The 72,089-nt window shown below is 33.7% G+C and overlaps 5 protein-coding genes and 1 long non-coding RNA gene across 10 annotated transcripts; 4 read left to right on the top strand and 2 right to left on the bottom strand.

Moving 5' to 3' along the window:
- Window positions 1-17,297: 17,297 nt before the first annotated feature.
- Window positions 17,298-18,981, bottom strand: LOC130963330 (methylthioribose kinase 2-like). The gene is made up of 4 exons (XM_057889460.1): window positions 18,857-18,981; window positions 18,181-18,378; window positions 17,423-17,462; window positions 17,298-17,339 (listed from the first exon to the last, which is right to left on the bottom strand). Exons 1-4 carry the CDS (start codon window positions 18,979-18,981, stop codon window positions 17,298-17,300), a joined length of 405 nt encoding a protein of 134 aa, XP_057745443.1.
- An 8,956-nt stretch (window positions 18,982-27,937) lies between these two features.
- Window positions 27,938-31,106, top strand: LOC130960595 (pachytene checkpoint protein 2 homolog). Of its 5 annotated transcripts, XR_009079168.1 has the most exons (6): window positions 27,938-28,647; window positions 28,739-28,863; window positions 30,260-30,328; window positions 30,406-30,476; window positions 30,666-30,756; window positions 30,842-31,106. XR_009079168.1 is itself a non-coding variant. In XM_057886037.1 (4 exons), the coding sequence occupies exons 1-4, from the start codon at window positions 30,211-30,213 to the stop codon at window positions 30,853-30,855; spliced, it is 294 nt and encodes a 97-aa protein (XP_057742020.1). In that variant the 5' UTR covers window positions 28,873-30,210; the 3' UTR covers window positions 30,856-31,106. The 5 variants fall into 5 exon arrangements, 1 of the variants encoding a protein (XP_057742020.1); XR_009079169.1 differs by lacking the exon at window positions 28,739-28,863; XR_009079167.1 differs by having other exon boundaries at window positions 30,260-30,476.
- A 5,062-nt stretch (window positions 31,107-36,168) lies between these two features.
- On the top strand, window positions 36,169-36,993 carry LOC130963329 (uncharacterized). Its single transcript, XM_057889459.1, has 2 exons — window positions 36,169-36,372; window positions 36,442-36,993. Exons 1-2 carry the CDS (start codon window positions 36,169-36,171, stop codon window positions 36,991-36,993), a joined length of 756 nt encoding a protein of 251 aa, XP_057745442.1.
- Window positions 36,994-37,071: 78 nt separating this feature from the next.
- LOC130963328 (uncharacterized) lies at window positions 37,072-38,030 on the top strand. The gene is made up of 4 exons (XM_057889458.1): window positions 37,072-37,156; window positions 37,235-37,624; window positions 37,735-37,827; window positions 37,879-38,030. Exons 1-4 carry the CDS (start codon window positions 37,072-37,074, stop codon window positions 38,028-38,030), a joined length of 720 nt encoding a protein of 239 aa, XP_057745441.1.
- Window positions 38,031-41,140: 3,110 nt separating this feature from the next.
- On the top strand, window positions 41,141-42,073 carry LOC130963327 (uncharacterized). The gene is made up of 2 exons (XM_057889457.1): window positions 41,141-41,312; window positions 41,649-42,073. The coding sequence occupies exons 1-2, from the start codon at window positions 41,141-41,143 to the stop codon at window positions 42,071-42,073; spliced, it is 597 nt and encodes a 198-aa protein (XP_057745440.1).
- Window positions 42,074-66,155: 24,082 nt separating this feature from the next.
- Window positions 66,156-67,648, bottom strand: LOC130961963 (uncharacterized). Its single transcript, XR_009079671.1, has 3 exons — window positions 67,238-67,648; window positions 66,574-66,639; window positions 66,156-66,501 (listed from the first exon to the last, which is right to left on the bottom strand). It is a non-coding gene; the product is annotated as an uncharacterized LOC130961963 (long non-coding RNA).
- Window positions 67,649-72,089: the final 4,441 nt, after the last annotated feature.

Here is a 72,089-nt window from a genome sequence, read left to right as displayed (position 1 = left end):
TACATACAATATTTTAGGTCTATGGTCACGGTAAAAAATTGTAATCATAGACCTTCTTTTATGATCACAATTTTTTATTGTGACAAAAAAAAAGTTTTGGTCACATTTTTTAAAAAATGGTGATCATAGAGTACTTATAGTCACAGTTTTTTAAAAAAATATAACTTAAAAGGGACTATAGTCACAGTTTACGAGAATAATCTAAAGAGGTCTATGGTCACAATAAAAACCGTAACCAGAGATAAAGTTATGATCACGGTTTTAAGTGGGGTGATCATAAATTAAGCTATGGTCATAGTTTTAATACAGGAGTGGCCATAGAACTACCTATTGTCACGGTTTTTACGCGTGACCATAGATTAACATATGATCACGGTAAAAAAATATAGTTTAAAGTGCCAGAATTTGAACACTACAACTGTTACTATAAATTAAAAAAAAATTGTAATCATAAATTTATGGCTATGGCAAAATAGGCCATGGTAAAAAAACCATGACCATAAATCAAAAATCGTGACCATAAACATATGATCACCCTTTTCATTAGCTACATAAACCTATGATCACCCTTTTCCTTCTCTAAAAGTATGCTGGAATTTTGTGTTCCAAATTTTATTCTTTATCTCCAGGATTATTATGCTGGTATACTTTAACTTTGGAACTGATCTGTGTTCTTTAAGGATTATGCATGCTGTACTCTTGTTTTGGGATCCCCCTCTTCTTGGGCTGCCAATGAACTCTCTTGATTATTCACACAACATTATTTTATAATATCTAAAATATATATATTTTTTAAATGTCACACATAAATTAATAAATTAATATAGCGTTTTCTTTTCTTAATTTTAACCAATTAATTTAGTCCTTAAAATATATGAATATAAGTTAAGTTGGAGTTTTGTTAACATGTCATTGATAGTTAATGACGTGTGAAGTAAAATTCATCGCATGATTTATCATATTTTAATATGTAACACTTAATTATAATACATAAGTAAAAAGTTATTAGAAGAATAATTTAACTCACTAATATGTTTTAAAAAACCAAATTGACTTAAGCGTAATTTTGCTAATTTATACATAAAGGAAAATATGTCCTACGTATATAATATATTGATGAAGTTTGTTTAACGTTATCATAATATGAGTTAGTATTTAGTCTGAATTTATACGTAAATTTTAATTTAGTTTTTAAAATTTTAATTATTTTTATTTATTCTTTTAAATTTTATAAATATAATTCACATTAATTCTTGAGATAATTTATAACACACAAATTAACAGAGGACTGATATGAATAACTAAATACTATGCTGAAATTTATAAAATGCGTCATTTTAGTTTTGACGTTCATATAATCTAAAATCACGGCCAAATCACTTATATTAGGAGAAAAAATTTCAATAAACATTACTTACAATGTTGTTTTTGAGTTATTTGAGTGTCAAAATAAAAATAATATTATTTTACAGTTATTATTTTAGTATAAAAAATTATCTTAAAGAACTAACATATATAAGTCATATTTAAAAAATTTAAAAATTAAATAGAAATAATTAAAATTTTAAAAATTAAATTAAAATTCATATGTAAATTTAGATATCAAATTGAATATTATTCTCAAAGTTCATGTTTTCCTTATCATTTTAGGAAAGGTTTTGCCAGGGCGTCCCATGTAATTGGGATTACTTGCTTTAATTAGCTAAAACTCTTGTAAAATTGTGCTATGCAGAAAGAGGCAATTAGCGGAGCTATTAACAATGACGTTACTTTCACATCAGAACTTTTACCAGTTGTTGTTTTGTGAATCAATCACGCATAATAAGACTTTTTTTTTTTCCTAATCAAAAGTTATTTTATCTACCTTGTCCAAGGCTACCGATTCGATAGGATTCATGACTCACTATTGATTGCTCATATAATAAGTAGTTTATGTATTCTATTCCGCCCTTTATAGGATAACGATCCTTATCAATTATTGTTACATAATAACTCGATCTACCCCTCTTATCAAATAATTTTGGGCCCACCCCAGACTACATAAAGCAATTAATCATCATCATTTTTTTTATATCATTATATACATCATGAATAATGTTAGAAAATTAATATGATTACAGTCATTTTTTAGTAAACATGACAGTAATTGTCAAATAAGTAGTTCAGGATAAATCCTACTAAAAAATTTTGTTGGATTTCAATTTTAAATAATTATTTTTAATTGAGTTTTAAATATTTTTTTATTTTAAATATTTTTTATATTAAAAATTAGCTGTAATATTTTTTAGAATCATCAAAAATTATTATTTTTTATTATTACTTAGTCTTTAATTCAATTTTTTTAGTTTAATTTATTTAGTCTAATAATTTAATAATGATAAATTCTAACTTACCCTTCCTATAATAACATGTAATTTACCTTCTGTGACATGTCATCTTTTAATTGGTTGCTATATTAACTATGGTTAAACTATTAGTAATTAAATTATAGCCCAAATAGATGATTATGTAATTTACTAAAATATAAAAAATTTAGATAAACCTCAGGAGGGCAGTTCCATAACTGTTTTGCTAGAAAAGGGGAGTTGAGAGAAGGGCGAAAGCGAGTCGGCTGCTTGAGGGTGAGAACGACCGCAAGCGTACGGCTTCTTCGACGGTGAGAACAAAGATTGGGGACTGGGGGCACTAGTGAGTAAAGCCCGCCTTCTTGGTGTTATCATCGTTCTGCTTCTTTGTAGCCATTGAAGCTCAAGCTCTGAACTCTGAATGGGGATGATCGATAAAAATATAACTTTATTTTTTAATGTTTATAGAAATTATATATTTATTCCTCTTATAAAAATATTTAATTACAAAATTATCCTACTTTAGTTAACATATTAACTCTTATTGAGTTAAATTAACTCAAACTAAAACTAAGCATCCAATTAAAACATATCACGTCACGAGGGGTAGAACTCACCTTTAATAATATATTTTATTCTATATTTTTAAATATTAATGACTAACTAATAACAAAAAATAATAAATTCTAATAACTCTCTAACATTTTTTATTATTAAAAAAAAAGAAAAAGGTAAACTACAAATAAAGTTTTCTTTTCAATTATGGATCATTACAATGATTAATTAACACTTACACCAATATACATTCCACTCTCTCAATTCTCTTAATTAACTGGAAGGATAACATGAAAATGTTATGTTATTGAATAATTAAGAGAAAAAGAGATAAGCTAGCTAACACAAAGTTAATTAGTCTAGGGACTAACACTTACATTAACATGGGATCAACATTTTGAGTACAAAATTTAGATGCATCTCCATCCATCAAGCATGGACTGAGCCTAAACATGAGAATGCAAAACTCCATTTGGTTTAGGGCACTATCTCCATCCAAATCACCTTCCATTAACATGCACAAGAGCTCATCATCCCTCACCTCCAAACCTAGTAAGCAACAATTCATCTTCAAGCTCTCAAACGTGATCAAGCCCTTGCTCGCGTCCATAAGCAGACTGAACCCATTGCAGAGCTCGCGGATGAAGCCTTCTGCGCCGAGGCGCGAGATCATTGATGGAAAGTAGTCCTCAAAGTCCAAACCATGGTCTAATTCCATGGATGAAACTATTTTAAGTAGGAGAGGTTGATGTGAGAATAGTGTGAAGAAGATGATGATGTGGTAGCTTGTGATAGAAGGGTGATATTTTACATATATATATGGTTATAAATCAAAGTAGCGTAATAAATTGACAAAAAATGTGGGGCTTGGTAAATTGAATAGGAAATGAAACGGAGGTTTAGATTATCATCCACAAAACTCTCATCAACTTTTAAGTTAACTATTTCAAATTTTGATCTTATATATCTAGTAGTATACTTTCTTTTTATTATTTATTAATATTTTTTTTATAATTGTCAATTTAATATTTTTAATGTCAAATTATATGTTATATATTATATAATATTGCTACCATAATTATCCGAAATTTGGAAGACAATAAAATATTGTTGAGATGTCTCACCATGATTGGTCTACTTAATGGTGTTATGTTAAGGAGTTCGTCATTTTGGCATCTGCTTTCATTTTCACAGTTAGGTTATTGGAGAGCCTTCTCCTTCGTGGAAGGTGCGGTGTTGTTCTACTATATCCATCACTGTTTATCTACTCATGCACATTATTGTACTAATAATTTAATTATATGCTACGTACAACTTGCCTACTAGCTAGTATATATTAATTAGTAGTAGAGTTGTGCGATGATTTATCTGTTTTAATGTAACAATCCTAATTTTTTAAAATTAAATAATTAGTTATTTGTGATTTATTTTATTTGTTAATAATTTTATTTTTAAAAAATTATTTTATTAAAGATAATTAAATGGAATTTTATAATAATTAAGTTTAAACTAATTAAAATTTTTATATAATTTTTATTGAATATTTGATATAATTGAAATTATAATTTTAATAATTAAAAAATAAAAAAAATTGTACCGTGCAATTTAGGTAATTTTTATTATGAATGAATTATGTTCTATTTTATTAGTTTATACCCTTAAAGATTAATTTATTAAAAATGATTAGTTTGATTTTTATAAATACTTTAAGTTAATTAGTTATTCTACACAAATTGAAATTAGAGTTTTGATAATAAAAAAATAATAAAAAGTTATATCATTTAATTTGAATCATTAATATTGAGTTTAAATTATATTTTATAAAAATGTGATTAATATATTTATTTTATAATCTAAATTAAAAATAATTGATTGAACTTAGCAATATGTTAATAAATAATATTCTTAGATATTTTTAACGGAATATGTTTGATTTTAAAATTATTTTACCTTCTAATTTTATCAAAATAGCTATTTATATCTATCCATATTCTTTTATAAAATCTTAATTTCTAATCGTAAATCCCAAAATTCCCAAATTCATTCAGAAACTCTAATTTCTCCAATTTTTAACCCTAACAGATGCAGCCTTACCCTCCTCCTTCAACGTAACAAACACACACGAACTCACACTCTCTCCCTTAGCTTTAAACGTGAGATATCGAACCTCGCCAAAATAATAATAATAATAATAATAATAATAATAATAATAATAATAATAAGAAACATTGTATGCATATTATTTACTCATACCTTATGGGTTATTAGGTGCTGGATAATAATATATAGTTGGGTTATGTTAGGTAACCAATGATTTTCTTGAACAATATGGACAACTATCAATCAAATAAAAATATACTAAATTTTCAAATTATCCACCTAAATCTTAATATTAGAATAATCGTCTGCACACCTAATGAAATGAACATCCAATATATTCATTGTTCACATTGTTTAGTGTTTTTATTGTTTACCTATACTTTTCCTTATAGTTATGTTAAAGTTTAGAAGAGAGAATTTCATTTTTAAAATTTTTTAATTCGTTATACAATAAAGATATAATTATTTATGTATTTTTTTTATAAGTTTAAATTTTTAAAAGAAGTGATATAATGATATGATATTAGAGATTATATAATTAAAATGTCTAGAATTTAATTTTTATTGAAAAAAAATTAACATAAGACAAAAGAAAAAGAGAAAATTTATACAAAAATTTTAATAAAATAAAAAAATTCTTACTTAAAAAGACATGTTAGAAATATAATTATTCATGTTTTTTTTATAAACTTAAATATTTTAGAAAAACAGTATTATAACAGTGTAAAATTTATTTCTTTTGATAAAAATTATTATTTGTGAATTATAAAATTCACAAGTACGTGGTGTTCACTTATATACTTTGTCGATTATTAAATAGTATTTAAGTTTTACTTAAAGTTATTTTGAATAATATTTAATGATAAACGAAAAGAGTAAGTTAACTCAATATTGCACACTTAGCTTAAAAGAGGAAAAAGTCTACTTGTATCTTATTTTGAACATCATATATACTTGTATGTTTAGTTACTTACCTAGACCTGTTATTTCTCTCTTTCTTTCATTTTTTAATCGTAAAATTAAAGTTGAAAATCTTGCCTAATTTGTGTCGAATATAGGATAATTTCTGTGGTACATGTGACGCAACATGTTGTAGCATATAAGTGATGTAACTATGTGTGTTCTGTTGGTAGCTATTGAATGAGAAGGATCCAATGTTCTTGTTTCTTTGATGTGACCGTCTGTTGGATTCATTATTTTAAATTGGTGGCTATTCATGATGATTTCATAATTGTTATCATGTGAAGATACTTTATTTTAATTATTAGATGATAAGTTGTAAGATTTAATTTTTATATGTCATAAAAGTGTTATTTTTATTTAAAACGTGCGGCCAAACAAATATATTATATTTTTTAAACAAAAATTATCATGAAAAGATATTTTTGACATCTTCATGAGAATAGTTGCCTTTCAAATTTGGATATACAATATGTATACTAAGGGCTCAAGAATTTGATTATGGAGTTAAGGGTGGTGTTTTAGTGGGAAATCGGTGTAATAAGTATAATTATAGTTTGATAGACGTGTCAGATGTAAGATATAACACGTAAGGAGCGTGTTACATGAAGCACGTGGGGGCGTGGAATTGAAGACACGTGGTGAAGCCTGATTGGGTTGCCGAACAGCACGTGGGGGGCGTGTTGGGCGTGCTGAGTCAGCACGGGTAGGTCGTGTTGACACATGGTTCGCTCCGATTGGCTGACGAAGCAACACGTAGTTGGCATGCTAAATGCTCCCCTCTATATAAGACAAAGCTCGGTACTATTTTCATTGCGAAGAAGAGTGTACTTTGAGTGTTCTTTGAGTGTGTTGGTAGTGTAATGGAGGGTACCGCAAACTTGGTAGTGTATCGCAACAGTGAGATAATACAGAATACTCATGAGGGAGTGAGGTTTGTGTGCCAGAATCCATTTTTGTTTGTGGTTCCATGCACCATGACGTTAATGGAGCTTCAGAACGGTCTCTGTCAAAGCATAGAGAACGATATGTTAAGGAGAGTGAGCAGAATTCTGTACCGAAATCCAGTTGTAGTTTTTGGTGGTCTAATACAGTTTGATATCATGCCAATCATTGACGAAGCGAGTATGCAGAATATGTTCCAAATTCATCGGCAGAATCAGATGCGACAGCTACAGATTGAGATGTGAGTTTGAAAACGTAGAGGCAGATGAGATTCAAAATGATTTAGATATAGAGGATGATAGAACTACAGTGTAGGAAGGAATGAATAGTGACAACGAAGAGGACTTCAAAGCCACTTATTAAGCCGGCGACAAAGATGAAGATGGTGATGTGGGAGTTGAGGTAGCAGCGGAGAATGTAGTGGTTCATCCTTCGGGTAGTCAACCGATGAATGTTCCATCTTTTATACATACGTTGGATATTGATGCCATGCATGCACCGGAATTTTCGGAATATGCAAACATAGGTACGTGATCGATGACTGAATAATACGTTTTTGTTAATTTATATTATGGATTGATTAATGAATGATGATTTCTTCTTTCTATAAGCGTTACTGATCCTGAGGACGAGAGTTTAGGATTGGAATGGAATACAGTTCTAGAAAGTCGGTCGTCGCAGCAATTAGAAGTTATACTATCTCTAGAGGAGTTGATTACAATGTGTATGAGTTTGAGTCACATACGTTCTATGCAAAATGCAAGACGTATGGGTGTGGGTGCGACTGGCTTATCCAAGCCAGCTTGATACGGAAAAAAGGTTGTTGGGAGATACACAGATACAACGATAGGCACACGTGCATAATAGGAACGATTTCACAGGATCATTCCAAGTTGGACTCGGATATAGTTGCTGAGGCTATAAGGCTATTGGTCGAGACTGACCTGTCCATCAAGGTGAAATCTATAATGACGGAAGTCCAGTCAAGGTTCAACTATACCATCAGTTACCGAAAGGCTTGGTTGGCAAAGTAGAAGTTCATTGCCAAAGTTTTCGGTGGTTGGAAGGATTCTTACCAAACTTTGCCATGGTGGCTCTTGGTCATGGTTAAGAAGATGCCTAGTTCAATTGTCTAAATAAAAACACGACCACTGTATAACAGGAATGAGGAGATGCACGGTGTAAAAGTACTTCATCGCGTATTTTAGAGTTCCAACCCATCCATTAAGGCGTGTTGAGTCTGACACCCACATCTCGGCAAAACATATTTTTTACCAATATTCAGCAAATATACCCAAAAGAGTTCCATATGAAAAATAATTTTTATATACTAGGAGTGTATGTGTTTGAAACACCTTAAAAATAAAATTTTCACAAAAAAATTATTTAGAATATAATAAAAATATAATTTTTAATTCTCAACAAAATTTTAATTCTCACATTAATATTCACACTAAATTAGATAAAAAAAATCTGATTTGCAATTTCATTATTACTAAATATTAAAATGTCAAATTTATTATTAATAAATAAATCAAAAAACAAATAAAAAATCACAAGGATAAAATAATAAAAAATACAAATTTTATTTCATTTATACAATTAATTATTCTAAATCATGAAGTTGAATTTGAAATAGAATTAGAATTCACTCCTTAATAGAAATAGAATTTTTTTTTTTCACTTTAATACTTCCTAAACACATTCTAAAAATTTATATTAAAGATAGATTTAATCTTGAAGAAAAAAATATGAATAAAGTTCTTCATTATAGCAAACGCACGTAGATAAGTTAGTTTAAATTAAGACATTTTATCCTAATTATAAAGGCTAATTTAAAGGTAGTGTATCCACATCTGCAATTTTAAAAAATTTTATTGGTATCAGCAGCGGATAAAAAAATTTTCGATAGTGAAGACAAAGTACATATAACATGAGAATAATTTTTATAAAAAAAAATACATATGTTATTTAACTCATTTTAAATCATATTTGTATTTCAAAATATATTTTTATAAATAATTATTTTTTATGTACACATAACATAACTATTATTATTATTATTATTATTATTATTATTATTATTATTATTATTATTATTATTATTATTATTTAAAATGTCTATACTATCAAATTAAAATGTCTAACTATCTTTAAAATGCCTTCGTTCTGAGCAGTATGAGCAGAGGGGTAGAAGCGCGACAAAAACGGAGACCAAGCGACGAGCAGGACGACGACAGACGGCACAAAAGCGCGGCAGAGCAAATGAAGAACAAGCACTAGCAGTGAGCACTGACCTTTGAAGAACAACTGCGAGCAGACGACGTCGACAGTAGAGAACGAGGACTGAGAGCTAACAGAGATTCTTCTTTGGAGGACACCTACAGAACGAAGAGAGGAGCCTCTAACTGCAACGGACAGCGTGAGTGACTCACTCCTTGCGGCGGTGAGGCTAGGGTTTCCGTTTTTGTTTGGAAAAAAGGAAAGAGATAAAAGAAACCAGAGAAAGGGATCTAGGGTTGGGAGGAGAGGCTTCTGTGCTTCACACGTTCCCCTGACTACGACGGTGGCTCACTTCTTATGGTTTGCGTTGGTGAAGCTAGGGTTTCCATTTCTTTGGAGAGGAGGAAGGAGATGGGAGAATTGGAGAAAGTGATGGTTCTTGTGGCTTCACGTGTGCTTTCTTTTTGTTTTTGCTTAACGTGAAACGACATTGTTTCATGAGAATCGGCTATATTCTAATCTGGTCCGATCAACCAGTTTTTGACCGGTTCGACAGTTTAAATTCAATTTTTAGATTAATATAGTTTTATAGGATAAATCTAATCATTTTAACTGATGGTTTACGATTATTGAATCGGTCAAACTGATCGGTCTAATCCAAATTTTAAAACCATGATTGCCACAAAAATTTAAATTTGAACTTGTGTATATCTGGTTATATTTTGCTTCATATGTGTTGTGACCGTTAAAGCCCATAATCTTGAATATTTTTCTTTATGTATTTTTAATGCATTTATTAAGAATAAAATTTTCACTAATAATTTCTTTAAACAATATATTCTTAAAAGTACTTGCTAATAAAAATCTATTTTCTATCCAAATATTTTATTCGTTGAAAAACACGGCGTGTTATCTTTAAAATTGTTCAAATATGAATATTAAAAATTTTAAAAATAAAATATTTAGTGCATACTAAAAACTAATAAAATCAACCATCATATATTTATATATGCATACATATGATGTGTACATTATTTTTAATATAAATTTTATATTTTAATATATATTTTATATAAATAATTGATTTAGTAATTGAATTTTTATATATATAACAAACATAGGTGATTTTTATTTATGCTTCCCTTTAGCATCACATGCATAGAAGCTTTGAGTTCTCCTTATGAGGATATGTTGTCTATCCCAGTACTCATTTTCTTTCTAAAAACTACATTATTACTATTAAGCATATGAGAAAAAACGAACATAGCTAAATACTAATATTTGCATATGAGAATCTCATTTTTTTCGATCGGTTTATTACACACTCGATCCAAGTGGAAAGATTTAAACAAGACATCATATGAAAACTAATTACTCTCCTTCGACATTGCCATAAAAAAAAAAAAAACGTTCCCAACAATTTTCAAAATAATTTACCTGCAGCACATGCATACATTCTCCTATTGTAATTTATCTCAATGCTATCATGTAATAAATCACCATTCTATTACTTAGACACTTACTCCATGATAACCACCTAATGTACATAACCCGACTACCAGGACGCATCACTTTAATAATGAAGTAAGCAATATATTCACTGCCATTTGATTTCATGCTTGTCTTGCTTGGTATTTGCTCTCATCATTATGTATCACCTGTATATTTTGAAACAAGTGGTTCAAATTTTTTGTTTTATTCTTTAAGAATCTTAATTTCTAATTTGTCTCCTCCTTCCATTCAATCCAATCAACAGTATCTTTTCGACTTACTACCATTGTAATATCTTCCTGAACAACGGCAATTTCTTCCAGTAAGAATTGAATTGCCACTTGTAGTCCTTTAAATAATGCTTCTCCCGCAGTATTTTTTTTTTTTCATTATGTTACCCATAAAGCACCTCATTTTACTACCATTATTTGTCAAGTATCCACCTACCACCACAAGAAAACAGTTTTATTGTCACATTTTTAAAGTGTGGCGAAAAGCTGAAAAAAGCGTGACGATGGCTTTTCGCCATGCTTTTTGAGCTACTGGCACGCTTTTGAAAGGATCACATCTACAAGAGTGCTAGTTGCTCTATCGCCACGTGTTATTTCTTGCCACGCTTTTACAAATTGTTACGCTTAAAAGCGTGACTGTATGTAAGAGATATGGCCACACTTTTAAAGCATGGCCATATGTGAGATAGGCCCACGCTTCGAAAGCGAGCTAATAGAGAGAGATATGGCCACGCTTTTAAAGCATGGCAATAGAGAGATATAGCCACGCTTTAAAAGCGTAGCAATAGAAAGAGATATGACCACACTTTTAAAGAGTGGTTGTATGGACAAATATGGCTACGCTTTTAAAACGTAGCTGTTGATGACTAGTGTACAACATGGCCACTCTTTTCAAGTGTGGCTATAAGTGTGTTCAGTAACTTATTATTTTTTTAATCTTCGTAATAACACCTTACAAAATTCATAGATAATTTGAAAATTTAGACAATGACTAGTAATTTTAAATCAACCAATCCGACCTTCATAAAGTTGTCATAAAAAAATGTGTTTGATCACATGACATGTTCTAACAAAATACCAAAAATCAAACTGATAACAACTACCCATGAATTTCTAATACATGAATTAGAATTCCAACCACTATTACATTATCTACTTCTATTACATATACTTCATTACAAAATATGAAACTTCATGATCCCAAAAAAATGTTTACTAGCATAAAATAATAATATTTCCATGCAGTCTTCTGTTTTAGCATTGACAATGCAATACACCCCTCAATTTTCGACATGATCATCTGAATGGTGGAAAGAATATATAAGGGAGAAAACCTTGTAGAAATGACTTGATAAATTTCCTACACAAAGCCAAAGACTATGAATGTGTTAAATCTATATCATAAAGACTGTAAGACCAAAACCTTTGAAAAGTCTTATTATGATCAAGTCTCAAATCATATAGTTATTTATAGCCTTAATTTCAGAAATTATTTTATTAAAGATAATTAAGGCAAGTTTTGATTTATTGAATTTGAGATAAGTTATGATTATTATCCAATTTTATAATTATTGGATTATTTTCTAAATTTAAATTATAAAGTTTTTAGTTATGAAATAATACAAATTTTATATATGATTTAGATTAAATAATTAATATTTTAAATATTAATACTGCTGTTTTGGGAAAATAGAGAAATTAAGTATATTATTTCAAATTATTTGAGTTGGACATTTTATTGAAAATAATTTGTAAAAATTAATGCGTAAATAGTATTTTTATACATTAATTTTGTTGGATTAAAATTTGTTCCTAATTACTATATTACCCCTACTTGAATTTGAAATTACTAAAATGTCCTTAACTCTAATTTTCAAAATGAAGAAACCCTAACCTAGTGACCCGTACCCGACCCGGTTCCCTTCACCCACACACAGCCGCAACAGCAGACCCTTCCCCCTTTCACCCTCATCAAACTCACAGACATGAAACCCTAATCCTTCCCAACCCAGCTGCCGCACTCAACCTGCTTCCCTTCCTCCTTCCATTCACACAAACGCAGCACAATCAGAAGCAGTAGCAACGCTGCAATGAGAAAGAAGAGAAGCTGAAAGGGAGATCTGAGAGACGAAGGGCTCAGAGGGGAGGGAGACGCCGTCCTCCTTATCGCCGGAACCGCGAGGAGCGTCGCTGCCAAAACCGTGTCGTCGTTCCTGCCCAGTCGTGGTTCTGCCATCCAACTCCTCGTTCCGTCACCTGAAGAGAATTGCGACGACGAGAGGGAGAGCTCGTGCGCGAAGGGAGCGCGAGAAGGAAGGAAGGTCGCGCGAGGAGGAGCACGAACCACCGCGCGGAGCTGCGCCGCTGTGTGCTGTCGTCGTCGCCTCGGACTGCTGCCGCCGTTGAGCTTCGAAGAGAGAGAAGGATGTTGCGTGGAAGATAAGGCGCGATGGTGGTAGGAGGTTCTGCCACCCCTCTGCTGTTGCTGAGCTGCCGCCGCCACTGTGAAGGCTCCGCCACTGCCTTGTTGCTGCTGGGGAGAAGGATACCGGAATGGATAAGTAGGAGGGGTTTCTGCCACCGTTGGAGCTCAGTTGCCGTTGTTGTCATGGCCGTCGCACCTTTGGCTGCCGGGAGCAGTATCGTGGCCGCCGGAACCAGTCTTTCTTGGTAAGCGTTTTGCTTCTGAAATCCCTTAAATTAAGTACTCTGTTATAATCCGTTAGAAATTCTGAGACGTTGGTTACACAGGGTTGAATCCCGGTATTTGCGCGTTAGAATTAAAGCTGCTGTTGGGCCACCGGAGCTTCTGGCCGCTCACGGATCTTTTGTCGGTGCAATTCGAAGTCGTAGCTGCTTCGCTTGTTAGTATAGTAAGTATTAGGCGCTTCAAAAACCGCTGCTTTAGCGTTCGGTTATGTTTGGCTAAAGATCTTAAGGCTTGGTAATGTAGGTTTGAGTTCCGGTGATTTCGTGTTGCATAAGTGTTGCGGAGGCTGCCATGTCATTCCTTTTATTTCAGTAAGTGTTTTATCTCGGAAATCCTCGCCATTTGTTTTCAGTTATGAGTTTTAAGATTTTCGTGATGTTGATGTGTTAGGAGGTAGTAGCTGAGCTTATACGTGGCGCTGAGGCTGTTTCTTATATTGAGAAAAACATGCGGAGCCGGGATTTTGATTGTGATTTCGAGCTGAGGCGAAAAGGACTCTGAAAGACGTTAGGTTATGGATTTGCGTTTTGAGGTGGGGCGCTTTTCGAAAACTATATTTTTTATTGGAATTATTACATATGGATACTGATGTGAGAAAATGTGTATTTGGTGATTGTATCGGCCTTATGTATTATTTGATTGTTTCGAAAGATTATGAATGTTTGTTTGGCTGAATTTGTTGTGCGACTTTGTGAAATGGAATGTTTGAAGTTGATTTTTTAAATAGTTGAAATTTGAGTTTAATCCATTGGGAATTAATTTGAGCTGAGTTGACTCTCTTGATAATGTGAAAGATAGAATACTCTGAAATTCAGCCTGGTTTGCTTCAATTGGTTTGGTTTTGATAAATGATTTGTTGCTGAACCGTTTCTTTAAAGCTTTGGAAATGAGTTAAATTGGTTGATATTGGTTTGATTTTGAAACGGTTTCCTTGAGATATGAAAATGAGATGATTGTTGGATTTAGCTTGCTTTTGAATTGATTTCTGGTTTTGAGCTGTTTAAAAGGAATAAGGAACGGTTTAGTTGGGACCCGAACCGGGTGGCAAAAGTCCAAGTTTTAGGGGAGGTGCTGCCAAAATTTCTACAAAATCCTAGTCTTGTTTGAAAAGTCATTTAAAAAGGGGTTGGATTTGAGAAATTGTATTATTTGATTTATTAAGAGAATATTTATGTTCTCAAGCTTAATTTATTTAATGGACTTTATGCCTTGAGTTCGACTTATTTAGAAATGAACTATTTTTACCATTTGAATCACTGAAGGAAAGAATGATGCTCTAATATTGATTTCAATATAAAAAGGAGCTTTTAGTGATTTTAAAAAAAATTAGACTTTTGATTGAGTGATTAAGTTTGAGGCATTTTGGAAGAAGTTAGAAAAATGGGTTCCAAAAAGAAATCTGAAAGTGGTTTGATTCAAATGAATCGGTTCCGTTTCAGATGAGTTGATTTTTGGACTGGATTGGAACTTGTGATTTTGTATGGTTCGGTTTCATAATAAACTCAGTTTTATTTACTTGAGCTGAGAATCTATGATTTTAAGAGTTTTAATGAATTTTAAGGAATTGATATAGATTGTTCTTCCCTAAAGACTTGAGACTCTGTCGAGAAACTTTTGTTATAAAATTCCATTGTTGGATGGATGATTTTGAATACTTTGAAATAAATTCTTAACTTGCCATGGTTTTGGAAGTTTTGAAAAGAGAAAGCCGAGAGTGGCTTTATTTTAAAAAGGGAACTTACTTTGAGTAAAAGTGGCTTATGAGCCTGAGATGATTTGAGAAATGAGATCTTTAAAGCCAAGGCTGAAAAGAGTTGAAACTTGATTTCAAAGTGAATGAATTGAGAAAAGTAATTTATGGCTTAAATGGCGATTTATGAATTTGATGATGTTGAATGGTGGAAGTGCTATTTTGTTATGAGCCGGAATGGCTGTGTATGCTATTGAACTATGGCTGATTGCCGAATAAGTTGTGGGCTGTATGGCTGATTATGAATTATGAGTTTAAGCCGTAGGGCTGTATTTATTGATAAATTGGCTGGTTCTGTGTATGCTTGTGTTTTCTCTCTAATTGTAAGGGTGACAGGGCACCGAAACCCTCTAATGGCGACAGGGCGCAGATACCCTCTAATGGCGACAGAGCACAGATACCCTCTAATGGTGACAGGGCACATATTCCCTTTAATGATATTAATACGCAACAGAGAGACTGTGCCCGGGTTAGCTACCGGACACGTCGGGTTGGCTTGGTAACCGACAGATGATATCATCAGCCACTAGGACAGGCATGCATCATATGCATCTATGTGACATTGTTTGGGTGTGCATATTGTACTTGATTTGCCTTTGTGATTAACTGCTAATTGTTCTACTTGCTGAAATTGTTTGTTTGTGCTTGAACATTCCTATTTGTGTTTGCGACTGAGACTCTGTTAGATTGTGTTGACTGGTTGATGGTTGGAGTGTTTGGGCCTAGGGCCATGGTTGAATTGAGATTGACCGATGGATGGTTTCAGTTTTGTGTTTTTGGTTTGAAAAAAATATGAAAGGCTATTTTGGTTCAGCATAAATAAACCTTTTGAAAGGCTTTTGAATATTGTTTTAAATGAAGAGTTTTCTCTTTCAGAAAAGGATTTCAGATTTCTCTTTTATTGTAAACCGTTATTTTTTAAAAGAGGCATAAGTCGGTTATTAATCACTGGTGTGGTTTATCTTCACGTATCCTATTACAGTAATTCCCAAAAACCCTCTACTGAGAACCCTTTCGAGGATGATGTTCTCACCCCCTACATTTTTCCCCTTTCAGGATTTTGGACGCAGAAGCCACGAAGAGTTTATTTAGTTGTTGTTGAAATGCTCTGTATTGCTTTAGATTATTATTTATTATACCCTCGCCTTTATCTTGATGTATTCCGTAAGAGGGATAAGAATTGTATTGGATAATGCTTGTAATATATATATATATATATATATATATATATATATATATATATGGATGTACCCTTTATGAGTTTTTGTAAGTTGTATGGTATGTATGGATGTTGTATAGCAAAAGTATTTTTGGGAGTGGTTTTGCGGTTTAAAGTTTTACACAGGCTCATATTTTAGTATTAAATAGTATAAGTGTCATCGTAATGTCCGAGCTATCAGAGTCACGCAGCCGGAAGCGTGAGCTTTGGTAGTTAGGGTGTTACAAAGATTCCTCTAAAACTTAACAAATATGATATCCAAAAACCAAATGCAACTGGGCCTCCCTTCCTCAATTTTTTTTATTGAGCTCTCTCGCTGTTACCTAATAGCACTCTCAATTGTCATATTGGAGATCAGTCTTCAATATTAAATGCTACATTTGGTACCTAACTTATAATTTTTAAATCCATACCAAATATCAATGAAAATATTTGAGCCAACATCTACAGATCAGAGGATAACTGTAGAAAAGAATATACCTATGTTTGCTAGCCTGTCCATCTATAAAATTTTATGTTGCTTGCCACAGTGTATGCTTTCTAGGCTGAGGATTAGTTTTCCTGAAGAAAAGAGGCTGTCTGGCGAGCTGCACACATACACAAATAAATGCCCAATGAATCAACTAAAATAAGTAACAACTGAGCAGAACAAAGTTTTGTTAACAAAATTCTCAACATGAGCTACACCAACTATTCTCCTGTGTATTAATGATCATAATGAAAGTGTTAGCCATGCTTCCTATGAATTTTCATGTTGCTCAAATCATAAATACAATCCATTGCTTCAGAATCATACTGTTCAACAAATATATATCTTACTGAAGATAAAAACCAAAACATGGCATGCACAACGGAGATAGCTCTAAGGGCCGGGATGACCTCAACTAAACATCAGTGTGATTATATACACATTAGATGGAAGATATGCCTCACCTGTACCATTTCTATGCTCATCCCAAAGAGCAGTGAATTTGTGATGGTAAAGATTCTAAGTATCTTCAATTGTCTTAAGAATCCACTCCTTGTACACCTGCATAATTTAAATATAAGTATATATCAGACAATGAACAACACACTTTTGCCCCAGCAATCAACGGTCTTCACAATTATTACTAAATGCACAACTGTAACAAATCCCAGCTTGTCATTGATGCTGCAATTCAAAGCAATAACATTACAAGAGCCACAAGTCCAGCAAAATGAAGAGAAAATACAGCAAAAGAAAATGGTAGTTATAATTGGCATCCTACCAAGTCTTATTTTATAACTACAACTCATATTTCTGTAAACTATCTCTACTACTTCTTGGATTTCACATGATATAAGTCTGATAGCTCAACAATGTGCACATGCACACTAGGAAATTCTTCTCTTCATTAGTATAATAAGGCAAAGTCACTAGGACTACACAAATAAGACAAGACAGAACAAAACAACAGAACAATCCAAGGTATTTTAAAACTATAAAAATGCACAGATTTGGCCTCTGAAAAGAACCAAAGAGAATCAAAGTGTTTAAATCAGATTATGTAGAATAGGGGGTGTGTGTGTGTATGTGTTTCTGTTTCATTCTTTCTTTCTTTTTTTGATAAGAAACTTTGAACTATGCTAAGAGCAGAAGCCACAAAGAGCCACAAGAGTACACAACCAATATACATAAGGAATGAAACCTACTTTTCGATTATTTGCTTGATCTGCATGTCCATCTTGAGAAAAGTAAGCCAGAATCAAAATTTCCAGAAAATGCTCAAATATCAAAACCCATTGGTCCATAAAATGCAAATTTTAAATTAATAAATCTCCATGTATTAGAGCCTGAGCCCTCTCACAGAACCTACAAAAATGTATATTCTTATATAAAGTATAAAAACCCTAACACCACAATTGTTGCACATAATGCAGTAAAAGAAGTGTGCTGGTCATAATACTTGGATTTCAGGTCAGCAACTTCAAGCTTCAGTAGATTGTCTTCCCGAACAGCCTCAGCATCACAATCAAGATAAAGGGAAGTCCAACAATTATATTGAGAAACTTTATAAGGGTCATAGAACACGACTTGCTCGGTGAGTCTGCATAATTCCACATTACCATAATATTCGACAACTGCATGGAGCCAGAATGAATTCAACTTAACACCGGCATGTCTTAAGGCAACATCAATATGCAACAACGTTCCTCATACTCACTAGTAGAATATTAGTTTATCACTTATCACTCATTTTCAAATGGAGAATGAACTATAGAGGTAAACTTCCATAAGTACAAATAACTGAATAAGCAAAGTACAAGCAACCAAACAAGGGAAGGAAAACATTTTTTCTAATGCAAAACTTCAACTAAAATAACCAGTTTCAGCTCAATCAACTTTGAAAGAGAGTAATAGATTGATAAAGGTGATACTACCAATCAGTGAAGAAGACAAATAAACAATCTTTTTAGTTCTTCGATTCACAAATATATCAAATTGTCCAAAAAATGAGTTGAGGCGTGTGAATCAATCAACAACAATCGCTAAAGAAAAGAGTAACAATTGGAAAGCTCATATACCGTCCCTTTTGTGCTCGGAAGTTGTACGAAAAAAGGAGAGAAGTGAAAAAGAGTGTCTTGGCCATGGAATCAGCCATGTGCTCTGCAAGCAAAGCGTACTCAATTCCAGCTATCAAATTACTCATAAACGTTTAAATATCCGACTGGTTTGATTACAGACTTTAAGAAATAGGGTTTACCAGCTCTCAAAACCAACAATGAAGCATCAATGGAAGGGCCCCTGCACGAAGAAGGGAGCGGCGGCAGAAAGGGTTAGGGTTTACAGCGACAGAAGGGAGCGGCGGTAGATGGAGCATCGACAGAGGGTTTTGCGATAGCAAGTGAGCGGAGGGAGTCACCCCGAGAGAGAGTCACTGCAGAATGAAGGTTAGGGGTGCCGGAAGAGGGCTTGCCGACAAAGCCATTGTGGCGTTCTTCGCGGAATACTGTGGTTCTTTGTGGAGTGTTGGGGTTCTTCGATATGATGTTCTTCAGAGTGCTGCCGTCGCAGAGTTAGGGTGAGGCACAATGAAGAGATGGCTTAGGGTTAATCGTCGCTGCCATATCTGAACGAGTTAGGGCTTAGGGTTCTTTGAAGAAGGAGAAAGATAAAGTTTGGAAGAGATGGTATGCAATTGTAACTGAGTCATTTCAATGGGAGTTCTTTAAGATGTTTTTTTTTTTTTGCAACCTTTTGGCCAAGCTTTTGAAGCATGCCAAAAGAGTTGTAGGAAACAACCATGCTTTTAAAACGCCACTATAACAAAACCATGTCGTCATGCTTTAAAAGCGTGCTTGTTTCTCTCTATGGCTACGCTTTTTAAACGTGACAAAAAAGTATGGCTAAATCTCAAATCAATTGCCACCCTCATAAAAGCGTGGTTATAGACCCTTTTCGCCACGCTTTTTAAGCGTAGCAAAAAAAAAGCGTGGCCATAAGCCTTTTTCTTGTAGTGTACCACAAAGTTGTTTACTTCCGATAAGAATGTTACACATTGCCACTAAATCTAACATGTTCCTTCTTCATCTTGTCTTCTACTCCTTGCCTTTTCTTTTGTATCGCACACCATTGACCAACAATTTTTTACTTGCTTCCACCTACTATTCCATGTTGTCACCTTATTTTCAAATACTTTTACATTGCGTCTCTTCCACACTACCCATATAACCGCAAAGAAATGAATAGCTTTTTGAGTTTGTGAATCTCTTGATTCATCCAACTCTCAAATTATGACCTCATATCATTGCATCCTATTCACGATACATTTTTCCAATATAAAGACAGCCACCACAATTATTTCACAAAACAATAATGTATAAATAAATGATTTACCGTCTCATCTTTAATATCACATATAGCACATTTTCCTTCTTCCGGTTGTATAATATTTCTTTTCAATAGGATATCTTTTGTATTTAGTCCCCTATTAAGGCGAATCATGCATATAAGAATCTCATACTCCTCATATTTAATTCGCTTCCCTCCAAACATGGAGCATGTTATTCCAGATGGCTTTTAGTATGAAGGTAGAGTAATTATTTTTCTAATAATTCAAATTTAACAATACCAATTTACATTGTTTTATACTAATTTAAAATAATTTAAAAAAAGTTAGCCGACCATGATTGTGGAAAAAAAAAACTAAGATTACTTGTAAATAATTATACTAGGGATCAGTCATTAGTAACAACCTGTTATCATCATGGTGAGAATTTAGTTCCATCATGCAGTAAGATGCAGCAAAGAATATTGTATTGCATAACTTTTTTTTTTTATTTACGGTATCTCTTAATTTTAATTCAAAAATTAATTTATTGTGAATCAATTTTATTTAATAGTTTGTTGCTAACTAATAAATTATTGTATTCATAAGCCGAAATTTAAATCTCATATTTATTTAAACGAATTAATAAGTTAATAACCATTAGACTAACCCAACTTGATTTTGTAGTAGACTACTATATACATAGCCTAGGGTATCATCACGGAATTTACACGGAACCATGTTATCTTCTGCCATGTTTGTACTTTGCTCTGAACTTTCTCTTCGCCTTGTGTCTATGCGGTGGGTGGAGCAATTATGTTTATTTTCTACTGAAAGTAAAATAAAATAAAATTAGAAAAGAGGGAGAGAAGTGACTTCCGCAAAAATTAAATTGCCATCATCTTAACTTTAATACGAAAATAATATTATTAAAATATAACCCACATTTTTCACGTTTTGACGTGGGGCTGGCGTTACTTTTCGATTTATTTATTGATTAGCACGTGTAAATTTGAATCAAAATAATAAGGAGGGAAAGGTTTATTTTTCAAAGTTCTGATTTCAAAATTCAAAAACACCCATATAATGCACATATCTTTTTCAGTGATTGATTATTTGTTTGAAAAACAAAGAGTTTTTTTATAATTTAAAATTTTTAATCGGTCTCCAATAATTTAGATAATTGGTTTAAATGATCTTCTTAAATAGTAAAACTAAATTGTAGATGCGTTAGGGACCATTTAGTTTAATAATAAAAGGTATTTAGATTAATTATTTAAAAGATTAAGGATCGATTAAGAATTTTTGAAGATGAATACTTATGTACAGTTATTTTTATTTAAAATTGATAGTTGAAAATCATTAGATAATAATTTAATTAAATATGTCAAATTATTTATCTGTTTTAACAACAAATTCACGTCAAGACAACTATATGTAAGTTCTATTATTTTTGAATTATAAAAAAATATTTTATCTTTTGAATAAATCATAGTTGTCAGAACCGGACCGGACCGGCCAGTTCGACCGGAAAACCGGTAAACCGGATTATATACCGGTCCGGTCCGATATTTAGACCGTATAAGGTTGAGAACCGGTATGAACCGGTCAAACCCGGTGTGAACCGGTGAAAACCGGTCAAATTCGGTGAAAACCGGACCGGTTCGAATCACTTGGTCAACGTTGAAGGTGAATCTACAATGGACTAGCGATATGCAACTCCATGATGCTCTACACCCTCCAGCGCTGCCAAGTGTCGCTTGTGATGATTTTTGGAAAATTTTCCAAAATGCTTCCAATGGGACTCGAACCGATTCCTCCAACATAAAGCCAACAAGTTTCTTCCACCAGGTTAGAGTGATTCTCATTAAATAATAGACAAATTATAATACATATAGCATTCTTTTTTTTTACTTCTATTCAATTTATTTTAATTTCAAAGTCACTCATTTTTAAATCAATTACATTTTATTTAACTATAAATTTTTATTAAATATATACAAATTAAAAATATAAACAAAAAATTTAATTAACCACAATTTATTTTTTTAATATATTATTTTATTTTTTATCTTCATGAGGTTGATAGTTGAAAATCGCTAGATGATATTTAGTTAAACTAGTCAAATCATCTAACGGTTCTTAAATATCAACTTCACAAAAAAATAATTGTATGTGACTTTTCACCAATAATAATATAACAATAAAATAAATATAAACTAATTAATAAAGTATTAAAATTTAAAAATGATAATTATTTTTATAAAGAAAAAATAAAAATACTAATAATAAAAAAATAATTAAATTTTATATAATTATTTAATTATACCGAATTAACCAGTTCGACCAGTGACCCAACGGTTGAACCAGTGATCCAGTGACCCAGTAACCTCACCGGTTCGATCACCGGTTCGGTTCTGACAACTATGGAATAAATAGTCAAAATCAACAAAAATATTTACTCTACAAATAATAAACTGACTATTGCTAATTAATTACTAACAGATAATACTGCTCTAAAATCTGTATCCAAAGAAAAAAAAAACAAAAAGAAATTAAAAGACAGTATTTGTTTGTTGGGAATACAAAAAGTCACTAAAACCAAATACTGCTTGCCGCTGATAAACAGTTATCGATGAGGGCCGGGGAGAGGGGAATAAGATGATGTTGTCCCCGACACTAACGTTTTGTTATTTTATGCCTTCATATAAAATAAATCACAGCAATTGTTATCTTTTTTCTTCTATATATTGCAACTAAATGGAAGTGACTACTTCCTGTTTATGTTATAAACCATACATCGAAGTGATTTAATGACAAATGTTAACTTTAAATTGCACGGCGGTGTTGAGATTTTGATTTTTTTTTGTAAATTTTACTTTGGTGCGATTTAGGTATATTATTGAAAGAATAAATTTTGAACTCCTAATGTGAATAATGTGGAATTAGGAGCAATGCATACTTGGAGTAGAAAAAAAAAAACTTTTTTTAACCAAATCCAACCGAACTAAGCGATTTACGTAAGCATGTTTCTTCTTTTTCTTTTTTTTTTTATTTAATTTTTTTGTTCTTTTTTGTTTTTCATTATCATCATCTTCTCTTTTTTTTATTATTTTCTTTTTTTTTTGTTTGATTCGTTCTCTTTTTTTTTCTCCTTTATCCATCATTATTATCATTATATATATTCAGCAAAACTAATAAACACATAAATTTGAATATACAAAAAAATATTTTGATGCCTAGCACAAAAAATTTGTGATAATCACTACAGAAATAAAAAAAAATACAAATCTAAAATATTAATTCATCTAACTAATAAAATATAGTAAATTATTGAGCAAAAATTTTTGATACACAGTACAGAAAATTTTATGGTGACTAACAGAAATTTTTATATATCAATTTAAGAGTTTCTATGATTTAAAAATTTAGACTTTGATTCTTGTTAACTCCGAAAAAAAAAAGAATAACATAAAAACAAATAAAAATGAGAAGAAAAAAACTTATGCAAAATTCTATGCAAACTCAAAACAGACTCTTGCATTATAAAGTTTTAAAAATATAATCGTCGCTCATAAATTTTTTTTCTATCGGTTTAAACTTTTAAAAAAATAGTATTATGATATTGATATTTTTGATAAAAAAAAATACTCAAAACCCTTCAAACCATATCTCCCTTTTGTCAACTGTAAATTAGAAACTATTTGTTAAATCATTATTTGTAGATATTACGATAACAAACACGATTTGCTGATTAAGAAATTATTTGGGTAATTATTTATAATCGTTATGTTGAAGTTTGGACTGAAAGCTGAAGTATATCTAATTTGTTTTAATGAGAGTTTTGTATTTGGACAATTAAATATAAAATAAATGAATAATAATACATTAATACTACATGATTGATAAAATTTACTATTTTTAATTAATATTTGATCAATAAAAATATTTTTATACTAAATTATAAATTTTAAATTCTTAGATTTTAATAATATAAAAACAAAATATTAGTTCAAAGTGATGTTCGCTATCGTTTATCCTAATATATCATAATGGTCCATTGGTCCATCCTAGCAGATAGATTTTTGCAGCCTCATTGAGAAACAACGAATAATTCTGTTTGGACCACTAGAAAAGTTAAACTGATCAGTGCCAAGGATATGAGAAGCATTCTAGCTAGAAAGAACAGCTGTCGTAGGAATAATAACCAGAATTTCGTGATACATGATCATGTGGTAGCAAGATCACTTTGGCAGCACATCTTAGTCCACAAATAGCGGAACTTGCAAAAAACGAGTTGAAAATTCTACCATTCCCTTCAGCCTTTTGTGTATTGAGAAATCTATATCTTCAGTTCCAAATCATAAAAGGGAGCTAGAAAATATGAATACGAATATGAGCATGTCATTTTTCTCTCTCTTCTCCTTTCTAATTGGTCACTAAAATCACATCTTAGTTCAGTAATAATGGTTTGTAATTTCTGAAAATTAAATTAGTGAAAAAAACCTACCATAATTTGTTGTAAATATTAGATCGATGTAATTTTTTTTTTTTACCGAAGATAGGGAGATTCGAATTCGCAACCTCTTAAAGTGAGTATGGAGAGATTATGTCATTTGATGTAAACCCCGATAAATTAGTAGATAATTAGTCAATAAATTATTTTTTAATAAGAAAGATTAGAAATGCGAATATTATATCAAATTAGGATAGAACTCATCGAAACGAGAATTTTGACACTAATTTCGAAAAAATCGGTCTAAGATTGGATCGAACGGGCCGAACCGATTAAACCGGATCCAAACTGGACCAACACATTAAATGAGTCTGAAAGCCCTTTTCTTCCTCATTTCACCTGTAAGCAACGTGAAAGCTCCCGGGAGAAGAAAACACTCCCGAATCTTTACGGTGAACTCCGAACGCCGTAACCAGGGACGATATATGGGAGGCAAGTAGAGACCTGCCCCAGCTTTTAAAAAAAATTAATAATAAAATTTAAGAAGCTCAAGTGCCCAACCCAATAAAATATAGTGATATTTAAATAAACACTACATTATCACGCGTCTTCAATAATCAGTACCAAAAAAAAAAAAAAAAACACTACATTATCTTTCTTCCTTTATTCATTTTGATGCTTAATATTCTTTTGAAGCCATAGCCAATTAGCCACGCCTAGGACGCCCTCCACTTTCAAGTCTCACAGCACAACGGTACAACCGTACAAGGTACAATATGCTAAACACTATTTTATTATACATGTATAAAATTGTTATATTCTATACCTAGCGTGGATAATGCATTATAAATGGAATTAGTCTTTGAAGTTTGATCTAAAGTGGTAGAAGCTCCAAATAATTCTAATTATTTAGTAATAAACTAATAACCAATTTACTTTGCAAAGATAGCATTTTCATTTGTGTGTAACATCTATTATGACCAATTGACTATCAATTAACTATTGATACAGATTCCATTGATGCTGTACGGTTGTACCGCCTGTAGTTTTTTTTTCTTAAAAATATTGTTAATTTGTTATTAATTTTTAATTAATTAAAAATATTTAGACTTTATTTATTTATGTGAGTATATAATTATTTAAATTTTTTTCAGGTAAAAAAAGACTAGAATATTTTATGATGAGAAAGCAAAGTAAAATTAATGCAATTTTTAAGAGAAAAGCTACTGATAATGTTAGAGTTTAAACAAGTCAACCTTCTAATCTTATTTCACAAGAAGTTCCAGTAAGTAAACTCTCTAATCTTACTTAAAATACACATCAACATGAAGCCAAAGTTCCAAGATTAGAAAGAGATGTTGATATCTCTTTACTAGAAAGGGATCCAGGAAAGCGACGTCCAATTCGGCAGCATAATGTCAATGAACGTGATAAGATTCGTAGAGCATACATAATAGTTAGGCCATACCAACCAACAAATATTAGCTATCCAGCTTCTGGTAATAACAATCACCGTCGATATTTTCAATCTTCTTGGTTTAAGAAATTTTCAAGTTGGTTAGAATATTCACCAGAAAAAGATGCTGCTTATTGTTTGCCTTGCTATTTGTTTAGTAAATATTATGGTGCTCGCAATGATGGAAAAAAATGCATTTTCAGAGTTAGGATTTAGTAATTGGAAGAAAGTAAACAATGGAGTGAATTGTGCATTTGTATATTATGAGGGTTCTATTCCTAATTCTCCCCATAATTTATGTGTGAAATCTTGTGATGATTTAATGGCTCAATTTAAGCATATAGACAAAGTTCTTGCTAGGCATAGTGATGAAACTATTGCAAATAACCGCTTAAGGTTGAAGACATCTATTGATGCTATTCGATGGCTTGCATTTTAAGCATGTACATTTAGAGGCGACAATGAAAGTCCTAGATCTTTGAATAGGGAAAATTTTATTGAGTTAATTAAACTTTTAGCTTCATGTAATCAGAATGTTAATAATGTTGTCCTTGAAAATGCTCCTGGAAATGCTCAATATATATCTCTCGGTGTTCAAAAAGATATATTACATATCTTTGCTAGAAAAGTGCGTGCAACAATTCGAGAAGAAATTCACTACAACAAATATGGGCTTTAGCAACGCCAAATTTCGCAACGCCTTAAAACCGTTCTCTTAGATAGTTTTAGACAACGGTTTTTTATAGTGTTACTGTTGAATTCAATTTTTTATTATTTTACAGCAACAAATTAAAACTGTTCTCTTTGACTATTTTAAAGAACGGTTTTATAACCGTTACCATGATTTGGTTTTAAACAACGGTTTTTTATTGTTGTTTAAATAATTGTACAAAAGAAACACATAAAATCGTTGCCAAAATGCTACACTTTAAAACTGTTCTATTAGATAGTCTTAGACAACGGTTTTTACAGTGTTACGGTTGAAGTTCAATTTTTCATTATGTTATAGTAACAAAATAAAACCATTCTCTTTGACTATTTTAAAGAACGGTTTTATAACCATTACAACAAATTTTTATCAAACAATAATTTTCTTATATTATTTAAATAATTATACAAATTTAAATAATTTTCTCTATAAATATTAAATTTTTAGAACACTCAAAATTATTATTATAAATATATTACAAATATTATTTATAGAAGAAATGAATTTAAAATAAATTTATAACAATGATATATTTTTGGTTTCATTCCCGCTCTAAAATTTAAGATAATATTTTTTTAACATTTCAAAAAAATTTCAACAACCTCTCTTCAAAATAAAATATAGAGACTTGTCAATTTTTCCTTCCTCTACTAGCCCTACCGCTCCATAACCGACACCACTCATCATTAGAACCATCATCGAACAATGCCAAACTTGTAACAACCCAAATTTTTGGAAACTTAAATAATAATTTATGTATAATTTATCATATTTGTTGATAATTTTTGTTAGTCCGAGATCTTTAGAAAATAAATAATGAATTATTTATAATTATATATATGATTTTATTTTTAGAAAGGTTATGAGACTTTATATTTTAAATTAATTTGGTTTTATATAAATTTCAATTATAAATTAAATATTTTTTATTTACTAAAATTAATTATTTTTGCTTAATTAAAATTCAGAGTTTTAATAATTGGAGATGAAAGAGAGTTTTGTATATAATTTAAATTGAAATAATTTAAATTTTTTATTAATATTAGGAACTAAAAGAAAATTTATTCATGTATCTATAATTTTAAATTAAAGTATTTAATTACAAATAATTTGTAATTTGAAGAATAAAATAATATTCTTAAAATTAAAATGATTAAATTGGATTTTAAATCAAAACTCTACTCAAATCCTAAATTCCCAATTCTAAACTCTAATTCCTAATTCATTAACCCTAATCCCTTTCTACCCAACCCACACACACATGTAACCCTTCCCCCTACCACCTGTTCATTCTCCACTGAGCCACTTCACCCTTTCTCACCACCACTCACTCACAGCACACACCACACACAACAAATAAACAAACATGCACAGACACATAAACATACACAGAGGGAGAGAGAGATCTGAGAGTGAGAACCGAAGGGAGAAGAGGAGAGGAGGGGAAGCCTCGCCTTGCTGCCACTACTGTCAGCGAAGTCATCTTCATTACGGATCAGAACTAAGGCGAGAGAGAGGACCGCGATGGAGGAAGGAATCGCGCCGCCCAGTCGCCGTCCATGGGGAGTCGTCGCCGTCGTTGTCGCGAGGAGGAGAGGAGCCCACGTCGGAGGAGAAGAGCCATCGCGTTCTTCCACCGCTGAGGGACGAGTCGCCGTTACAACCGTCACTGCTGTTGTGTTCCGTCACCGCCGCCACGTCGTGACCCCATCGTCACCACCGAAGGCTCTAGTGCTGCCGCTACTTCTATGGACGCCATCATCTATTGCATGTGCGAAAAGAGAGAGGAGCCTTGAGAACAAGGAAAGGAGTCGTGTGAGGCTTGTGCCGAGAGGCAGAGGGCTGTTCAGCCGCCACCGCTGCTGTCATGATCACCGTTGCGGTTTCAAAAAAAAAGGGGGATGCCATCGAAGTACCTCTGATATGGTCTAGATCCCTTCCTCTAATTTGCTCTGTTTCCATTTTTGCTCTGTTGCTATTTCATTGGTTACCCTATTCTCATTTTATTTTATTTCAGCCCCTATAGCTATGATTATTGATAATGTTACTGCTGTTGCTACTGCTGGGTCTAAGCCACTGCTGCTGTGAATTTAGAATAAGAGGTTTTGTCGCGTTTAAATTCTGCGGTCTCGACTAATTGAGGTAGGGGATTTGTTTTAAAAATAAATGTTTTAAGTTATGAATGCCAATAAAATTAAATGAGTAACTGCAAATGGTTTATGGTTACTTTGTGGGAATAATTGTTGGAATTGAGTTGAATCATGGCTGTAGTTGGTGATTGGTTTAATGATTTAATGTAGTGATTATTGACGATGTTGTGTATTTTGAAGTTATACTTGTTGCTAGTACTTGTTGATGATGATTTTGTGTATGGAATGTTGCTATGGTTGCTGGAAATTCATTTGATGAATTAGAACATGAGATATGTTGTTATAGATGAGATGCTGAAGAATGGATGCTATGATAATATGGTTACGTTGCACCTATGATATCAAATTGTGATATATTGAATTAAGAGTTCTTGGGCAGCTTTGGTTAGTCAAAAGAAAGTTAGAAATGTGGTTTTAGATGAATCCTTGGCTTCAATATAGGATTTGGTATGTGAGGTTGTTAGAAATACTTTGTGCAGAATTTCTGCAGAAATCTGCATAATTGGGAGCAGTTCAGACCTAATTTTTAGATGAAATTATTTTTCTGTAAAACTTTAGTGTGTCTTGAAAATTCGATAAAAATTTCAGGGAATTTGGCTAAGTGGTTTGGAAGATATGATTTTTTGAAGTTTAGTGGTTGCTGCAGATTTTTCTGGTTTTCTGGTTCTGCAGTACCAACTTTCAGACGCTATAACTTTTAATTTAAATCGAATTTTGAGTTGATTTCAAAAGGATTTTAAATATCTATAAGTCTATTTAAGGTGAGTACAAGTTTCATGTTCATATATATTTTGTAGACTTAGATAAGTCACTTGGAAGGTCGGTTGTTTGCTGAAAACTCTGAATTGGTTTATGAAAATAGGGCTTGATAATTAATTAATCAAATGAAGTGATATGAACCTGAAACTTGTGGATTTTGAAACTTAGGGATGTTGACTATAATCTCACCAAAATTTAGAAGCAACGGATTAGAATTGAACTAAAAGCTAATAGCATAGAACTCGCACAAATAATATCATTTTGAATGTGTTTTAAGCTAATCATGTTTACCTTTATTTATTTGAATCTAGTTTTACTAATGCAAGTAAAATTATTGGATAGATTCATAACAAACAATAATGAGTTCTATCTAGAAAAATAGAATTAAAGTGAATGCCACATTCTCAGATTCCCACAGTGCCAGGTTATTGAAGTGAATGCACATGCTTTATTCAGTAAATGGTTTTCTGAAAATGACAAGCTGGTATGCATGTACAATAGTTATTAGAAATACCAATGCTTTGTAGTTGATGTCCAATTTGTTATCACTTCAGAGATTATCGATAGATGAACTGTTATTATGTTGTATTGTTGCACTGAATGCACAATTGTGTTTCCTTGTTGTTTAGGTTGCAAAACTTTTCCAAAAGATTCAAGAAATGGTAAAGAAGAAAGCAATCTAGTATTTGTTTTGATTGGTGAGGCAGAACAAAATTTAACTTAATGCTATATACTTGTCATATATCTGCTTTGGGTTAAGTGTGTGGTCATGCAGATGAAGTTGAAAGCCTTGCTGCGGCGAGGAAAGCTGCTATATCCGGTTCAGAACCTTCAGATTCTATTCGGGTATACCAATCTCTCTGGTCCTTCCTGGAGGAAAATACCCCTTTTTTCCCACTATTCCTTTTTTTTCTTTCTTTTTTTAAATAGTGTGTGAGAATGTTAAATATCATTTAAAAAATGCAACCGAGAGATGTTGGATTTTCTTGGGTATTTGCGTAGTGTGTTAGTAATCCTTAAATATAAATATTTCAGGTTGTAAATGCATTACTAACTCAGATTGACAAGTTAATATTATCTCCAAATGTGATAATCCTAATCACATCCAACATAACTAATGCTATTGGTAAGCCTAAATCAAACTTCCATTCCTTCAATTATTAGCATTAGGCTTAACATTATATTTAATTTGCTAATTTTTTTGTTCACAGGAAAATCATTATGAAGTAGAGAAAGAACTTAATCACACAAATTGTGAAGATCAAATATTAGAGAGTAAAAATCACCAATTTGTGAAGATGATGAGGAATCTATTTGCTATTCTAATATATCAATCTCTTTTCTTTATGATTAGATATGGTTATGACTTAGACTCTTATTATGTAATTTTAAAGTATCTTAGTTTATTTGACTTCTAAAATCTCTTTTATAGGTCACAAATATGTACGAATCTTATAGAATACTTTAAAAATCGAATTTGATGGTAAATATTCAATTAGTTTTCTTTAGTAATTTGATTCAAATAGTTAAGGTTATTTATTGACACTAAATTAAAAAAAAAGTTGGAATATTAATTTGAATGCAGCATGAGAAAATTATTGTAAATAAAAAAATATATAACTATAAAAAACCGTTGTCAAAAATCACAAAAGGAATGATTTTAAAAAACCGTTGCCAAAAAATGAAATCAATGGTAACGCTTTAAAACCGTTGTCTTAGACGACTATTAAATGACAATGGTATTAAAACTGTTGTAAAAAAACGACACTAACGGTAACGCTTTAAAACCGTTGCCTTTGTGAATAATAAAAATACAACAGTTTAAAACTGTTGCCTATTCAATTATGGTTTTAAACCGTTGGATCATGAAAGAGAACAGTTTAAAACCATTCCTTATCGAGTAACGGTTCGAAACCGTTGTTTAAAATTTTTTTATCAAAACTGTTGTTTATACCAGTAACTTTGGCAACCATTTTTTGTTACCGTTGCCTTAGGTAAAAAACCGTTACCTTTGAGCATTGGTAACAGACGCATATACCACAGATCAAAAACCGTTGCCAAAGCGTTGCCTAAAGTTTTGGGAACGTTTTTTCAATCTACGGCAATGATTTTTGACCGTTGCGAAAACTCTTATTTGTTGTAGTAATTGGTGATTCTAAATTTTGTATAATTATTGATGAAGCAAGAGATGAGTCAAAGCGAGAACAAATGTCTGTGGTTTTGAGATTTGTAGACAAGCACGGTTGTGTTCAAGAAAGATTTTTTGATCTTATACATGTTTCTGATACGTGTTATTTGACATTAAAATCAGAAATTTCATCAGTTCTTTCTCATCATAATCTTAATGTTCAAAATCTTAGGGGACAAAATAAGTATGATGGAGCTAGTAATATGCGTGGTGAATGGAATGGATTGCAAGCTCTATTTTTGAAAGATTGCCATTTTACTTATTATATTCACTGTCTTGCTCATCGATTACAATTAGCACTTGTTTCTGCAGCCAAAGAAGTTTGCTATGTTCATCAATTCTTTTCAAAACTTACACTAATTGTGAATGTTGTGACTGTTTCTCCTAAACGTCATGATCAGTTAAGGGTTGCTCAAGCAAATAATGTTGCAAACTTAATTGCCGATGATCAACTTGTGACAGGTAGTGGACTTAATCAAATTGGTACTTTGCAAAGAGTTGGAGATACTAGATGGGGGTCTCATTTGAATTCTGTACGTAGCTTGCTATGTATGTTTGATGCTACTTGTGAAGTTCTTGAAAAAAGCACTGAAGAAGGTAATTTCTCCACTCGTGGTAATGTTAGTGCTGCTTATGATGCTATCACATCCTTTGAATTTGTCTTTGTTTTGCATTTGATGAGAAATATTTTGGAAGTTAGTCATGATCTTTGTCAAGCTTTGCAACGAAAAAATCAAGACATATTGAATGCTTTAACTCTGGTTTCTACTACCAAGACTTTAATCCAATGAATGAGAGAATCAAGTTGGGAGGCTTTCATAAAAGAAGTTATATTGTTTTATGAGAAACATGAAGTTGAAGTTCCTGATATGAATGTATTGCATATTCCTAGAAGAGGCCGAACTCGCAAAATTATTGACCAAATTTCAGTGGAGCATCATTACCGTGTTAATTTATTTCTAGCTATAATTGATACACAGTTGCAAGAGCTTAATGGAAGATTCAATGATAATATGGTGGAATTGCTTACTTTAAGTTTAACTTTAGATCCCAGAGATAATTATAAGTTCTTCAGTGTCAGCAAAGTATGTGAATTAGTAGAACGGTTTTATCCAGGTGACTTCAGTGACCAAGAGAAATTTCACATTAAAATGCAAGCTCAACATTATGAACTTGATGTTCCTAATCATGTTGAGTTAACTAACTTTTGCACAATTTCGGAGTTATGTCAAGGATTAACAAAGACAGGAAAGTCTTTAACATATCCTTTGATTGATCATTTGATTCGCTTGGTATTAACTTTCCCTGTTTCAACTGCTACAACTGAGAGATCCTTTTCAACTATGAATATTGTAAAGAATAGACTCAGAAATAAAATGGAAGATGAATTTCTTGTTAATTGTCTTTTGATTTACATTGAGAAGAAGATTGCTGAAAGATTTGACACCGATTCTATTATCAATGAATTTTATGATATAAAGAATCGACGTGTACCACTTTGTTAGTAAAAAGTACACATGTTTTTTTGTACTTTAAATATATATTTTCTATCAGTATATTTTTGTAATATATCTTACATTATAATTTATTTGCATATTTTTTTAATATTATATATGTTATTGGCCCCCCCTCACGATAACATTTCTGGATCCGTCCCTGGTCGTATGCCTCCGTCCGAGCTCCGATCGCCGCACCGTTTGTGGCCACACGTCCACCGCGTCGAGCTCTATGTTTCTACCGGAACAATTTTATAGGTAAGTCATTAAATACTCTCAGCCTCCTCTTCCCCCAATTTTCGAATTTTGAGTAGGAATGTTGAATTTCTTTGATTTCTGATGTTTTAGGATCAAATTAGCTTGAGGAAAACGTTCACTCTTACTTATGTAAAGCTTGGGTAAGGTGAGGATACGATAATTCTATTTTAATTTCATTGAATTTGAGCTTTGAGTATTAAATTGAATATATATGTGTTATAAATGTGTATTAGGTTGAAAATAAATAATTGGATCTTGAAATTGTGAATATTAGAACTTGGAGGAAGCTGAGCTTAGAGTTTGTTGAATTTTGAGGGGCTGCCTTGATTTTGAATAAATTGCTTTGGTCGTTACGTGAAAATCGGCCAAGGTATGGTTTAGGTTTCTTGCATTTAATATATAATGTTCTATGAAAACTTAGGCTAGATGACCATAGGATAAGTTGGATTGCATGTGTATATTTAATACTTAGTATCATGTTGATGAACATGGTTGGTTTGGTGCTTGTTGATTAACTGGTGATTTGGTGAATTATTGATTTGAGGTATAACTATTGTGGATGTTGTTGTGATAATGAGGTATTTTGTGTTATGAGCCTAGGATTTGTGAACTATGATTCTTAGTTGAATTTTGGTTGTTGGATTTGAATATTGTATGAGTATAATTGTTGATCTGAGGTAGATTTATTGTGGTGATTGTTATGATGATAAGAAAGGATATGTTGAATTGAAAAGAATGCAGGTTTGGACCCGGGGTGGCAAAGTCCGAGTTTTAGAGGAGATGCTGCCAAAATTTATAAAAATTAGAGATTTTGTTTAGATGATTATTTAAAAAGATTTAGATTCAAAGGTTATATGGTTTGATTTTGAGTTATTAAGAAGATGAGTATGTTTTAAGTTTGATTCATTTAGAAAAGAATAAATTATGTTTTGAATTGGAACTATTGATGAACGGAATGGGAGGTGTGATAATAAAAAATAATGATTGAGTATGATTGATGTATGATGATGAATGAGATGTGATTGAGAATCATGTGGATTTTGATGAATTATAATTGAATTATTTATATGGCTTGTGAATTTGAATGATCTGAGATACGAAATTCCCTGGATAAAGTGACGTGGCTTGCCACCACGTGTACCAGGATAGAAATTTGATACTCTATTGACCCTACGATGTAAGGGTGACTGGGCACTATAAATTCCCGGGAATATAACCCCCATTGAGCAATATTGATTATTTGAGAAAAAGCTATGCATAGACTGTTGGGGATGCACATCGCGGGACAGTCTAAGGTTTTCGAACTTGTCGGGTTGGCTGGATAACCGACAGATGATCCTCATCAGCCATAGGACAGGCATGCATCATATGCATAATACTTGAATTACTTGTTTGTGCTTTAACTGGGTGTGCCTAAGTATACTTGCCATGGTAAATGTATATTTGTTACCTGCAGTATTTGTAACCTTCTTGTGCTTGCCTTTATCTGTTTATATGTCTGTGAAATGCATGATGGAGTTGGAGATATGGAGGAATGACAGTATGGGATTTAGATTTAAGGTTAAGTTAGGTTTAGATACTCTTAGAAAACTACCTTTTATGGCTTCTGTTTAATACTTTAAACTCTATAATCTGAGTGTCGGTGTTCTAGGATTTCCTCTGGCATTCCCAGGACCTTATATCGTATGTGTGTGGCACCTTTACCGTAATGAGAACCTCCAGTTCTTATTCCATACTATGTTGTTGTTTTTCAAATGCAGGTCGAGAGGCATCTCACTAGGCGTCTGGATACCTGAGGCGAAGTGGTTACGGGGTTATTTTGTTGTGCTATGATGTATAGATATGTACTTGGCTTTCTCTCCGCATAACTTATTCTTTTTGATCCTCTTAGAGGTTTATGGAGAAGCAGGATTGTGTTTATGTACATTTGGGTTTTGGATATGTATGTATATATGTGTAAATATTCTCTGGCCAGTCTTGACTTCGCGGGCTGATTTAGGAGCTTGTTATTTTGTATCTTTGGCACTCTATTCCTACTTTTATTATCTTATGTTTGATAGTTATAGTTTTCTTAGTATGCAAGTTAACTCATCCCTTGAGCGTTGCAATTTTATTTCGCGATTTTTATTCCCTTTATTCTTCAAGGATCCTAGCATATTATAATATTTCTGCTATTATATGTATACATTTCATTTTAGAGGTCGTAATACCACACCACCTATGTTTTACGACTTAAGTGTAAAGCTCAAAGTGGTAGGGTGTTACATTATGGTATCAGAGTAGTTCGTTCCTATAGTAGAGCCTGAAAGATGGACTGATTGTGCTTCTGTGCATTCTCTGTATATGTGTTTATGTGCTATTAGGATATCTGACTGATATATATATGGCATAAACGTTTGTGAGCATGCATTTGGAACTTAAAGCATTAGACCTGCGATATTGAGACTGATCAATTTAATATCACTTGTTTGGTATGTATAGGGACCAGATGTTGACTCGCAGATGTGGTCGCGGGTGAAGTAGAGGTAGGATAGGCACTGTTACTCTTAGCCCGGCAGGGAATGATTCAGTAGACTTCATGGCTGCCCTGGGGAATATGGCTACAGCTATGCAGGCAACAGCCAAGGCATTAGGTAATCAAATAAACCAGGGTAATCACGAGAACAATAATGATGAGGACGGTCCTATGACACTTGCTACATTTCTGAAAGTTTACCCTCTGACCTTTAGGGGGACCTCAAATCCCGCTGATGTAGATAATTGGATTCAGGCTATGGAAAGGGCGTTGCAGGCTCAACAGGTTCCTAAAGAGCAATGGGTTGAATCTGGAACTTATTAGCTACAAGGTGAGGCTCAGTATTGGTGGTAGGGAACACGACGTATCCTGCAGCCTGATGGTGCTGCGATTCCTTGGGAGGTCTTCCGAACAGAATTCTATAATAAATACTTTCCTAATTCAGCCAGAAATGCTAAGGACCTTGAATTAATGCAGTTAAAGCAGGGACATATGACTGTTGCTGACTATACTAGTAAATTTGAGGAGTTATGTCGCTTTTCTCGTATCTGTCAAGGTGAGCCTGAAGATTTTGCTAAATGGAAGTGTATTAAATATGAGGGAGGTCTTCGGAGCGATATTCTGAGCTTCGTTGCCCCAATGGAGATTAGAATATTTTCTGAATTGGTGAATAAGAGTAGGGTGGCTGAAGATTGTGTGAGAAAGGCGGCAGTAGAGAAAGGAAGTTTGAGGGTGCCTTTTCAGAGGCTTTCAGGGAGGAACTTTGCTCCGAGAGGTAGGAATTTCAAGCGTGAAGGCTTTGTTTCACAGCAGACTCAAGGCCAGGGTAATTACAGAAAGCCGAATACTAATGTTAATCAGGGAAGAAGGTTTGGAAAGCAACCACAGCAGGATCCGAACTGTTAGAGGTGTGGAAAGTATCACCCTGGAGTTTCGTGCAGGTTAGGACTTGGGGTATGCTATTTTTGTGGACAGCTCAGGCATATGGCCAATAATTGTCCAGAGAAGAAGAAGTATGAGACTAGTAGGGTGCAGCAGCCGGAGAGAGTATACACCACTTTTGCAGCAGGTGCTGAGGGATCTGAGACACTGATTAGAGGTAACTGTGAAATGGCTGGTAAAATCTTAAATGCTTTATTTGATTCAGGAGAAACTCATTCATTCATTGCATTTGAAAAGGCTAATGAGTTAGGATTGAGAATGGTGGTTTTAGGTTATGATTTGAAAGTGTATAATGATACTCATGAAGCTATGGTGACTAGGATAGGATGTCCACAAGTTACCTTTCGAGTGCAACAGCGTGAATTTGTGCATGATTTAATTTGTTTACCGATGATTGGTCTTGATCTCATCTTGGGATTGGATTGGTTATCTAAGAATCATATTTTGCTTGATTGTTCTGAGAAGTCAGTACAGTTTATGCCGGAAGGGTCAGAAGCGCCAGTTGTTGCGAATAGTTACTATTTGAATTCTATGATAGTAAACTATTCTGGAACTGAATGTCAGGGTATTATGTTATTAACTATGGGAGTATCAGGTGATGATCAAAGTTGATAATAGATTCCGGTTGTATGTGAATTTCTAGATGTATTTTCGAATGATATTAATGAATTTCCACCTAAAAGAGAGGTTGAATTTGCTATTCAGTTGGTACCTGGAGCCTGTCTGATTTCGATTACACCTTCAGGATGTCACCTTTAGAAATGGCTGAATTGAAAGCTCACCTGGAAGATCTGTTAGGTAAGCACTTTATTTGACCAAGTATTTCTCTGTGGGGTGTGCCATTGTTAGTGGTAAAGAAGAAGGATGGGAGTATGCGTTTGTGTGTCGATTATCAGAAACTGAATAAGATCACTGTGAAGAATAAATACCCACTGCCTAGAATCGACGATCTAATGGATCAATTACAGGGTGCCAGTGTGTTCTCTAAGATTGATTTGTGATCCGGGTATCATCAGATAAGGGTTAGAGATGAAGATATTCTAAAAACTCTTTCAGGACACGTTATGGTCATTATGAGTATACGGTAATGTCTTTCGGATTAATTAATGCTCCGATAGTATTCATGGATTATATGAACAGGATTTTCCGGTCGTACTGACGAACAGACTTTTGTGTGGTCTAGAATTTTACAATAGATTCTCGTTGCAAGTATAGTTTCTAAACTAACAATAATTCTTTCGTACAAAAATTTGGTTGTCACAAGTAACAAACCCCTAATGGAATTGATAACCGAAGTATTTAAACCTCGGGTCGTCTCCCAAAGGAATTGCAAGGAGGTGTTCTTTTTATTGGTTATGAGATTGTATCTTTTTGAGGTTTTTGAATAAGAAATAAGAAAAGTAAATTGCAAAGGAAACAAACTAACAACTATAAAAGCTCCTGACAAGGAATGAGGATTGGAAGTCCTATCATAGTTATCCTTATCAAGTGTGATGAGAATTGTTCATTGCTCCCACTTAGTTAACCCTCTAATTATGAAGGAAAGTCAAGTGGATGGATCCATCTGATTCCTCAAGTCCTAGTCAACTCCTAAGGAAAGAATAGCTTTAGTGGAATCCAAATCAATTAGCAACTTTTAATTGTCACTCACCAAAGGAGTTTGATAACTCAAGTGTCACCAATTACTCAACCAAAGCCAAGAGGAGAAAATCTAATTTAAAACCCTCCCAAGCATTTTATCAAACACTTGGAAGGCGCAACACTAAAACATAGAAAACTAGCAAGGAATATTAAATCCAAACAACCAATTGCAAACATCAATTAATAAAAATTAATAGAAGAAGCAATAAATATGAAATACCTCGAATTGCATCAATAAGAGAAATCAAATCTAACATGAAGAATTCATAAACTAAATTGGGGGACAAATAAATCAACAAGAAGAATAGATGAACTAAAGTATTAGAATAAATAAAAGTAGAAGGGAAACTAAATTAAAGGAACATTGAACCTGGATTTGAGAGGAAATTGAAAGAAGAAATCCTAAATCCTAAAACCTAGAGAGAGGAGAGAGCCTTTCTCTCTCTAAAAACTACATCTAAACCTAAAATTATGTGAATGAATGAATGATTATTCCCTGATGCCTTCCCCTCTCATTCCTTTGTCTTTTTAGTTTTTTTCTGCCAAAGATGGGCTTCCAAACTGGGCCAGATAGCCCTCTGAAATCGCCAGGTGCAAATTCAAAATAGGGATCTGCGTGGACGTCGACACGTACGCGTACAGCGCCCCTGGGGTAGTTTGCTTGATCTGTGCGTAAGCGCCTTGTGTGCGTGCGTGTCCATGGAGTACTATGCGGTTCGTGCGTGCGCGTGTGCGCTCATGGGTACGTTCACAATCCTTGGCTTTTCATGATTTCTCCACTTTGCATGCTTTCTTTTCACTCCTTTGATCCATTCCAAGCCTCTTTTAATCTGAAATCACTAACAAACACATCAAGGCATCTAGTGGAATCAAAAGGGGATTAAAAATTATCAATTTAAGGATCTGAAAGCACGTTTTCACACTTAAGCACAAGTTAGGAGATAATCACAAAACCATGCTATTTCATTGAGTGTGAGAGAAGGTTGACAAAATATTCTAAATCCAACACAAGATAAACCCTAAAAATGGGGTTTATCACGTACCTGGACAAGTTTGTTATTGTCTTCATTGATGACATTCTTGATTACTCTAAGACTGAAGAGGAGCATGTTGATCACTTGCGAACTGTGCTGCAAATTTTGAGAGACAGGAAGTTGTACGCTAAGTTATCTAAATGCGAGTTTTGGAAGAGTGAGGTGAAGTTTCTCGGTCACGTGGTGAGTAAGCAGGGAATAGCTGTGGATCCTGCTAAGGTGGAAGCAGTAATGAATTAGAAGCAACCAACTTCAGTGACAGAGATCAGGAGTTTCCTAGGTTTGGCGGGGTATTATCGGAAATTCATTAAGGGATTTTCACAACTCGCCTTACCTTTAACTAAGTTGACTAGGAAGGATATGTCTTTTGTTTGGACTCCGGAGTGTGAGGAGAGTTTTCAAGCATTGAAGCACATGTTGACTACTGCATCCATGTTGGTATTGCTTGAGCCAAGTGAGCCGTTTGAAGTGTACTGTGATGCATCATTAAAGGGTTTAGGGTGCGTTCTAATGCAGCACTAAAATGTTGTAGCATACCCCTCACGACAATTACGGTCGCATTAGATGAACTACCCGACACATGATTTGGAACTTGCTACTGTTGTGTTTGCTCTAAAGATCTGGAGGCATTATCTCTATGGTGTCAAGTTCCACGTTTTCTCAGGCCATAAGAGTTTGAAGTATCTTTTTAAGCAGAAAGAGTTGAATGTGCGTCAAAGGAGATGGATGGAGCTTCTAAAAGATTATGATTTTGAATTGAATTATCATCCAGAAAAAGCGTAGGTTGTGGCGGACGCCTTGAGTCGGAAGTCTTTATATGCAGCTTGGATGATGCTACGAGAGGAAGAGTTACTGAAGGCATTTCAAGGTTTGAACTTAAGAGTTAGAGAAGAATATGAAATTCTGTGTTTGAGTCAGTTGCAGATTTCAAGTGATTTTAAATCAGAACTTTTGAAGGCTCATCGAGATAGTGAAGCGTTACGTAAGGTATTGCCAGCAGTTGGACAGGGAAAACAATGGAGAGTGTCAGAAGGTCAGGATGGTTGTGGAGGTTCAAGAACCAGATTGTTGTACCAAATGTTGGAGACCTGCGACAGAGTATCTTAAAGGAAGCTCATAAGAGCGGGTTCTCAATTCATCTAGGAAGTACCAAAATGTATCAGGATCTGAAAGTGATGTTCTGGTGGCCAGGGATGAAGAATGACATTGCATTGCATGTATCTAAATGTTTAACGTGTCAGAAGGATAAGATTGAGCATCAGAGACCACCAGGAACCCTTCAGCCTTTAGAGATTCTACAATGGAAATGGGAGAGTATTGCTAGGGATTTTGTGATAGGGTTGCCTAGAACCCGGTCTGGTTGTGATGCTATTTGGGTAGTTGTGGACTGACTGACAAAATCAGCTCACTTTCTCCCTATTCGAATAAGTTGCACAATGGAAGAATTGGCTCAAATGTATATCAAAGAGATTGTCAGGTTGCATGGCGTGCCTTCTACTATTATATCAGACAGAGATCCTCGTTTCACATCAAGGTTCTGGAGAGCTTTTCAGCGTGCATTTGGGACTCAGTTAAGTTTGAGTACTGCATATCAGCCTCAGACAGATGGTCAATCAGAGAGAACTATTCAGACCTTGGAGGATATGCTAAGGGCTTGTGTTTTGGACCAGCCGACGAGTTGGGATCGGTATATGCCATTAGTGGAATTTGCTTATAATAAAAGCTACCATGCGAGCATCGGAATGGCTCCATATGAGGCTCTGTATGGCATAAAATGTCAATCTTTGATATGTTGGTATGAAACTAGAGAAAGGAGTTTATTAGGGCCTGAGATGATAGCTGAAACTACTAAGCAGATAAAGAAGATTCATAGCCGAATGCTTATAGCCCAAAGCCGTCAGAAGAGCTATGCTGATCAAAGGTGAAAGCCTTTGGAATTTGAAGAAGGAGAGCATGTCTTTCTAAAGGTTACACCAACCACTGGAGTGGGAAGAGCTATTAAGACTAAGAAACTGAATCCTCGTTATATTGGGCCATTTGAGATTCTGAAAAGAATTGGGCCAGTGACTTATATAATTGCCTTACCGCCGTATCTTTTGAACTTGCACGATGGGTTTCATGTGTCACAGCTTCGGAAGTATACTCCTGACGCAAGTCATATCCTAGAACCGGAACCAATCCAAGTAAGAGAAGATCTAACACTTCTAGTAATTCCGGTGAGAATTGATGACACTAGTATTAAACGATTACGCGAAAAGGAATTATCATTGGTAAAAGTAGCTTGGAGTCGAGCTGGTATCGAGGAACATACTTGGGAACTTGAATTAGATATGCAAAAGTACTACCCACATCTCTTTTCAGGTAACTGAATTTGAATTTTGAGGGCAAAATTCTTTGTTAGGTGGGTAGGATGTAAACCCCGATAAATTAGTAGATAATTAGTCAATAAATTAAATTTTAATAAGGAAGATTAGAAATGCGAATATTATATCAAATTAGGATAGAGCTCATCGAAACGAGAATTTTGACACTAATTTCGAAGAAATTGGTCAAAGATTGAACCGAACGAGCTAAACCGGTTGAACCGGGCCCAAACTGGGCCGTCGGTCGCCCGAAAGCCCTTTTCTTCCTCATTTCACCTGTAAGCAGCATGAAAGCTTGATGAGCGGATAATTTATACACTTTTTGGCATTGTTTTTAGTATGTTTTTGGTAGTTTTAGTTGAGTTCTTAGTATATTTTTATTAGTTTTTAGCTAAAATTCACTTTTCTGGACTTTACTATGAGTTTGTGTGTTTTTCTGTGATTTCAGGTATTTTCTGGCTGAAATTGAGGGACCTGAGCAAAAATCTGATTCAGAGACTGAAAAGGACTGCAGATGCTGTTGGATTCTGACCTCCCTGCACTCGAAGTGGATTTTCTGGAGCTACAGAAGCCCAATTGGCGCGCTCTCAACGGCGTTGGAAAGTAGACATCCTGGGCTTTTCAGCAATATATGATAGTCCATACTTTGTCCAAGATTTGATGGCCCAAACCGGCGTTCAAAGTCACCTCAAGAAATCCCAGCGTTAAACGCTGGAACTGGCACCCAAATGGGAGTTAAACGCCCAAACTGGCATAAAAGCTGGCGTTTAACTCCAAGAAGAGTCTCTACACGAAATTGCTTCATTGCTCAGCCCAAGCACACACCAAGTGGGCCCGGAAGTGGATTTTTATGTCATTTACTCATCTCTGTAAACCTTAGGCTACTAGTTATCTATAAGTAGGACCTTTTACTATTGTATTAGAAGACTTTGGTAGCTATCTTCGTTTTATGCTATCTTAGATCATTGGGAGGCTGGCCATTCGGCCATGCCTAGACCTTATGCTTATGTATTTTCAACGGTGGAGTTTCTACACACCATAGATTAAGGTGTGGAGCTCTGCTGTACCTCGAGTATTAATGCAATTACTATTGTTCTTCCATTCAATTCCGCTTGTTCTTGTTCTAAGATATCACTTGTTCTTCAACTTGATGAATGTGATGATCCGTGACACTCATCATCATTCTCACTTATGAACAAGGTGACTGACAACCACTTTTGTTCTACAAGCAACCAAGGCTCTAGTGAATATCTCTTGGATTCCTGATTGCACGATGCATGGTTGATCGCCTGACAACCGAGTGCTCGCCTGACAAACGAGCCAACCATTCCGTGAGATCAGAGTCTTCGTGGTATAGGCGAGAACTGATGGCAGCATTCAAGAGAATCCGGAAGGTCTAACCTTGTCTGTGGTATTCTGAGTAGGATTCAATGACTAAATGACTGTGACGTGCTTCAAACTCCTAGCAGGCGGGGCGTTAGTGACAGACGCAAAAGTATCAATGGATATTATTCCGGCCTGACCGAGAACCGACAGCTGAATTCCGCTATGCTGTGACAGAGCATATGCAATCGCTTTCACTGAGAGGATGGGAGGTAGCCATTGACAACGGTGAAACCCTACACGAGCTTGCCATGGAAAGGAGTAAGAAGGATTGGATGAAGACAGTAGGAAAGCAGAGAGACGGAAGGGAAGGCATCTTCATGCGCTTATCTGAAGTTCCTACCAATGAATTACATAAGTATCTCTATCTTTATCTTTTATGTTATTTTCGTTCATCACCATATACATTTGAGTCTGCCTGACTAAGATTTGCAAGATGACCATAGCTTGCTTCATACTAACAATCTCCGTGGGATCGACCCTTACTCACGTAAGGTATTACTTGGACGACCCAGTGCACTTGCTGGTTAGTTGTGCGAAGTTGTGTAATGCCATGGAATTGAACCACCAAGTTCTTGGAGTTCATGACCGGGGATTATGAGAGTTGTGAAAAGTATTGTTCACAATTTCGCGCACCAAAGCTCCAGGGAGAAGAAAACACTCCCAAACCCTTACGGTAACTCCGAACGCCGTAACTCCTCCGTCCGAGTTCCAATCGCCGCACCGTTTGTGGCCACGCGTCTACCGCATCGAGCTCTACGTTTCTACCAGAACAATTTCATAGTTATGTCGTTAAATACTCTTAGCCTCCTCTTCACCCAATTTTTGAATTTTGAGTAGGAATGTTGAATTTCTTTAATTTTTGATGTTTTAGGATCTAATTAGCTTGAGGAAAACATTCACTCTTGCTTATGTGAAGCTTGGGTAAGGTGAGGATACAATAATTCTATTTTGATTTCATTGGATTTGAGCTTTGAATATTAAATTGGATATATATGTATTATAAATGTGTATTAGGTTGAAAATAAATAATTGGAGCTTGAAATTGTGAATATTGGAACTTGGAGGAAGCTGAGCTTAGAGTTTGTTGAATTTTGAGGGGCTGCCTTGATTTTGAATAAATTGCTTTAGTCGTTACGTGGAAATCGGCCAAGGTATGGTTTAGGTTTCTTGCATTTAATATATAATGTTCTATGAAAACTTAGGTTAGATGACCATAGGATAAGTTGGATTGCATGTGTATATTTAATACTTAGTATCCTGTTGATGAACATGGTTGGTTTGGTGCTTGTTGATTAACTGGTGATTTGGTGAATTATTGATTTGAGGTATAACTATTGTGGATGTTGTTGTGATAATGAGGTATTTTGTCTAATGAGCCTAGGATTTGTGAACTATGATTCTTAGTTGAATTTTGGTTGTTGGATTTGAATATTGTATGAGTATAATTGTTGATTTGAGGTAGATTTATTGTGGTGATTGTTATGATGATAAGGAGGGGTATGTTGAATTGAAAAGAATGCAGGTTTGGACCCAAAAAAGGTGGCAAAGTCTGAGTTTTAAAGGAGATGCTGCTGAAATTTTATAAAAATTAGATATTTTGTTTAGATGATTATTTAAAAAGATTTAGATTCAAAGATTATATGGTTTGATTTTGAGTTATTAAGAAGATGAGTATGTTTTAAGTTTGATTCATTTAGAAAAGAATGAATTATGTTTTGAATTGGAATTATTGATGAACGGAATGGGAGGTGTGATAATAAAGAATAATGATTGATGTATGATGATGAATGAGATGTGATTGAGGATGATGTGCATTTTGATGAATTATAATTAAATTATTTATATGGCTTATGAATTTGAATGATCTGAGATACGAGATTCCCTGGATAAAGTGTCGTGGCTTGTCACCACGTGTACCAGGTTAGAAACTCGATACTCTGTTGACCCTACGACGTAAGGGTGACCGGGCACTATAAATTCCCGGGAATGTAACCCCCATTGAGCAATATTGATTATTTGAGAAAAAACTATGCATAGACTCTTGGGGATGCATGTCGGAGGACAGTTTAAGGTTTTCGGACTTGTTAGGTTGGCTGGATAACTGACAGATAAGCCTCATCAGCCATAGGACAAGCATGCATCATATGCATATTACTTGAATTACTTATTTGTGCTTTAATTGGGTGTGCCTAAGTGTACTTGCCATGTTAAATGTATATTTGTTACCTGCAGTATTTGTAACCTTCTTGTGCTTGCCTTTATCTGTTTATATGTCTGTAAAATGCATGATGGAGTTGGAGATATGGAGGAATGATAGTATGGAATTTACATTTAAGGTTAAGTTAAGTTATGTTTAGATACTTTTAGAAAACCACCTTTTATGCCATATGTTTAATGCTTTAGGCTCTATAATCTGAGTGTCGGTGTTCTAGGATTGCCTCTGGCATTTCCAGGACCTTATATCTTATGTGTGTGGTACCTTTACCATACTGAGAACCTCCGGTTCTCATTCCATACTATGTTGTTGTTTTTCATATGCAGGTCGAGAGGCATCTCACTAAGCGTCTAGATATCTGAGGCGAAGTGGTTACGGGATTATTTTGTTGTGCTATGATGTATATATATGTACTTGGCTTTCTCTTCACATAACTTATTCTTTTTGATCCTCTTAGAGGTTTATGGAGAGGCAGGATTGTGTTTATATACATTTGGATTTTGGATATGTATGTATATATGTGTAAATATTCTTCGGCCAGTCTTGACTTTGCAGGCTGAGTTAGGAGCTTGTTATTTTGTATCTTTGGCACTCTATTCCTACTTTTATTATCTTATGTTTGATAGTTATAGTTTTCTTAGCACGCAAGTTAACTCGTCCCTTGAGCGTTGCGCTTTTATTTTGCGATTTTTATTCCCTCTATTCTTCAAGGCTCCTAGCATATTATAATCTTTCTGCTATTATATGTACACATTTCATTTTAGAGGTCGTAATACCACACCACCTCTATTTTACGGCTTAAGCGTAAAGCTCAGAATGGTAGGGTGTTACATTTGAGCTATAACTCATTGGCTTTAAAAGAACAAATATATTATGTGTACACCAAAATTTAATTGTTATATTTTTATATAAATACATATATTATTTAATTTATTTTTAATATACATTTTATATTTCAATGTATATTATTGTATACGAATAACTAATTTCATGAATGAGTTTTAATTAATATACACAAAACACAATTGTAAAAAAAATTTAACTTACAGGATAAAAATGATCTTTTTTTTCTTCTCTCTGTTCATAAAATATTATTATTTTGCATTCCATTTTACATCATGTTTTATGATATGTATATAATAAAAGTAAGGTTCTGAAAACCGGACTGAACTGACCGATTCGACCAGATTAATCCAAAATCAATTATTTGGTCGGTTCGATTGATTCAAAAACCGTTCTGCAAAAATCGATTAAAAACCACTCAAACAAGCGGTTAATTGGTGAACCGGTCAAATTGGACGGATTTTTAAAGATTCGGTTTTGTAACTTACATAAAAAACTACGTCGTTTTGACGTTAGGAAGAAAAAAAAACCCTAACTAACACCCAGTCCCAGTTCCCTTTCAACCCATTAGCACCCAATCCCAATTCCTTCACTAGGCAAACCCTATCAGAGTAAACACCGCCGCCACTGTCAGCCCCCAGCCACAGTCAGCCCCCAGCCACCGCCACTCTTTTCTTCCTCACCTTCTCTGTGCTCGTCGCGAAGCCCCACCAGCCACCGCTACTCTTCTCCTCCTCACCGTATATGTGCTCGTTGTGAAGTCAGCCTCTGTGATCGTCGGCGGCAGCAATAACAAAGGGTGCCATCGTCGGTCTTGTTCTCGTCGCCGCCCTGGATGTTTCTGTGTGGCTTCTCTCTCTTCAAGCTCACTCTCTCTCCCTCTCCGATCTCACTCTGTCTCACGCGAAACGCAAATGTTTCTGCTCGCTTGTCTTCCTCGCTGTCACTTCCGTTTAACTGCTCGGCCATCACCTCCTTGCAGACGTCTCCGTTACTCGGCTGCCTTGTCCTCTCCAGTGAGCACTCCTCTATTGCTTCTTCAGTCCTAATTTTTTTTATGAAATTAATTATGATTAATCTATACTTTGGAGTTAATTATTCTTGTTAATTTGTATGGTTTTTGATAATTTTTTTAAGTTAATTTTTTAAAATAATTTTGTTGATTGTTGATGGTAATTGTTAATTCTGTGTTCTAAGTTTTTTGAGTTCTGTAATTGTTAATTTTGTATTCTGAAGCTGGATGTATCATTGGATTGTTGCTGATGTAAATAGAAATTGTATAAATTTGTGTTCAATAATGAGTTCTGAATTTTCTGAATTCTGTAATTGTAAATTTTATATTCTGAAGTTGTATGTATCATTGAATTATTGTTGATGTGAATAGAAATTGTGTTAATTTGTGTTTAATAATCAACACATATTGGCTATATGTAATTTGTGTAAGTTTAGATTCAATAATTAGAAATTTGTATAAGTAATGTTTAAAATTAGTTTGTTCTTTTAGTGGTGGAATATAATGTGTTTGTGAATTATATGTCTTTCGATTTTCTATAGTAATAAATTTTAATGTTTGAATTTGTAAATTTTGAATTTTTAATGATAAATTATAGACATTTTAAATTTTAACATTTAAAATTTTGAATTTTGAATTTTATTAATTTTAAAATCATTAAATTTAAATATTTAAAATTTTATAGTGAATTTTCAATAATTTTATTTTATATTTATTTAAATCGATTTAATCACAGTGTGATTTTGGTTGGACAATTAAACTCTATTGAACCAGTTATTTGACCGATTCAATAATCAGTTCGGTTCTCACAACCTTAAATAAAAATAATACTAAGAAATTATTTTTTTAGTTAATATTAATCAAATATTTTAAAATTATTTTATTTATCTTAAATTTTAAATTTTGAATCATAAATTCTTAATTTGATTCTGAATTATAAATGTTAAACTCTAAAATTGAGTAGTGTTAGTCAATTAAAAGTTGATTTTATAAACTTTTTCATATATAATTAATTCATTAAAAATGCAGAAAAGTAAAAACAAATTATTTTATTTAATTAACCCCTTTCTCAAATACATTAGAATTATTATTGCTGTTCTCTAATTAACGTTAATATGGCATGCCCTAATAATCCTTTTTGTTGCCATCGCATAAAATAAATTCACTTCAAGAAAACTCACATGATACATCGATTTTCAAAGTATGTGATAAACATTTCTACTAATTAACATTTTTAAGAAGAGTAATGTTACGGAATTAATACTATAATAACCAATTTCATCCAAATATAATAGGTTTGCAAACAAGTTTAATATGAAATTCACTAAAGATAAATTTTTGTTGGGTTTGAATTTTAAACTTTTTTTTTAATTGAGTTTTGGATAATTTTTTTTAGAATTTTGATTTTTTTTTCTGTAACTAATGTTGACTCTAATAACAATTTTGTGGGTTTTTATTTACGGAAAAGCTCTGCATACAAGCCATTAGGGCTTGTATGCTTTACAAGTTTATTAAACAATAAATTTAAAATACGCGCTCCTCCACGTACGTTGATTACACGCGCTATATAATATCCCGCGTATATCTAACTTCCAAATTTAAAATATTTGTTTCCTTCTTCGTTTTCGTTATTTTGAGATTTGGTTGTTCTTCTTCTCGCGCGTCTTCCCTCATTCTTCTCCATCGATCTTTTCCTCTCCTTTTCTCACTGGTATGTTCTTCGTTTACGTTATCTTTTTCTCTCTCTGCAACTCGAGCTTCGTTTTCTCTTTTGATTTGTTGTTTTCTGAAATCAAAGTTTGAACTCGTTTTGAAGATAATGGATCCTTCAAGCTCAGATTGTGTGATGAATCCAGGCGAAGTGGATTATGAATTTGAATCTAACGAAGTTCCTGAGGTTTGATTTACAGTAATTTGTATAGCATTGTGTAGTTTAAAAATTGCTCAACATTGTTTAATTACCTGGAATTTATAGCAGACGCTCGGGTGTAGATCAACTCTTCTTTGGGTGTATTTTAGCTATAAGTGTGGGTGTATATACACTTTACTGGTTTTTTGTTATTTTTAATTGAGTTGTTGTTGTTCAGGTGTATTATATCAGACATGATTGGGTGTGTTTTTAGTTTTTGACATGGTGTATTCTGCAGCCTGTGTATTGACAGTTTATGGCTTTAAAGGTCATTCTGTAGTTGAGTTGTTTCGGTTCGGGTGTATCATATTAGACATGATTGGGTGTATTTGTATCATATCTATGGGTGTATTCACAGTTCTGACACGGTGTAATGTGCAGCCTCTCTCGGTTGTTGATGACGAGCTTGTTCCGAAGGTTGGAATGACCTTTACCACCCTTGAAGATGCCGGAAAATTTTACAGGAACTATGCCAAGGCTGCAGGTTTCTCTACAAGAGTTCGGTGCACAAATAGGAAGGGAAACGAGATTAAGAATCAACTGATTACATGTAGCAGAGAGGGAAAATGGAAATCTAAAATATCTCCAACCGAGAAGACCAATCCGACAGCCGGTTTAAACTGTCCTACAAGAATTTATATACACACATTGAAGGATGTCGGTTCTTGGATCATTTCAAAGGTTGTGCTGGATCATTCACACCCCTGCTGTCCAAGCAAAGCAGAGATGCTCAAACAGCACAGGGAACTAAGCATGTCCATTCGTCGTATGATAGAGAATAATGACGAGGCCGGTATCAGACCAAGCAAAACCTACCAATCATTTGTTGCGGCTGCCGGGGGTCACCGCGAGTTAAATTTTATCGAAAAGGACGTGAAGAATTACATTACCAGGGAAGTGCGGAATGTTTCCGAACAAGAAGATGCAAAGGAATTCGGGAAATATTTCTTAAGAATGAAAGAGAAGAATCCGAATTTCTTTTTTGAGCTCGAACTCGAGGAGGATCAATCGATTAAGCTGGCTTTTTGGGCCGACGCAAGAAGCAGAGCCGCGTTTGAGTATTTCGGAGACGTCATTTCATTCGACACCACCTACAATACTAACAGGTAACAAACTGTCCCTGTTTATGATGCTAAATTAATTTATTTTTACGAATCTGTAGCAGAGGTGTATATTGGCTGTTTCATTGGGTGTATTCGAAGCATTTGTTAGGGTGTACCTAATGATTTTGCATTCTGGACCATGGTAATTCGTTTCAGGTATAATTTGGTCTGTGGTTCTTTTGTCGGGGTGAATCACCACGGTCAGTCAACACTTCTCGGATGCTCTTTGATGAAGAACGAAGAAATTGAATCATTCAAATGGTTATTTCAATGCTGGCTTCGTTGCATGGGAGGAAACGCTCCGAAAGGGTTTCTCACCGATCAGTGCGCATCAATGAAAAGGGCTTTAGAGGCCTGTATGCCAACAACAGTTCACCGCTGGTGTATTTGGCACATCATGAAGAAGATTCCAAGCAAATTAAACGGGTACAAGGGACATGCCGATATCGAACAACAAATAAGCCATGTTGTTTGGAACTCTCATAGCAAAGACTCATTCGATAGGAATTGGAACGATTTTCTGGTGAATTTTGGTCTTGCGGACAATAAGTGGCTTTCAGGTAATGTATTTTTAAAATCTGCAGCAGAGGTGTAAATTGTACGATCTCTCGGGTGTATTTTACAGTGTGTGTTTGGGTGTATTATGCAGATCTGTACGAAGACCGTCACATATGGGTTCCTATCTATCTGGACCACCACTTTTGGGCAGGGATGAGAAGCACACAAAGGAGCGAGAGCATGCATTCATTTTTTAACAAGTACATCACCCGGAACAGCTCGCTCATTCAGTTCGTTAAACAGTACGATAATTGCCTCGGAAGCAGGGAGCAAGCAGAGAGAGAATCAGATGCTGCAGATTTTCATACGGTCATACCGTGTGCAACCAAATCCTCCATCGAAGCTCAGTTTCAAGATGCGTACACTCACGCAAAGTTTAGGGAAGTCCAAGCCCAATTCAGAGGAAAGGCGAATTGCATCACCAGATTAAAGAATTCCGCTCTAGGCTATTCAGTATACGAAGTCGGAGAACAAGTTTCCAGCTCAATATTCGACAAGTTCGCGGTTACCTACGATTCAGTTGCAACCGAGGTAAAATGCCAATGCTTATTATTTGAGTCGAGAGGGATACTGTGCCGTCATGCACTAAGCGTGTTAAGCTTCGAACAAGTAAGCCAAGTGTCCCCTAGATACATACTGGAACGATGGAGCAAGAAGGTAAAGAGGCAACACACACACATCAAGAGCAGCCACGACGAGCCACTAATGGAGCCAAGAAGCAAGAGGTTCGACCAATTGGTTTTTCGTTCGCAAAATATTTGCGAATTTGCCTCTGAATCGGAGGAGCTGACTGCAATTCTGCACCGTGCGTACGATAATGTCATGGCCGAGATGGAAGCATTAAAAGCCAAAAGGAAGGGGACATCATCTTTATCCCACGAAGACGCCAACTTGGAATCCGTTAACGAGCTTCAAAGCCCGCCAAGGATTCGAACAAGAGGACGTCCAAAAAACAGGCTAGGTTCAAAGCTCGAGAATAAGATTGCAAATGCCACAAAGAAGAAGAAGACGAAAGTTTTAAGCGAGGTAAATGTAATGTTTTTTAAATTTGTGGCGATTGAGTTTATTTTTCTAGTTAATAGTTTAGCTAATGCGGGAGTTTTATATTCAGATAAACCTGTTTGATGCTGCATCAGCGGCGCATTCAAATTGCAGCCAATATCATGGACAAGTTATAAATTATCAGCTCAGGGTACCAGCAGCAGGGGATAACTCTTTGGGTGTATAGTTATAAAGAGTATGGGTGTAAAAGCTCTGTTTCTTTTGGGTGTATTTTTGTTAATTGACAATTTACATATAGACACATATAGATACATATAGAACAAAAGCTGTAAAAATTCACAGGTTATGGGCGTATATTTCAGTTGATGTTTTTCTTCATATTTTAGTACATGTAATTCATTCATTTTGAATACAGCACACACAGTTGGGTGTATATTTTATTCAACCTCGGGTGTATTATTAGACTTGCATTGGGTGTAACAGTTTATAATTTACGTTTATATATGCCTTTATTTTTTCTTCATATTTTACCACCTGTAATACAGCTTTTGAATACATCACAGGCAGTTTACCATCACAGATAGTTTAACTATCAGAAAAAATATACATCGAATAGAAGTTGTTGATAAATGGCAAAAATATTTACATCATTTGTTCAATTTACAAACTACGCAGCAGTTGGATTACCCAGTTTCTATATCAGCAGAATTAATCTGACAAAACGGATTCAATAATACAGAGGATGGCTTCGACAGCCTTATAGCACTACTCTCTCTAATTGCCCGATCTCTCTGTTTATTCATCTCACTGAATAGTATCCGGGAAGCATACTCCACTCTATAGTGGTCCACCTCCTCCTACAATTAAAAAGTATGTTATGTTTAAACAGAAATATTAATTCAGTAAAGTAATACAGAGTTATATAGTTCTAAAGACAGTTACCTGTGTCCAATTATCCCATTCATACTTCCCCTTTTTAATGTTTTCCGGCTCAATTAACTCAAGCCACTTCATAACGTAGATAGCGCAGTCATAGCTAAAAACGAAGAAAATAAATTACAAATCTCATTTAGGAAAGTTTAATGTTCAGACTCACAAATTTATACCTTGTTTTTTGCCCTGATATTTTAACATATGATGCTTTAATTTCCTTTTCCTTCTCGCCTTTCTCCAGAGGTTTCCCGCCGGCATATGTTATCAATCTTGAAAGTACATATCCCTTAAATACCAAAACAAATCAGTAATACACCCGAATGAATGCACAGGATACACCCAACTGAATATGAAATATACACCCAACACAACCTTCGAAATAGACCTATCTATTAAAGTAAAGAAGACAGAGGCAACTTACAGTGAATTTATTAATTTCCTTTCTCTCATTGCTTGGAGCTTTTTTGTGTAGCGGATCAAGTATTTGATATTTCCGCTTTGTTGTATTTATCAGCCATAACCACCAATGTCCCGAGTGACAAACAGGAGCAAAAATCTGAAGGATTGCCACATTTCAACAGTGTGTTATTTTATTTGGCATATAAGTAAATAAATAAGCGTACTAACAAATTTAGCAAACCAAAACTTACATATGGATGCGAACTTAATTTTTTTCTATCTATGAAGTGAATGAAACTCGGGTAGGCTTCCACCCTGAATTCCTTTTCCGTTTTCGGGGATATGAATTCCCCCCTTGGGTGATCCGAAAGTGCCATGCTCTGCAAGAATTGCGATACAAGAAATGAAATACTGAAAATACACAACTTACACCCAATCTAAGCTAAAAAATACACCCAAATCAATGTATAAAATACACCCAAAGTTCGTAGAAGTAACACTTACCACAATATCGGGGGGGGGACAGTATATTTGTTCCTGAAACCTCTTTTCATTTTTCTGGTTTAGGATGAGGCGGATGGCAGATACAATCTAGAAATCAATTTTAAATTAATAAACATTGCAGTTGACTTTGGTGTAAAAACATTAATGTTAGTCTAAAATTACCTGAGATTCTATATCACTTTTTGCCTGGAGGGATGCAAGGTGCGTTCTCCTTGGCCAATCAGAGTGCATATCTCCTCAAACTCGTCAGTATCGCCTTTTGCATCTTCCTTCAGTCTCGTCCCCCAGATGTAGCACTTTTGTTTCATATCATCCGGAATTTGATTTATTCCCCCAGGAGTTTCAAACTTTGCAGAACTTTCTCCCCCAGTCTCACTCTGAATTTGTGGACTTTCGTCTTTTCCCTTTGCCGCACTGCTTGCTAATTTTTAGACCAAACTGTCTAATTGTTCTAGCATAGTTGTAGTTTCTGGAGATTTTTCCCTTTCTGTCTCCTGCGTTGACGCCCCCTCCTGGCTTGAATCTGTCAATCCGAGGCTGAATGATGGCATCCCCGGATCTGTTTTAGGAACATAGGTTGCTGTCCGTGCCATCATCAACAGGGCAGCAGCGTCCTCTGCGTCTGGATGACTGCGTCATTATGTATAAGAATAAGAGTAAGAATAAGAATATACGGATGATAAGCAAAGATTGATTTTAGTCTAATGAACTTACATTTTTGTTGGAGCTGGGGGAAGCTTGGGTGTTGTTTCTTGAAGTTGTTTGGGGGTTTCAGGAGTGCTGCACAGTTACACAAAATTAATCATGGCGTAAAAAAAAACTGATCAGGAAGAATATACACCCAAACTGTTAGCAAATATACACCCAAACCATAAATAAATATACACCCAATACTATTTTCTTACGTTTCTCTAGCCCCTTCAATCTGTAGCATAGGGGTTGGTTCGAAATCTGCGTTAGTGGTTGTTTGTTGGGATGCCGGCACAAAAAACTGGATCGGGACTCTAAACAAGAATAAAAATGAAAGGTTAACAACGTATTTGAAAATAATAAGGTTATAAGGTTGAAATATTCTTGGAAAACTCACATTGCAAGCGCTTCCGACGGTGTTTGTTCCCTAACAACCATCATATTCGAATCAGTCGGAGTCAACCTAAAATACACCCAAAGAAGGTCAAAAAATACACCCGAACAATTCAAAAAGAAGACAGTCTTTATTTTTTGTGAACTTACATACTTGCAGTTTTGCTTTTTTTTGCTGCCTTTTTTTTCTTGAATAAAATAATAAAGGGCTTTTTTTTCTAAAAAAAAATATATACAGAATTAGAAGTAGAAGTTATTAGAAGAACAAAAGTAACGGTTATTTGAAAGAGAAATTACATGCTCTGAGACGGCTGGTTTACACTACTCTGTTCTGTGCGTCCTTGAGAGGAAGGATCATCACTTCCCAAGTTCACAGCCGGTAGTCTAAACAGATTTGATGTTATTCAAACGAAATATACATCCAAATTAGTAAACAAGATACACCCAACTTGATCCACAAAATACACCCAAATTGTTTCACAGAATACATCCAAATCATGATAACAAGATTTTATTAAATAATAAAGCTTCTTACGTTTCAGAGGACACATAGCGACCTTCTGTCGATCGCAGGTCAGCTTGGTTCTCCCTGCGAAACAAGATACAATTATTAGCAAACAAAAGACACCAAAATCTCAAATACACAGCCCAGCAAGACATACCCCTCTGCAGCAGATTTATCAACGTTTTCCCTTAGTCATTCATCGAGTTCGTCACTTGATATTTCATATCTCTCACTACATTCATAAAATAAGACGTTAACACAAAATAATTACGATGATAGACCGTAGTATAGCTTACGAGGTACTGTACCCGTCAAAGTATTGATCTTCTTCAGGAGGTGAATCCTCCACAACAACTTTTTTCTTTTTTTGTTGTGTACTGGGTGGAAAAAAAAACAGTACCAATCAGAAATAAAAAATTAATTTTATCACATAATTTTATCCAAAGAAATGCTTACTTTTTTGGAGTTGTTTTTGTTTCTTTCTTTTTCTTCTCCTTCTCCGCAGGCGATGATTCTTCGCTCCTATAAGTTAATAATAGACACTTCAGTTAATACACGAAATCTTTATAACGAAGCCAAAAGAAAGGAGTATTAATTTCAGGACATTACTCATCACTTGGTTCAGATTCAGATTCTGAATCAGAATCTGACTCGTCTTGCCTCTGCTTTCTTTTTCTTGAGTCCATTCTGGAAGGCAAACAATTGTCATTTAGAACATAATAAAAATACACCCAAATGAATTCACGAGATACACCCAACTAAATATACAATATACACCCAACGCAGCTAATGAAACACACCCTGCTTAATAAGCTACATACACCCAACGTGGACAAATAAAATACACCCAAACCGAAAAAGAAATTACACCCAAGTATGGTACTTACTTTTTCCCCTTTTTGCCGGGGTGTTTTCTTCCCGAATCCTCTGAGTCTTCTTGAGCCTCAGACTCAGAGGTAGAAGTGTCACTGTCAGTAGTTTCTGTCTCCGAAGACGATGTTGGGCTCGCCTTCCTTTTTTTTGTTTTTTTTTATTTCTTGTTTTTTTTCTTTTTTCCTCATTTTTTCTCTTGTCTCTGCCATCTTCACAATCCCCTGAAACATGAGATATTTTAGTTAGCACCATTCGGGTAAATAAAATACACCAAATTATTATGATTACTCACCAAAATTTCCCCTCTTTCTGCATTCATTCTTTCCACCAACTGCTCCTTAGTCCAGTTGGCAATCCATGGCTTTTGTGGTCTTTCAGCCCTGTTCTTGCCTTTATTTTTTGAAAGATGAAAGTAGATTATCATCAGGGCGAAGAGGCAGCCATTGATTGCCTTCTTCTTCTTCTCTTGATAGTCTGTGATGCCCTTGACCATGAAGGTCAAAACATGCCCCCCCAGTTTCTCTCCGATATGCCGTCCATCTTAAAAATTGGGGCCAGGTGCACGGGCGATATTTTGTTTATCGTCGTTGGCAAAAGGAACGCCATCTGTATGTAGAGGATGAATATCCTCTTGAACATCAGGCGTTCCTCTTCGTTGCCAACGCCAATTTCCATCATTTCATCGGTAAGACTTTTGAGGGTCTTACCCTGGAATCTTCTATAAATTATTTTGTCATCATCAGAAAGTTTCTTATAGTCAACTTTCTCAGGAAATAGATCTCCTACAAAAAGGAAGACAACAAAGCATCCAAGTCGGTTCAAATACACCCAAGCATCAGGTTAATATACACCCAAGCAACAACTTAATATACACCTATAATTTTGAGCTAATTACCTGTTGCATTGATGCCAAGCGCATCACCTATTTTTTTTGGGGTTATTTGGAAAGAACCATATCCTGTCTTCAGTCTGTTCTCCCCAAGTTTGAAATTGTTTGCCAGCTCCCTTAAGAGTTGGTGATCCACCCTCAGTGGTGGGATGTGCATCAACCCACCGAATCCAAGATCCCTCACAATCGCCTTCTTCTCCTCAGTCATGTTTCTGAACTTATCATTCAGGAGATGTGTGGCACATTTAAGGTCTTTTGTTTAGTTTCTTGCTGCCATTTTCTCTGAAACTAAAAATACACCCAAAGATATCAGTAATATACACCCATATATATATATGACTCAGATACACCCATTAATAACAATAAGATACACCCATTGATAACAGTAAGATACACCCATATATATGAGTCAGATACACCCAAAGATATCAACAAGATACACCCATTGATAACAGTAAGATACACCCATATATATGAGTCAGATACACCCAAAGATATCAACAAGATACACCCATTAATTACAGTGAGATACACCCATAGATATTATTCAGATACTTCCATATAGATATCAGTCAGATATCACTCAACCATGCTTCAATATCAAGCCACATTACAAGGTTAAGCAGTTTACACCCCCGAATCTACGGAATAAACCCCCAAAAATCAACAAAAATAGCAGGAGAACTTAGAATAACAACGTAGAACGACGTAGAACTTAGAAGAACGACGTAGAACTTAGAACAGTGTAACAAAGAAGCAAGAGTAATAGTAAACCCTAGAAGAACGACGTAGAAGAAAAGTAAAATATACAGTATCTTAATGGACTTACGTTGAGTATTGTTGCTTTGTTTTTTCTTCAGATTCTTCACGGAGAGTTTGATGGTGTTTTGATGCAGTTTTCGAACTACGATTTCTATATTTTGAACTTTGATTTTCGCTCGAAAATGGGAGGGTTTCGTTGTTTTGAAAGCGCCTTGAGAAATGGAAGAAGTGGAAGAAGTGGAAGAAGTGGAAGAGTCTGCCATACGTAACCGTTCGAATGTTGAGCGCGTGATTTTGACGCGCCATCTTATCTCTCTTCATGCGCGTGAGTTCTGTTTGGGCTGGGCCAACTTGTATGCTTGTAGGCTTGTATGTGTAGCAGGCCCGTTTTATTTATTGTTAGCTTTTGTTTTTGTAAAAATGGATTGAATGTTTTAAGTTTAAAATTTTTGTAAATTCATAAAGTGATTGAGTGATTCACTTTGAACTTTAATTTGGACTTTGGATGTTATCATGTATTATTGGAATTTAGAGTTAAATAATATAATTAGTGTACATATATAATAATTATATAATTTTCTAACTACTTAACTCATATAATAATCATAAATTATAGACGTATTTAATTATATATATAATTATATTCTATTTAATGTTCTAACTCTTAATATGAATCCAACTAATAGTTAATTCCAAATATTTTTTCTTTTTTGGGAAGATACGAGACTCGAACCCGCAACCTTCAGTGTAGTGTTTTTGAGAAATCTTCATCTTTTATTATGTTGTCCTACTTTTGGACATCTTTATATTTCATTTTTTAATAATTAATGAAATATAACCTATTATCTTTGGAAAAAAAAATACTTTTTCTTTTTAGAATCACATCACCAATAATCAAACTCTATATACCCTTAAACTTAAATATATTCTCCCATCAGGTTTGAGAGTTTGTGTGTCTTTTTTTGTTTGTTTTGTTTTGGGTACGTATAATAGACATGAACAAACAGCAGCAACTTTCCGAGAAACTTGCTTCCTTTTATGGGAACATCGAACATGACAATTGAATTGAAAAGAGAGATATCATCGTTATATATATCTGCACTTAACTAGAAGCACTCCACTGTAATTTCAGTATCACCGATTATTATTGTACGTAACATTGGATATATCACCTGAAATAGTGGAGCTATGCATGCATGCCGTGCATGGATGTGCGTTTGACATGTGTCCAAACTTCCATTGAATCTGATATGACTGAAAGCTTCAGAAATGGATGTATAAAAGTTCTTCAATTTTCAGCAAGAGTTTTTTATATTTTATTTATTCATTTCTAAGAGTTAAATTAATGATATGGTTAAATTTGAATATTTTTAGAGGAAAATCAAATATAACTATACAAATTCTTTTTATATCTGTAAAAGGTCTTGCTAGCTAGCATATACTTTGATCCGATCCGTTTGATTTTACGAATTTGTTTTTCTTTTCTATACATATTTCTTCCAAAATAGTTAGGTTCTTGTATTTGGTTGGTAAATTATTCCTAAGTACACAAATTTTATTAGGAATTAGCAATCTCATGATTGGTTGATATTATATTCCTCACAGTATTTATGTTGATTTTTAAAACGTCTCTAATACTTTTAAGTGTTAAGTACGATTTTGGTCTCTAGCGTAGAGGTTGAAAATTTATTTCGTCCTTAACTTTTTTTTCGTTACAAAATAGTTTTTAAGGTTTCAGTTTGTTTTAAAATCGTCATTTTTACCAAATTTTTTATTTTTATTACCAAATTACCCCTAACTAAAAAATTATAAAATAAAACAAAATAAAAAAAAAAGAAAGGAACGACCAGGGGAGAAAGAGAATCGGGGGAGAGGGGAGAGAAGAAGAGGGAAGAAAAGTAGCACTGCCGCACCGCCGCCTATGATGGAGAGAATGCAAGGAGAAATCGCCACACACACGAATGAAGAGGGGGAGACAGAGAGCAAGAGAGAAGAAAGAGATCGGAAGGGAAAATAGAGAGCAAGAGAGGAGAAAGGGAGAAGAGAGAGATCGGAAGAGAGACGGAGACCGCGTTCAGCGTCGCCGTCGCCACTCATGCGTCGCTCGCCTTTCTGCTCCTCCTCACTCGATCGTCGATGCTCCTTGTCGTTTCTGCTTTTGTTTCTGTTTCTGTTTTTGCTTCTATTTCTAGTTTTGTTTTTGTTGCTCTAATTTTATTATCCATTATTGTTGTTGGTATTGTTCTTTTAGTTGTTGTTTCATTGTTGTTGTTGTTTCACTGCTTTTGCTTCTACATTCTGCTTCTATTTCTGCATTTGGTTGATTTTAGGAGAAAATGAAAAGGGTATTTTTGTCTGAAGGACAATTTTAAAACAAATTAAAACCTTTGGGACCATTTTATAGCGAAAAAAAGACTAATGACAAAATAAATTTTCGACCTTTACGTTAGTAATCAAAATCGTACTTAACCCTACTTTTAACTCAAAAATAAATAATTTGAAATGCAGAATTTACAAAAAAAAAACACTATTTCACCTATAATTTTTCATCTAGAATTATTAAGAAGTCAACTTTTTTTCAATTAATATTATCTAATTTTTAAATAATTTTATTTATATTAAATTTTAAATCATAAATATTTAAATTCAATATATAAGCTAATAAAAAATTCAATATTCAATGTATAATTTGTTTATCTATTAAATATTCAATATATAATCTAAAATATTTAAATTCAATGATTTATAATCTAATAAAATCTAAAATTTCACAATTTTACATAATAATTTATTTATAATTTATCATTAAAATTTTTTCAAAAAAAAAACTCGTTTAAAATTCTTAAGCAGCATTGTCTTGAGGTTGTTGATCACTGTCTAGTTATTTTATTTTCAAAAATAAAAAAGTCTACTAATTTCTAATCACCAATATGTAACAATTATATTGAATACAAACTTATATCAACAATAATAAAATTAACAAGGTACCACACAATTACATTTACATCAACAATAAAACTCAGAATCTATATTCCATACAATTACATTTACATCAACAATCAACAAAATTAACAAAATACCATCAACAATCAATAAAAATATTTAGAAAAAAAATTACCTAAAAACTGAGAAACCCTTAACTGAAGTAGCAGAAAAGGATTGCTTACTAGTAGAGCGACGACGAGGGAGGAATGGAGGTGACGTCGAGGAGAGACATTTAGTCCTCTTCCTCTCAATTAGGATTGATGTGTTCAATTCTCTTTTTACACTTTCTCTATATTTTCAATTTTAAAGCATTAGCATCTCTTATATTTGAATTGAAATCGGCTTTAACACATTTAACATATTAAAGGACTTTTTCATCGTACAAATTAAAATCTAATTAAAATTTCCTTCCTCCAATACCAAAAAAGTAAAATCTTCTTCCCCAATTCTCATTATAAGTTCTCTAATAAAAGAAAAAAAAATTGACTTTGGCATGTGAACTTTCATTCTCTCAAGATAGAAAATTGTTTCTGAAAAATAAGAAAAGCTATTCACCTAACACCTAAATGCATAGATTTGTTTCTAGGTGTGGTGTAGATTTTTTTCAATTTTAATGATGGAATTAGCTGCAATAAAATTAGGTATTTTTTATTTATTTAATTTAGTATTATTATTTAATTTTTTATGAAAGACAAATTTTTTTATAGATAATTTAGTTATTTATATTAAAAAAAATTATTAAAAAATTTAGTTATAATTTAATTATTGAAAATTTGAAGTCACTTAAAATTTGAAGAATATTATTATAAATTATTTTATAATTTTTAGCTGTTTAATTATGTATTTATTATTTTATTAGTAACAAATTTAAAAAGAATAAATGACAAATAGGTACCTAACTTTTTATTTCGAAAACAAATAAGTCATCCACTAATTAAAAATATAAAAACGTCCTTCACTTTCTAAAATATAAAACATCTAAATTTTTTCGGAACCGATTTGTCCTTATATATTTTGGACAAAAAATTTAAATATCTTCTATTTTAATTTGAAAAATCAGAAATATTTTTATATTTTTAATTAGTCAAAAATTTATACGTTTTTGAATTAAAAAATTAAGAATTTATTTATATATTTTTCTCAAATAAATTATATTTATAAATTTTACTTTATTATTAATATTATTATATAATTTCTATGTTAAAATTTTTCATGGCTCCAAAAATTTTTTTCAAGCTCTGTGTCACTAAATATGTCAATGGTAAAGTTGATCTTCTTGCTCCAACATAATTGTGTCTAGAGTTAATATTCAATTTGGTCCCTGAATTTGCATGCGAGTCTCAATTTAGTCTTGAAAGTTTTAATTATCTCTATTTAGTCCCCAAATTTTATAAACGTGCCTCACATTAGTCCCTAAGATGATTTTTAGTTAAAAAATGTTAATGGAGCGTTGAAATGGACAATTAAATGTCACACTGAAACATGTAAAATGATGTAATTTTGGTTTTGACATTCAAATACCTCAAAAATGATGTCGCATCACTTGTTTTGTTAGGTAAAGTTTTAATAAACACCACTTATAATGTTATTTTTTAGTTATTTGAGTGTCAAAACCAAAACGACATCATTGTACAGAGTCTAGTGTGGCATCCGCCTGTCCATGACAGCGTTCTATTAACGTGTATACGTTGAAAATTGTTTCAAGGACTAACATGAGTCATGTTCGTAAAGTTTAGAGACTAAATAAAGACAATTGAAACTTTAGGGACTAAATTAAGGCTCCTGTACAAATTCAGGGACCAAATTGAGTATTATCTCTTGTTTCCAATATTGGAATGTACCGAATTTGGATACTTAAATAGTCAAATAATTAAGTATATATGTTTGGGTTTTGTTCGCTATTCAGCTATGTAACTAAGTTAAATACTCTATAATGCAAGCAGAGCTCTGGGGTATTATTCATGGCTTACAAGTTGCGACTGCTAATAATATCACGAACATCATTGTGGAGTCAGATTCTATCTCAGCTTTAAACTTCATCAAAAAAGGGTGTCCTGATTCCCATCCTTGTGCTTCTCTGGTTGCTGATATTTGCATGTTAGCGGGTCGTATTTCTAATATTCAATGGTCCCATACTCTTTGCGAAGCAAATTTTGTAGCGGATCATCTTGCCAAAAAAGGACATGAGTTGCCTTTTGGTGTCCACCTCTTTGATGCTGCTCCTCCTGACATCCTTCATATGTTGGCGCATGATTGTTCGGGTATTCTTTTTATAAGGAATTTTAGTTAGTTTTGGGTTCTCGACCTCCTGTTCATAAAAAAAAAACTAAGTTATTTTAATAATTAAATTCAACTAAATTGATATAGTAATTTATTAGTATAATAAAAATTATTTAAAAAATAAGAAATAAACACACAAAAAATAACTTAATTAAATTTAATTATAAAAATAATTTATTTACCTAATATTTCTCTTAAAAAATAAAATTTAGAAGGCATGCAACAGTTTAAAAGACATAAATAGTTATTTTATTAGTGCATTTTGTAACCGATGGAATATGATTTTCTAGGTTTAAATTTAAATTTAAATCTGTACCAAGAATAATGACATCAAAATTCATTTGTTACTAACGATCATTCTATAACAATAAATTTTACCTAAAATTAAAGTTAATAATCTTATATTGATTGTATATTTTTTTCTGTTCTAGAACTTCTTACTATTGAGAAAAATTCCCAATAATTTGGGTTGGAGAAAACCTTATTTGGTATTTAATTTTATTTTAATAAAAAATAAAAAATTTAGATATATTTAAATATATTTAAATATTATCAAATATTAGTGTGTCTAATTTTATTCTTAATATGTATTTTTAAAATAAATTTAAAATAATAATATATATTATTATTTATTAAAATAAAAATATTTTAAATATTTTATATAATTAAAAATATTTAAAATAATTAAAAAATTAATTTATATTTTAATATTAATAAAATATTAAAATATGATGATAATTTATATATATATATATATATATATATATATATATATATATATTTCATTTTAATGTACCTTATAATAAAGAGGAATGTTAAGGATTAGTAAATTTTGTGATTTGTAATTATTAATTAATTATCATTAGTATTTTTAATAGTATGAGATTATATCTAATGATGTAAAATTATTTACTTTTTATTTGCTAATTAAATGCTAACTAAATTTTAATAAAAATATTAGCCTCCTAAATTTTTTCGAGTATAAAAATTTAAAATTTATGTATTTATATATTTCGTATTCGTGTCAATATCTATACTTAGCTTGGAGGTACTAAAGCTGATTCTATTATCATTAATTTGGGGTGCTAAAGCTGATTTTATTATCAGAAATGAGAAAGTCTAAAAGAAAGAGGAGAGAATTTGGTAGAAGTCACATATCATTAGTAAATCAATATAAAAAAATGCAATAAAGAATCACTTACTGTCATCATTAGTATACAGTATTAAAAGTGTTTTTGAGGGACTTGATATTAATTGGAATTGATATTAATTAGGATTGATAAAGACTTAATTCAATTTGCTCTTTTTGTTTATATATAGATAATATTTTTCATTGAGATGCTTGACCTTAAATCTATCTTTCTTATTTGTCATAGTATTATAATAACTATAGAAGGTACGTCCGTAGAATAAAATCTTAAGGTCAAATATTAGAAAAGTATTTTCCAAAAATTTCTACCAAACAATTAACAAAAGAAATCAGACACAGATTTAATTAGAATAAAATGAAATTAATTAGAAAATTCATTTTGTATTTTTTGCCCATAGATTAGGTCACAGAGAAAACTGTCATTTATTAATAGAGTCTGTAAGGGTCTTCCATTGACAATTATGCAACAATGAACAGAACACACCCACCTGTCAGTGTAAAAACTTACAAGCTATAATAATTATCTATTTTGATTGTTTTATGTCACACTACATATTAATCATATACCAGTTCAAATTTAGTTGCTTTCATCTTTAACACAAGGGTCAATGTAGAACAACTTTGTATATGTAGGGTTGGTAATGGACAGGTAGGATTTATATTTTATTTTAATTTTATTTGCGAGTTAAAAATTTTTTTAAAATTTTATTTTATCTTATTTGCAGGTTGAGAATTTCTCAACTCTAACCCTATTCACACTCTAAAATTTTAAACTTTTCTCTATCCGATCCTACTCGCAGAAACAAAAAAAATTTAAATAAATATAAAATTTAACCATTTCAAATTTCATACATATTAATAAAAGAGAAAATAAAAACTAAGTTCAAATTAAAATTAAAAATAATAAAATAATCTTAAAGAAATCCATAAAATTACAAATAATATGATCATCAATTAGTTTACTGATTATTTTAAGTTTTTATAAGAAGATTGTGAGTAGAAGACTTACTTTTTTCATTATATACATAACTTTTACATATATATTATATAATATATTAAAAATACAGGTAGAATAAGATAGAGTATACCCTAAACCAGTATCCTATTCTACCTGCAAACAAATTTGCCTCCTATCCTACTCTTTTTACAGCAAATAAAGTAGACAACCCTATCCAAATGGATTGGTCCGGATTGAATATCCGACCACAGATAGGATATATATTGCCCGGTGTAATTGTATGTATGGATGATATTTTATCAAATCACAAGTTGGATAACAAACTGAACCACAACCACCTAAGAATTTTCCTTGGCATATATATTATCAATGAGGAATTGAAGGATTAGATGAAAGATTCCACTGACCTAAAGGACAGGTGGTGTCTTTCAATGTTTTTCGTGTGCGACTTTGTGTCAAGATTAGTAGTATTAGTTAGTTGTAGGGGTGTTCGCGGTGCGGTTTGGTTCGGTTTTTGAATGAAAAGTCATCCGATCTGATTGTCTAATTAAACTGCGGTTCGATTTGGTTCGGTTTTTTTATTGAAACCATCCGAACCAAACCAAACCAATTAAAATCGGTTTGGTTTGGTTCGATTTGTTCGGTTTTTCAATCAATTAAAAAAAATTCTACCATACTACTTCACAAAGTCATAACATGATATATTTAGAATCATTTATTTTTTGAAGGAAGAAATTACTTTTAGACAAATTACCAAACATAATCATTATACATCAAAATCAATTTTACAAAAGTTAGAATACAAACAAAGCTTACCTCTACAATAGGGCCTATTCTAAAAGTTCCCATGACCTTTTCTTTAAACACCAATGTAAGAAGTGGAATGAGTGCAAAGGAATCTGAATTGACTGAACCACATTGAGCCATTTATTCATAGTATCCAATAAACTTTCTGATGTATTAAAAACTATTGTAGCTATCATTGTTGGAACAATAGCACTAACTTCTAGTAATCAATGACCTTAACCATTTCTTTATATTTAGCTTCAAAAACCCTTCAGTTATGAATTGTCTTGCATATGTTCCTGCAATGGTTTTCCAATTAGAACTTGTAAATACCAGAGTCAATGAACTGAGATTTAGAGTTAAGCACTTACATATTAGTCAGCATATTGGCAACAAAAGGAGACAACGATCCTAAAAGCTCCATACTTGTCAAATTTCTGGAAACAACAGGAAATCATAAGTAATATCACATTTACGGAGTACAGTTGGAACTGGAAGGACAAAGTATTGTGCCATGACAGCTCAACTCTGTGCTTACAAAGTCACCACTCAAATGCGGGGACCCGTAGAAAAATAAAAACCAGCAAAAACACAACAACAATCAGACTCAAATAAATTAAAAACAAGAGCAACAATCAGCAAAAATAAAAAACAGCAAAAACACAACAACAAATAAATTAAAAACCGGCAACAATATCAGCAACCAGCAACAATACCAACAATAAAGTTATTCAACAAAAGTAATTCAACCAGTGATAAGCAACAATACTCTGATTTCAAATATGCTCCAAATTTAATTCTTCAAATCTGCTTCAAATCTAATTTCAATATCTTCCTATCAAGATCCAGAACCAGTTTATCTGATTTCATACTAAATCACTTCAAAAATTTCTTTTTATTTTATATTATTCTTCCAAAAAAAACTAATAATAAACAGAAGCAGTTTATATTATTTTTCCAACCATAACAAGCTACCAACAATACAAACAGAAGCACTTTCAGTAGTTCAAAACAGAAATTAGTCAAATTACATACCTGATTCGGTGGCTCCGACTCCATATCTGACTTGAATCGGTGGCTGGGTGGGAGGTGCTAAGTTGTGGGTGGCCAGAAACGCGGCTGGGTGGTGGCGTGGTGCTGTGCTGGGTGAGTGGGTGGTGCTGTGCTACTGCTGGGTGCGAGGGTGGTGCTGGACTGCTCACTGCTGGCTGGGGTTGGGGCTTCGTTGTGCTCTGTCCGCGAGGAGGTCCTGGGAGCAGTGAGAGGAAGGTTCGGAGGCGCTAGGGGGGAGAGTTCGGCGGCGCTGCAAGGTGGTGAGAGGAACGGTCTCCCCAGCGCTAGGTGGGTTCGCCGCAGGCCTCGAGAGTGCAGAGAGCGAGAGTGTGAGAAGAGAGTGGCTACTGGCTAGGTTTCGTTTGGGGGTGGGTGTTGGGGTAAGGGGGTTAGGTTAGGTCAGGTTCGTTTGGGCCTTTGTGGGGGAGGGGGTGTTGGTTTTTTAGGATTTCTTTACTAAACCGGTTCGGTTAGGGTTTTCCTGATCAGAACCGAAAACTGAACCGAACTGCAAAAAAACTGCAAAACACATTTTTCGATTTTCGGTTTTGTTCGGTTTTCGATTTTTTCGGTTCAGTTAGTCGGTTTAGTTCGGTCCGGATCGGTTTTGAACACCCCTAGTTAGTTGTAGGATACCCTTATCTCAACCTAGCTATAGAGAACATGACATTATACTGTACACAAAACATGTTCAATGCTGATCAATTTATAATTACATGCATACATATGCACTACCATTGAATAGTGCTACATAGACACATGAATAAATAACAGATTAAGTTTGTGAAATCTTGTCAAAGAAAAAGAAAACAAGAAGGCACCTCCATTATTATTTGTTAATAGTGTTTAGTAAAGCAGTGAAAAAGATGACAGTGGTGAACCCTGATGATAATAGTAATACAAAAAATAACACCAATACAAAAAATAAAGCGAAAAGATATCACATAAGTAGAACAGAATTAGTAATACCATGAATTTAATGTGGATTAAAATTTGATTGCAATATTTTCAGCTACAAGTGATTCTTAAATTTTAATCTTAATTTCTACATATACAATATTTGCATTAGAAGATTAGCACATAGATCATATAGGTGCAGATCATCCACCGTAAAATTTCTTCAGGCATTTAAAACTTAAAAGTTGACATTTCAAAGCAAAACAAGTATTTAAATTGGACGGGTCGATAATATGATCAATGGTTCATATAGCAATATTTAGATGCATAATATGAGCTTAGGTGAAAAAATAGTGCATAAGTTTAAAAATATAAGTGCTTCCTTTCACATTAAAATTTTCTGTTACAAATAATTTTGTTTAAAAAATTTGCTATTAGGTCAGATTAATGAATAAAAATATTTTTTTTAAAATAATTTTTAACCAACAGAATAATATTCTATGAATCTAAAGTTATCTTATTATCGTTCTGAACTAGTTCCCAAATTTTATTTTTCTAGTTTTTAGTTTGGAATTTCTGATGAAAGAACTTTATGTTGCTATTCTTTTCTTTCAACCATTTACATCTTGATTTTTTCTTCTAAAAACTTTCTTCTTTTGATAACTCCTCTTCTAATTTTTTTTCTATCTCTAAAACCTCTGACCCACTAAAATAATTTGCTATTTTCAACTGTTCCAACCTAAGATTTAGTTCTTCAATTATCTTCTTAGAGTTGGATTTGTTATACTGCTGCCACTGCACTAGACAATGCCTACAACACTTCAATTTCTGTGCCAAAATATACATAGGTGAGCCATTAACTTTATACTCCAAACTTTCGCTATCAGTGCCTTATATCTTCCATTTCACACAACCGCTCCTGAAATTTAAATCTTCTTTTGGTAGAGTATTTTGGAGGAACCGAATCAAGTAAAAGAGGAGCGTGATCCGAACTATTCTCTGATAATCTTTTTACCACCGCATCTGCATAAGTCTCCTTTCAAGCCATTTCAGCCACAAAACGATCAAGTTTCTTCTTAATTAACACCTTTCCAACCCTCCTATTTGACCATATGAACCGATGTCCTATCATCCAAAGATCAACCAATTGATTATCGTCAATGAAACCATTGAAATTTTCAATAGAGGCATTAGACCTCATATTCCCTTCCTTCTTTTCTCCGTAATTTGTAATTGCATTGAAGTCACCCAAGATGATAAATCTACTATGAAATAGCTGAAGTCGAGAAGAGAGTTCTTCAAATTGATTGATTCAAGTCACCTCATTAGTACTAAGTGGTGGACGAAATTGTGATTCAATATTCTTAATATATTATTCTATCTTTTGAGCTTTGGCATGTACCCTTAGGGCACTGTTTATTTTCTTCACAACTCCGTTCAACTAACCAGCAAGTGTACTGGGTCGTCCAAGTAATACCTTACGTGAGTAAGGGTCGAATCCACAGAGATTATTGGTTTGAAGCAATCAATATTTATTTTATTAGTCTTAGTTAGGATGTCAACAAGGTTATTTGGATTAAAAGTGAAATTACTAGATTTGATAATAAAAATAAAAGAGAGAATAAGGTTACTTGAGCAATAGAGTTATTTGTTTGTAAAGGATTGTGGAATATGTTGGAGTCCTGGAGATGCTTTGTCCTTTGAATTTCTACTTTTCCTTGAAGTCCTCTTCTCACACGCCTGGTTCCTTCCATGGCAAGCTCTATGTAGGGTGTCACCGTTGTCAATGGCTACTCCCCATCCTCGCAGTTAAAACTATGCTCACGCACTCTGTCACAGTACGGCTAATCACCGGTTGGTTCCCGCTTTTGCGTCTGTCACTAACGCCCAGCAGGTTAAAGTTTGAAGCACGTCACAGTCATTCAATCCCGGAATCCTACTCGGAATACCACAGACAAGGTTTAGACTTTCCGGATTCTCATGAATGCCGCCATCAATCCGGCCTATACCACGAAGATTCTGTTGGGGAATCTAAGAGATATTTATTCAGTCTGATGTAGAACGGAGGTGGTTGTCGGGCACACGTTCATGGATTGAGGAAGGTGATGAGTGTCACAGATCATCACCTTCTCCACAGTTAAGCGCGAATAAACATCTTAGATAAGAACAAGCGTGTTTGAATGGAAAACAAAGGAATTGTATTAAATCATCGAGACGCTGCAGAGCTCCTCACCCCCAACAATGGAGTTTAGAGACTCATGCCGTCAAAAGTATGTAATTCAGATCTGAAAATATCATGAGGTACCAGGAATGTCTGTAAAAGTTGTTTAAATAGTAAACTAGTAACCTAGGTTTACAGAAAAATGAATAAACTAAGATAATTAGTGCAGAAATCCACTTCTGGGGCCCACTTGGTGTGTGCTGGGGCTGAGACTAAAGCTTTCCACGTGTAAAGGCCTTTCTTGGCGTCAAACTTCAGATTATGACGTGTTTTGGGCGTTCAACTCCGGATCATGACGTTTTTCTGGCGTTTAACTCCAGACAGCAGCATGAACTTGGCGTTTAACGCCAAGTTACGTCGTCTATCCTCGCGCAAAGTATGGACTATTATATATTGCTGGAAAGCCCTGGATGTCTACTTTCCAACGCCGTTGAGAGCGCGCCAATTGGACTCCTGTAGCTCCAGAAAATCCATTTCGAGTGCAGGGAGGTCAGGATCCAACAGCATCAGCAGTCCTGTTTCAGCCTAAGTCAGATTTTTGCTCAGCTCCCTCAATTTCAGCCAGAAAATACCTGAAATCACAGAAAAATACACACACTCATAGTAAAGTCCAGAAATATGATTTTTGCTTAAAAACTAATAATATTTAACTAAAAACTAATTAAAACATGCTAAAATCTACATGAAATTACCCCCAAAAAGCGTATAAAATATCCGCTCATCACTAAGTAAACTCCAACCAACCTCCAACTCACAATCTTATTCTCATCTTTAACCGAAGCAATTATAGAAAAAGAGTTTTGAAACATAATGTGTACCTCCACATGATATTTTCATGCTAGAGCCATTCCTCCTAATGTTCCATTCGAGTCCACTAATGTAAATTTTTTATATTTTCATGATCTGACTTTAAATTCCACCATTCGAGATTGTTTTTTAGTTTCACAGAGAAAATTCACCTCGAGAAGTGGGATTGGCACAACCCTTTAATATTATGGACTATCAGGGATCTCTCCAAATTCCGACAATTTCACATTAGGACTCTCATAGTGCATTGAGTGCTACTGAACGGCTAGCACCCTCCACCATCTCTTGATCCATATCTCCAACAACTCCTCTAGTTAATAATTATGAAACTATCTCCAGTTCATCTTCCACCATTCTTTTAGTCCTAGATACCATCTCTATCCCTCTATGGTTTAACCTAGCCATCTATTTCAACCTTTTATATTTGACGGAGTATTCAACAGCAGGAGTACTTGGCATGCAGTTTTTAGTTAGGAAACTACTTGTTCCTCTCAATTGAATCAGATTCGAGCTTTTAACCATAGCATCCTGATTAAGGAGATTTGTCGTGTCAGTATAAAGTTTTCACAAATGAATTCTCGTTGCAAGTATAGTTCTACACCAACAAACAATCCCCCCAATCAAAAATTTGGTTGTCACATATACAAACCCCAAATAAGAATTAACTAAAGTATTTGAACTCCGAGTCGTCTCACAAAGAATTGCAATGAAGTTCTCAATTATTGGCTATGAAGATGCAAGGGGGTTTGATTTTATATTTTTGGCAAGAAATAAATGGCAAGAAAAGTAAATGAACAATTAACTAATAAAATAAAGGAAAAATACTCTTGGATAGACATAGGTAATTGAGATCACTATCCTTGTCTACAAACTATATATTGACAATCATGAGGAACCAAGCTTATTAAG

The sequence above is a fragment of the Arachis stenosperma genome, chromosome 2 (genome assembly GCF_014773155.1).
Source record: "Arachis stenosperma cultivar V10309 chromosome 2, arast.V10309.gnm1.PFL2, whole genome shotgun sequence".
Lineage (NCBI taxonomy): Eukaryota > Viridiplantae > Streptophyta > Magnoliopsida > Fabales > Fabaceae > Arachis > Arachis stenosperma.
Note: the sequence above shows the minus strand (reverse complement) of the source record. Positions and strands in the feature narration are given on the sequence as shown.

What these genes read in the sequence shown, in the direction of transcription:
- LOC130963330 (XM_057889460.1), bottom strand. Translation starts at nt 18,981, where the DNA reads ATGAGTAATTTGATAGCTGGAATTGAGTACGCTTTGCTTGCAGAGCAC. An exon ending in GCAACAATTGTGGTGTTAGG is followed by an intron (nt 17,463 to 18,180) that starts GTTTTTATACTT and finishes TTTGAATTGCAG; the next exon opens with CATCAATGACAAGCTGGGAT. An exon ending in TTGTTACAGTTGTGCATTTA is followed by an intron (nt 17,340 to 17,422) that starts GTAATAATTGTG and finishes TAAATTATGCAG; the next exon opens with GTGTACAAGGAGTGGATTCT.
- LOC130960595 (XM_057886037.1), top strand. Translation starts at nt 30,211, where the DNA reads ATGTTGTATTGTTGCACTGAATGCACAATTGTGTTTCCTTGTTGTTTA. An exon ending in TCTAGTATTTGTTTTGATTG is followed by an intron (nt 30,329 to 30,405) that starts GTGAGGCAGAAC and finishes GTGGTCATGCAG; the next exon opens with ATGAAGTTGAAAGCCTTGCT. An exon ending in AACCTTCAGATTCTATTCGG is followed by an intron (nt 30,477 to 30,665) that starts GTATACCAATCT and finishes TAAATATTTCAG; the next exon opens with GTTGTAAATGCATTACTAAC.
- LOC130963329 (XM_057889459.1), top strand. Translation starts at nt 36,169, where the DNA reads ATGGCTACAGCTATGCAGGCAACAGCCAAGGCATTAGGTAATCAAATA. An exon ending in GGGCGTTGCAGGCTCAACAG is followed by an intron (nt 36,373 to 36,441) that starts GTTCCTAAAGAG and finishes TATTGGTGGTAG; the next exon opens with GGAACACGACGTATCCTGCA.
- LOC130963328 (XM_057889458.1), top strand. Translation starts at nt 37,072, where the DNA reads ATGGCCAATAATTGTCCAGAGAAGAAGAAGTATGAGACTAGTAGGGTG. An exon ending in ATACACCACTTTTGCAGCAG is followed by an intron (nt 37,157 to 37,234) that starts GTGCTGAGGGAT and finishes TATTTGATTCAG; the next exon opens with GAGAAACTCATTCATTCATT. An exon ending in TCACCTGGAAGATCTGTTAG is followed by an intron (nt 37,828 to 37,878) that starts GTAAGCACTTTA and finishes TGCCATTGTTAG; the next exon opens with TGGTAAAGAAGAAGGATGGG.
- LOC130963327 (XM_057889457.1), top strand. Translation starts at nt 41,141, where the DNA reads ATGGAAGAATTGGCTCAAATGTATATCAAAGAGATTGTCAGGTTGCAT. An exon ending in ATATCAGCCTCAGACAGATG is followed by an intron (nt 41,313 to 41,648) that starts GTCAATCAGAGA and finishes TGGAATTTGAAG; the next exon opens with AAGGAGAGCATGTCTTTCTA.